Below are 72089 nucleotides of genomic sequence, written 5' to 3' on the forward strand. Positions count from 1 at the left end.
TGGAGTTTAATTTAATTAGGACAGCAACAGCATGTGGTAGCTCTGACTGATCAAACCTTTAAGACCAGTCATGATAATTTCAAAAGCTGGAAATTTTTTAGGGAAAGGTAACTGGGAAGAATCAGTCCTCATGATTTGACACATAAAGAATCAAAGACAGACTGTTTGGCTGAATGTTACATGCTTTAAAAACCCTGTGTCTTCTGTGAAGTCCATGAACTCTTTTGCAACTTAATCTGTAGGACCTACTGACAGCCTGTGTGCTTATGTGATGTTGGTGTCCCTCAAGTTGTTGCTGCCATTGGCAAACTGTCTGTTGCCAGACTGATATCTGCCACTGGCTTTGTCAGAAACAGTATTTTCCAACTGGTACCAGTGGAAGGCTTTTGTCAAGGACTAATTTCTCAGGTTAGTGGCATTTGACCCCCCCCCCCAAAATCTTACTCTGAATGAGAGGTTTGTTTGTCTCTCTATTAGAAAAGAATTACCATCTTTGGGTTTCCTCTCCAATGGAGACACTGCAAAATCATTCTACTATATGGGATCTTTAGTGACTATTTCTTGGATTTATAGATGAAAGAGCAGAACGTTTGCTGTTTGCTGTTTCATAAATGAAGAATATTTTCCTCATGATAGCTTAAAAAAATAACAACCCCCCCAAATCCCACAAAAAAACCCCAACTTGCAGGGAGGGAAAAGGTGGAATGCAAATACTTGTTTTCTTCATGGCTAGGATGAGCATTTCATTATCTGGTTCTTTCAGATATACCAGCAGAATGAATGGATGATGACAACAAGCTTATCTCTCTGTCTGAGATGGTGATACCACACATCCAAACTGACACTCAAAGGCCTGCATTAGAGCATCACAAGTCATATATAGGAGTTAGTATCCAAAGGCCCCACATCTGATGAACACATCTGATGTATTGTACAGAAACAGCCAAACCAAAAAGACTCGTAGAAAAATAAACAAACCTCTGAGGGATTTGAAAGCAGAAGTCAAATGTATTAAGCTCAGTTCAGAACTGTGAAGAAAGTTAAAAAGGGATATATCAAATCTAATGTATAAATTAAAATTCCTGTATTATTCATAGTCATTATATAGCAAATTTTGTTTGGAAAAGCAAATCTTAAGTGCTCAGATTTCCTTGCCTCTCCACCCCCCAAAAAAAGACTTCCCTTTGCTTGCAAGCAATTTTTTACACTGAGCAAAATGCCTGGTTTACACTCAGAGGAAAAGTTTAATTAATTCTCATTCTACAAATCCTCCACAATATTTATTCAAAAGATTGGCAAATTCCAGGAAGTTCACCCATCCCTGAAAGATAAGTTTTGTAAACAAATCTGGCAACAAATTTATTTTAACAGCAGCAACCCTGCTAATCTGTCAAGATGTAGTTTGTTTCTGACACTTGATTAAATTCTTTTTGCTTAAGAATAGAAAGTGATTTGCTACAAACAAACCATTTAGCTAGAACGTGGTGACTGCCCCTCTGATACTTCACGGAGCATTTAATTAATTTCAACAGAAAAAAGCTAATAGTATAATGTTTAGCACATTTTTTTTTGTAACAGAAGAAAGGCTAAATTTCTGTATTCACAAAACAGCAACAACGTTAGAGATTTTGGGGTCTGTAAAACCCATTTATGGTGTACCCTGCGACCTGGACCAGCATTACTCCATGTCCTCTTGACACAAATGAAAGGAGTGTTTTAGGCTGTGGTTCCACAGCCACTTTCTTGCCCAGACCCCTATTTCCTGGCCATTTGTTCCTGGCTGTGTCATCCACTCACTTAGTTCTTACCCAGCATCAATTCAAGGATCCAGTTCCCTGTGCAGCAACACCAGCAGTTGTGCGGGCACATTAGCCTGGGGTGGCCCAGGGCTGAGTTGAAACACCTGAGAGTGGACTGTACAGCTTAGGCTGGTTTTGTCAAGAAAAACAACAGCGTCAAGAAAAATGGCAGTGTCCAGAAAAATGTTTTATGCAAGGAAACAATCTCGGGGCTTTGCGAAGATCAGTAAAGCAAAATGGCTAAAACCCACTGTCTGCTATTAGTGTCAACTGAAACGCAAGATACATAGGTGCTGTTGTTAAACATGTATGGACATTACCTTTCTCTGCATTAAGACTGTCCATCCAACAGGACTGCTGGGTGTGTGAACATTTTGGGGTGTCCACCTCTTGATTCGTAAAGAGATTTGGCATGTCACCTCACTGCTGCCCCTTAGCATAGAAGAACAATTTGTGAATTTATTTTCTGTCATAGCTTCATAAAGCTGTGCATGTCCTGGGGTAAAGGCTCGGCTAGTGCAAGTGTCAGTAGAGCCATGACAGTTTGTGCCAGCAGGGAAAATGTCCATCCTTCCTGCCACTTAAGGGCTGATCCAGATCCCAGTGAAGTGAGTGAGAGATTTCTCTCTGTGCTGGATCCAGCCCTAGGCAAGTCTACAGCCTCTTAAGTACAACAATTAAGATATTGAGCCAATGTTAGTAGTCTTTTCCTGCCTGCCTAGAACACCCAAACTGTCTGAGCTAGCCTTCATCTCGGGCAAAAGCCTGAGGAAATCAGCTGGGTTTATGTTGCACCTGAAAGGTCAGTCTGTGTCCCCATGGACTAAGAGGTAAGGGGGAACTCCAGAATTTGCTGCCAGCTTCTTGGTATTTATTTCTGGAAGCTGTCAATTTAGATTTTTTAGCTAATCTTAGTTATGGGGAACTGAGATGATAAGAGTGAGGGTTTTAGAAAGTCACATTTATAGGTGCTTTAAAATGTGTTTATAAATCTACCATCCTTGCTTTTCAGGTTCCTTTTTAGATGGAATTTTAATTCAACATTATTTATGGACACTCAGGGCAGTACAGATATTCTGCTTCTTCTCTAATACCACATGTGAGGACTTTGCTAAGTGAACCTCCCTCTAAAGCAAAGAAAATACCCGTAAAAATCCTGGCAGAGTTTGACATCAATATCTTTATACACTAGTGTTATTGTGAGATGTTTTAGTACCCAAATAATTCCTCATTTAGGGGAACTATTTTTTCCAGCATTTTTAAAATCTGCATAGAAAAGTAAAATTCCCATGTAAGGACTTATATTTGATAGCATGAAATAATGAATTTTTAAAATATAAGCAAATTATTTTACCAGCCTCTTATTTAATTTGGATTCATGCTACTTAAAAGAAAACAGAATGGTGGATGTCTCAAATATTCTAACCCTTCCCAGTCTGAAAAATATTATTCTTTTACATTATTGACTCTGATTCCCTCTGTGATTTAGTTCTTTTCTTTACATGGTTAGTGGGTAGAAACAGTGGGACAGTCACAACCACAAGCAATAACATGGCAATTAACTCAGAGGTACTGGTGGGACATTTAAGTAATTTTAGGTCAACGTATATAAACATTACATTGCTGGCTTGAAAGTCTGGACATTGTTTGCAGCTGGAAGATTTGATTGCTTAATTGATTTTGATTTTCAAATTGCTTTTGAAAATCAACCACTGTTTTGAGTCTGCTCCAGATGGGCAGTGACTGAAAATTGTTATGATCTGGCATGTATTTGGGAGCATAGATAAGTGAGTTGATGGCCTTATTACAAGATTTTCAAACATATGCACTGATTAAAAAAACCCTCATCTCTGGCCCAGCAGGATCTTGGCTTGAATTGAACTGCTCAGTCACCCCTAAGGGCTCTTTCTGGCATGACAAGGGGAGGAAGTTTATAATGCTATTGCCCACAGAGGTGAATATAAAACATGTTATGGTCCAGCATGTCTGCCTATCGAATGCAATATGGCACAGGCCAGCGCTTGCTTCCACTGTGGTCAGTGGGAACTCTTGTGTACGTACGTGTCCCCTCGCCTGAATGACGACCACACAACTGAGCTCATGGGGTTTTGCTGTCTGACTGATATTTATTTTTCCACCAGTAGGTCATAAAAATTATTGCTTACCTGGTTAAAAAATGGCACAGAGTGACAGGCACCAGGGGTTGGAGGGATCTGAAGATGAGAGCTAGCCATCTCAAACCCCCTTTGTTGTCACTGCGAAGAAACAGATGTTTCAAAAGTACAGAGCTTCCCATCCTAAAGGTGACGGCTCAAGTTGGTCACACCACTTGTGCCCTAGTTGTGCCTCTGTTTCCAAAAGAAGCCTAGGGTGACTATATAACATTAACATTTACAGGTCTGTGTTTTAGTTATTTCAGGGTAGGTAAAGTAAATCCTATCCTAAACAGCACCCCATCATTCTGACTGCTAGTTGCTAAAACATTATGTGAGTACTTTTGCACTTTTTTCACAACCTCTGAATGACTGTGAATGGAGTCTCTCCTCCAAAGTGTTATGACTCAGTTCCCACAACACACTGTCATTTTTTTCAAAGGAGAAAATGTACCATTTTCAATAACAAGCTTGGCAAAGACACTGTCCAGAATTACGTCCATGGTACATAATGTCCCTGGTTTTTAGTACGCTTTGTAGCCATTGCCTACATGGATTAAATGACTCTTTTCTGTTTAGACAGCTGGATTTCTGAGTGGCACTAGATGGCAATATTCCCTTAGCTGCAGCAATGGTCAGGAGAGCCATACACAGCAAAGGGACATATTCTGACCTTGTTTCCTTGTTATCATCCTTGTAGCTCATATTATAACAGACAGGTTTTATGTGACTACAGTCAATCTGGGCTGCAGAGGGTTTTTTTCTCCCTGTGCCTTCATCTCTACAACTCCACAGTTTTCTGACAAAACATTTGTTGGACAGTACGCTTACTGTGTGGGGTCTTCTGTTTCATTAAGAAAGCTCTTATGGTCTCAGGCTGTTCCATGATGTTGATGCTCAAATCCACAGGCAAGAAGTATCTACATCTGGAGTATTGCACTGCTTTCCTGCTGTCTTTTTCCTATTGATGTGGTGGCAGACTCAGTCAAGTCTTTACTCAGATATGTTGCCTCATGTCACTCCTAAGTGGCTCATTTTTTTCACTCATGTTTGCTCTCAGATAAAATAAGCATAAGCTAAACTCAGCAACTGTAAAAAAAGTGATTCCGTGTCTGTACCCAGATGAATTTGGCCCTATCCCTGTGTGATATTTCTAAAGGCTTTCTCTAGTCACAGAGCTTACAGGCAGCAAAGAACAGAGCCAACGATAAATATTGCATCTGTCATCTTTGTGTGATTAAGATTTTGTTTGCCTTCGGGCTACTTTATTCAGGCCCAAGTCTATTGAAATTGCTGCTTTCAAAATCAGGCTTGTCGTTGATTTTTGTTAGACCAGGATTGTTATAATTATTTTCTAATAGCCTAGATGAAATGGTAGTGCTACCCAAAAGTAGCAAGATTCCAAGGATGGCTTTAGACAAGGTATGTCCCAGGCAAGATATTGAGGTAGGAACTGAAATTATTGTGGAAAAATTATTTTTTTCTGTTCCCTTATTGTCCTAGGACCACCCAAGCCTCTTCGTCAAGCCAGTGCCTGCCACTCCCATTCACCCTACCACACAACCTTTTTCCAACTTATAAACCTATTTCCGTGTTGCCACAACTGTTCTGCCACATACTTCTCAGAGCAGAGATCCCAAACCCACATCCACTATGGCCCTCATTCTCTTATTGCATATCTCCATGCCCTCAGATCAGGACCCCAGCTTCACATGTCCCATCTTTTTCTTTCTTCCACTCCTCAACTTTCCCAGAGGAGATCCAACTTTTTTCCAGCAAGTTCCTTCACTGCCTCATACTTCACAGCCCCAGCTTCAATCCTCTGTCTTGCAAGTTTCTGTTCCCATGAGTAAATCGTGGTACTACTGTGTTGGGTATGGCTAAGCATGAGAATGGAGCAGAAACAAAAGCGATACACCAGATCCTCAGGTGGTATTAGGCTGCTGCATGCTGTCTGATCCTGAGACTCTATGCACGCTGCGGTTACCGTCAGTCATCTGATGGGTAGTCATTTGATGGGGACAGAAGCTCAAAGGAACATGAGAAGCAGAGAGCCCTGAGCAGTCACCTTGCAGTTATTTAAGATCCCGCATAAAAGAGTATTGTCCTCTTTCAGGCACTTCAGTCCAACAGCCAGACTGCAGCTTATACGGCACTGTGAACCAAATGGGGAAGAGATTACTCCCTTACACACCTCTTCTAGATCCAGGTACAGCTGCAGAAGGCAGAAGCCACATTTTCCCCAGGGGAAGCTTATGCTAGGACGTATATGCAGTACTTTTCCTCACTGGCTTTGCCATGCCAATACCTGGAGGAGAATATCCTCTCCCAGCTGTGGGCAGCTATTGGGCTACAATCTGCTGAGGAGAAATGAGTCCATTCAGCACCCTTTGGGGCTTGAGGCAAAGCCCACTGGAGCCCTGGAGCAATGGGACCGAAAAGTATCAGGGAAAAGCAGAACCAAGTATAAAGTAAACAGCTGAGGTAGAAATTTGCTGGGGTTTTGTGATATGTCTGGATAAAAAATTAAAGAAGCCAGTAGGAGAATACAGAGCTTCTTCCGACCAGTGTCTCTGGGGAAACAGCCATTGAGAGGGGCTGGAAGTGAGCAAAGATAGCTTTAATACATCGTGGCACCTCAGATCCCTGGCACAGGTCAGTCCCCACCACAGCCTTGGCAGCCCAAGCAAAACTGGAATGTATTCAGGGCTACATGCCCTTCTCTCATCACATGTTCCTCCTCTGCTCCCCTGGAGAGCTACAGAGCCAAGCTGAAGATCTCAGATTTCTTGAAACCATAAACAAAGTTTCACACTGTTAGGAAGTAGTGAATTATTCTCACCCCTCCTGTTCAAAGGATGCAGGAAATTAGGTGTAAAAAACTGTCCACCTCCAAGGGAAACTCCACCACCTGAGCCCTCGCCCTGTGCTCAGACATACTCTTTTCTGTTAATTCCATATTCTTTTTTTTTCCAAAGCCAACAGAAAAATATTTTATTTGTGCTAAAATGCAAGGTTGCTTTCGCTAAATATAATCAATTCCCTTTTACTGATAAAATAGGAAAGCTATAGTAAGTTTCATGATGCGATGGCCTATTTAAGTAATTCTTGGAGATATATTAAAACACTTGACTAAATGAAGTGCATCATGCTGTGTACATAGAAACCTCAGAGTTTCTGTACCCATATTTGCCTAGAGCATTCTTTGTTGCATTTGCATCGTTTGCTGCTTCACATCCTTGTTTATATATTTACTGATCAGCTCAGGTGGCCAAGCAATTACAATAACACACAAACTTGTAATACACAGTAAATATTGTATCCTGAGGTACAAAGTATTGCCACATGGGTTCAGGCCCTGATCCAATATCCAGTAAACTCAGAAAGAAGACTTCACTGGCCTTGACACATTTTTCAATGAATCTTCACTTGCACCAGAATTTTTTTTGGAAGACAAACCACACAATTAAAATTCAAGCAACAAACGTGACTGGTGTGGACAAGTGACATCATTTCTCACAGGTATTGAATGTTCTACACCACCACATGTTTTTGATCTTGAACCACAAAACACCAAGTAGTTGCTGATAACATCGACTTTTGCTCAGGTGAATGAATATTGAAGCTTATGTTTCACCAACTTTCTTGTTGTGTTTACACAGAAAAAAAGTAATTTTTTTAAGAGTAAAAATATTAGAAGTAATATTTTTAATCATAGGACATCATTAATGTCCTATTTTTCCATTGACTTTGGGAAAAAAAAGAACATGGAATTAACAGAAAAGAGTATGTCTGGGCACAGGGCAAGGGCTCAGGTGGTGGAGTTTCCCTTGGAGGTGGACAGTTTTTTACACCTAATTTCCTGCATCCTTTGAACAGGAGGAGTGAGAATAATTCACTACTTCCTAACAGTGTGAAATTTTGCTTATGGCTTCAAGCAGATCTTCTTAAAGAGAAAAACTTGGCAGCAATGTGCTTTTTACAGTCATGGTGTCTTACAGTCATCATGATTGAACTTGGGGTGGGAACAAGAAGTTTGGCTTTTGTGGCCTTGGAGAAGTCACTTGACTTTTTTGTAGGGAGGATTCAAGTACATCTGGAGCTTTCTTGAACTTATGTCCTTGGAATCATCTATCTGCTTCAGTGCACATTTGTCATTACAACAGCAGGAGGGAAGACAGAGGCTGAGCAGGCAAGATGGAGCAGAGGGAATGGGAAGGATCAGAACAATATCCGCTATCTTAATGCCTTACATACACCCAGTCCTCCTAAAGTAAGTGCTCAAATTCTTTTTGTCAAAAGACAGACTCCTGGGATTCCTTCTTCTTTGGCAAATGCTTTCACCCCTCGGGTGTGTAACTGCTGGAGGAATCGGAGGACTTGTTTTCAGCACTGAAAATATCTATGTTTTCAGGCTTCTGTATGTACTCACACAGATTCTAGGCAGTTCTTTACTTAAACCTGGATCCTCAAAAAGCTCTTGATGTGATGGAAGCACTTCTTATTAACAGGCACCTCAAGTTAATTATAGAGGAGGTGACTAGTGTTTTTTTTGTGTCTATAAGTCAGTACTAGAAAATACATGTCCCAGATGTCTGGGATTTTTTTGCATAATTGCATGGGTTAGAAACCTTGCTAAGCTGGGATTGCTTTAGGTGACATTAGGGCAGCCTGGGTAGTACTCATTTCTTTTCATTTGCTCTTGTCACTCAAAAATGGTACAGAGGAAGCTTTTAGCTGAGAAATCAAATGAAACAGTGCACAAGTTTTTGGTGTAGGCTGCTAAGGCACTGTTTTAATATTTTAGAAAAGGGTACCAAGGCAGTGTACGGAGAAGCTGTACTGTTTAAAGAGAAAGGAGATGAAAATAAAACCTGACAGTCTAGGTAACTTAATTCATGAAATAACAATAATAAATACTCTTGAACTGAGGTTGGATCAGGTGTGTGAAAATTCTCCTTAGCCTGCTCAATTTTTGGTAAATGATTGCTTCAGTAAGAGCAAAATGTCTCCTTTCCTGTGAGCTGGCTGAGGAGAAGAGAGCCACTACTCTGGCTGAAATAACCATATAATGGGAAAATTATGTCTTGAACCTCTGATGCGTTTGAAAAGTAAGAGAACATTTCTTTCCTGTTGACAGACTGGAAGCCAACTGAGAATTAAACACATAGAAAAAAAGATTAATGTCCTAAACCTGCACATTTTGTTATGCAAGTAGACTACTTCTCTGAAGCTGGCCTCTGTTAAAGTCCCTCACTTCCCTGAGGACAGGCAATTGAAAGCTTGCACATCAAGTTCTGCTCTGGCTAACTCAATATCCCTCACTTCCCATGTTCCTTCTCTCTGCATCCCAACCTAAGACCAGTGTAGTCTCTTGCACTCTGATCTGTTGATCTTTTCCCTGGAACCAAGATTCTTTAATTTCTTGAAAGATGTAGAATCTTCCTCACATTCTCCACTTTACCTGATAAGCCAGAAGACCTTTTTTCAGAAGTGCATTTTTTCTGCACTGCTCTAAAATGCCCAGGTTTCAAATCATCTTGAAAACCAAGGAATGATTAAAAACCCAGTTTGTTCCTTGGCCTTTTCATTTGCTCCAATTAATTTTTCTTCCCTCTATTTTGCTTGCAAACTCCCTGATTGTATTCTTGCTTGCGCCGCCTTGACCTCTTTTCATCTAGCTGCTTTATATTTGCAGGAATGAACTTCTTTCTTGCTCACCTTTTCCTAACTCATCTGTTCCTAACCAGCTCTATAATTTGATGATATGCATATACTTATTTCTACTTGATTTTCAACGTGTTCGGGGCTCTCTTTTAACCCTGGCTGCTTTTTCAGCTTATTCCTCACAACCTGGCAGGGTGAATTAGAGAACCACAGAAATCACTCAGTGGAGGAATATAAGAAAAGAGGGATCTAAGGGAGGTACTGAGAAATACTGGCAGTGACTGAAGGAAGAAGAAGGAGCCAGAGCCCTTTCTACTCATACTTGCTCCACCCATGTGAGCTGCCCTTTTTCCTGCACTCTCCTCCCTCACCATGTGCTACACTTGACTCTTCCCCTGTCTCCCTGCTCACCTCTATGGTCTCTTCTCACAACTTCCTTGAACCATGAGTCAGGTCAGTAGTCAGGCACTACTTGAAAGCCCTGGAGACATATTTAGAGAGAAAACAGAAATTAACTACTCCATGGGTATTCACATAGAACCTGCAACAGTTATCTACTGCACTCCTTGGTGAAGCTGGGGAAAGGCTGGCATTTCACAGGCATCTGTATTCCAGATGCCTTTGCCATCCATGTCTCTCATATACCACTATGGTGTCTCTGCCACAAGATGTGCAGAGGAAAGTCTGATTTATGTGTATGGACACTGAACTCTTGCTGAAAGTAGATCTGATGAAGGAAGGACAAAACAAGGAAGTTGAAAAATATATTTATAGGAAAAAACACCAACAAACCCACCCAAAACCCAACCCCCCAAAACCCCAGCCTAAGAAGAGAAAACAAATAAAGGACAAAAACTGTTACCTCTGGATTCTGGAGAAGGCTTGGTTATTCAGAGCATAGGATGGAAACAGTCCTCTCACTCAAGCTAAACAATTTTAAACATGTATCTGAAAGACTGGCTACTTTAAAACTTAGACCAGAGGTTTCTATAGTTCTTTCAAGATTAAAAGAAACAGCAGGATAATGGATAGATTATACATTGCAACTAAAAGGAGTGAATAAAGTTAGCAGCAGTTTTACACTGTTCTGATAATTAGTAAAAGATCGCAAGCTTATTGTACAAGCCTGGTTTTTTTCTGTGCACACAGACCCCCATCTTTGTGAGATGTCCAGTCACAGAATCACAGAATCACAGAATCACAGAATCACAGAATGGTAGGGGTCGGAAGGAATCTCTGAAGATCATCTGGTCCAACCCCCCTCCCAAGGCAGGATCACCCAGGGCAGGTTGCACAGGAACACGTCCAGTCGGGTTTTGAAGGTCTCCAGAGAAGGAGACTCCACAACCTCCCTGGGCAGCCTGTTCCAGTGCTCCGTCACCCTCACAGTAAAGAAGTTTTCCCTCATGTTGAGGTGGAACTTCCAATGCTGCAGTTTATGCCCATTGTCCCTCATCCTGTCACTGGGCACTACTGAAAAGAGACTGGCTCCATCCTCCTGAGAGCCACCCTTCAGATATTTATAGACCTTGATAAGGTCCCCTCTCAGCCTTCTCTTCTCCAGACTAAACAGCCCCAGGTCTCAGCCTTTCCTCATACGAGAGGTGTTCCAGTCCCTTAATCATCCTCATAGCCCTTCGTTGGACTCGCTCCAAAAGTTCCCTGTCTCTTGAACTGGGGAGCCCAGAACTGGACACAATACTCCAGATGAGGTCTCATCAGCGCAGAGTAGAGGGAGAGGATAACCTCTCTCGACCTGCTGGTCACACTCTTCTTAATGCACCCCAGGATACCATTGGCCCCCTTGGCCACCAGGGCACATTTGCTGTCCCATGGATAACTTATTGTCTACCAGGACTCCAAGGTCCTTCTCCATGAAGCTGCTTTCCAGCAGGTCAACCCCTAGCCTGTACTGGTGCATGGTTCCTCCCCAGGTGCAGAACTCTACACTTGTCCTTGTTAAATTTCATGAGGTTCCCCTCCGCCCAACTCTCCAGTCTGTCCAGATCCTGTTGAATGGCAGCACAGCCTCCTGGTGTATCAGCCACTCCTCCCAGTTTTGTATCATCAGCAAACTTGCTGAGGGTACATCCTAACCCTTCATCTAGGTCATTGATGATGTTGAACAAAACTGGACCCACTACTGATCTCTGGGGAACACCACTAGCTACAGGCCTCCAACTGGACTGCACTGCTGACCACAACCCTTTGAGCTCTGTTGCTTAGCAGTTCTCGATCCATCTCACAGTCCACTCACCCAACCCATACTTCCTGAGCTTCACTACGAGAATGTGATGGGAGACAGTGTCAAAAGCCTTACTGAAGTCAAGGTAAACCACATCCACTGGTCTCCCTTCATCGACCCAGCTAGTCACTCCATCATAGAAGGCTATCAGGTTGGTGATGCACGATCTCCCCTTGGTGAATCCATGCTGACTACTCCTGATAACTTTCTTTTTGTCCATGTGCCTAGAGATGGCCTCCAGAAGGAGCTGTTCCATCACTTTCCCAGGGATGGAGGTGAGGCTGACCAGTCTATAATTTCCCGTGTCTTACCTCTTGCCCCTCGTGAAGACTGGGGTGACATTAGCTTTCCTCCAGTCCTCAGGCACCTCTCCTGTTCTCCATGATTTTTCAAAAATGATGGAGAGAGATGTTGCAACAACATCAGCCAGCTCCCTCAGCACTCGCAGGGTCATCCCATCAGGGCCCATGGATTTGTGAGTGTTCAGTTCAGCCAAATGATCTCTAACCCAAACCTCATCGACCAGGGGAGTCTTCCTCCCTCCAGGCTTTTTCGTTTACCTTAAGGGTCTGAGATTCCTGAGGATTAGTCTTAGCAGTAAAGACTGAAGTGAAAAAGGCATTCAGTAACTCTGCCTTCTCTGCCTCCTCTGTCACCAGGGCTCCCACTTCATTCACCAAAGGTCCCATATTTTCCCTAGTCTTCCTTTTACCACTGATATACTTGAAGAAGCCCATCTTATTCTTTTACTTCTTTCACCACATTCAGTTCCAAGAGGGCCTTGGCCTTCCTCCTTGCATCCCTGCATATCCTGACAACATCCTATAGTCCTCCCAAGCAACCAGTCCCTTTTTCCACCTACTGTAAACTCCTTTCTTCCATACAAGTTTTTCCAACAGTTCCTTGCTCATCCATGGGGTCTTCTGCCTCCTTTACTTGATTTCTTACTTAAACGAATGCACCGATCTTGAGCTTTGAGGAGGTGGTGCTTGAATATTAACCAACTCTCTTGGGCTCCTCTACCTTCTAGAGTCCTAGCCCACAGGATATCTCCAATCTTTGAAGAGGACAAAGTTAGCCCTCCTGAAGTCCAGGGTTGCAGTCTTACTTACTGCCCTGCTTCTTCCTCGTACGATACTGAACTCCACCATGTCATGATCACTACAGCCAAGGCTACTCCCAACCTTTACGTCCCCAACAAGTCCTTCCTTGTTTGTTAATACCTGGTCCAGCAGCACATCTCTCCTTGTTGGGTCCTCCGCCACCTGCGTCAGAAAGTGGTCATCAATGCACTGCAGGAACCTTCTGGACTGTGTGTGCCTAGCTGTGTGGCCTTTCCAACAAATGTCTGGGTGATTCAATCACCCATAAGCACCAGGGCATGTGATTTTGAGGCTACTTCTAGTTGTTTGTAGAAGGCTTCATCTGCTGCTTTTTCCTGGTCTGGTGGTCTATAGTGAACACCCACAACAATATTGGCCATATTAGCCTGCCCCTTGATTCTTACCCATAAACTTTCAACAGGTGCTTCATCCCAGCCTAGGCAGATCTCGATACATTATAGTTGTTTACATACATAAAAAGCAACACCACCACCTTGCCTTCCTGGACTATCTTTCCTAAACAGAACATAGCCATCGATGACAACATTCCAGTCATGTGAGCTATCCTACCATGTCTCCGTGATTGCAATGATATCATGGCCCTCTGACTGCACCCAGATCTCTAGTTCTTCCTGTTTGTTCCCCATGCTGCGTGCGTTGGTGTACAGGCATTCCAGGAAGGGAGTCGATCAATTTTCACAGACAATCTTGATATTATTATCACCCTCCCCCTTCACATCTAGTTTAAAGCCCTGTCAATCAGCCCTGCTATCTCTTGGGCAAAGACCCTCTTCCCCCTTTGAGAGAGGTGTCTCCTGTTTGATGCCAGCATTCCTGGTGCCGTGTAGGCCATCGCATTATCAAAAAACCCAAAACTGTGGCAGTAACACCAGCCACGGAGCCATGTGTTGATGGATTGAATTTCCTGTTCCTTCCAGTGTCACTGCTTTCAACTGGAAGGAGGGAAGAAAAAATAACCTGCGCCCCAGATTCTCTCACTAACCATGCTAAGGCCCTAAACTGTCTCTTAATTGTTCGTGGACTACAAATTGCTGCTTCTTCTCCACCCACATGGAAAATCAGTAGTGGGTTGTAATCTGTGGACCTCACTAAGCTAGGAAGTTTCCTAGTGACGTCCTTAACCCGGGCTCCAGGGAGACAGCAGACCTCCCTGTGAGGAGGGTCTAAGTGGCATATTGGACCCTGTTACCCTCAGAGCAGAGTCACCTACAACTACAACCCTTCTTTTCTTCCTTTTGTGTGTGGTGGTGATACAGGCAGTAGGCCTGTCTGACTGTGTAGACAACTCTGGTGTAGCTTGCCCATCGTCCACATCCTCATTTGGCTGTTCTTTCTCAACCAGAGCCTCGTACCTCGTTCAGTCATATCAAAAGCTTCTTTTGTGGAGTCAGGAAAAGCATATGAAGGGACAGGCAATGATCTGGTAGGTAAAGGGACAGGCTAGACTTTTTGCCAATATAAATACATTTACATTAATATCTTATCAGCATAACTAGGTCGTTTGAGGGTGAGGTTTTCCATATATTTTTTTACTAACATGAAGTCTAGGCACACATTTCCTGGGGCAATAGAAGATTAGCTTCCTTAGTGCTACAGGTTGATGCAGTGTGTGCTCCCATATGATATGGTGTGGTCACATTCACTTTAAGCCTAGGCTGCATCTGGACTTGGCAAGGCCCTAGAAGCACTTTACAACACTTGCAGATCTATTTTAAACCATCAGATGAATGTTTCTTATGATTCCTCAAACCAGTATCAGATATGTAGGTATGGCTCTGTTCCAATCAGTAAGTTTTACTGATGCATTTTTTCCAATTTTATTATATGAGCAGAATCCTCCAGGGCACATCTGTACGGTAGTTCAAGGTGCATATATAGCACGCATAGGCAATGCCCACACCAGTGTCAAATGAGCTGTACATGTTCAGTTAACATGCTCATACTACATAAAACACAGGAGCACAGGACAAGGCTTTCTGAACTACTGTCAGCTTTCACTAGGACAGCACAGGGTGTCATGCAGAACCATCTAGAGATGCTAGCTTAGCTCACAAATCAGTGTGGTTTCTCCAGAGCTGTGTTAAACCCGAATCTCTAAATTCTACCTCTTAGCAGAGCTGTTACGTTTGTGTGGAGGTGTTCAAGAATCAACCAGACAGATCCCTGAGCAACCTAATCTAATCAAGCCTGCTTTGAGCAGGGTTTTTGACCAGATGACCTCCAGAGGTGTCTTCCAACCTAAATTATTCTGAGTTGATGTTGATGCACCTATATTGCATCCAGTTCCACTATTAGTGTCACCTCTATACTATGCTCCACAAAGCAACGCTAGGACTGCCCTTAGATTAAAAAAAAAAAAAAGTTGCATGGGTGTATTCTGGGCTAGCTGGCTAATTGCCTAATCTAAGGGAGCCAGCGCACTTTGCATAGTGGTCCATGCAGCTCCTTACACAGCTACAGCAAAGCTAACTTCATCATGTACATGTGCTGCAACCTCACCTCCAGGTATGCAGTGTGTGTGGTCTGAGTAATTCTCTGATACTCAGAGAAATGAGAAAACTTCAGGTTCTTGGTTTAAGAAAGCATGAATATAGGTCCGGGTGTGTGAAGACAGCACCTCATTTGCCAGAGCGATGAAAGCAGCACGGTATTTCCAGATTTAGAACATACTAGATTCTTTTCATAATGCTTCAATAAACAAGATGATTGCAGCGAAAGAGCTATTAATGGTTGTTTCCTCAAGTGTGGCCCAGGTTTGTGGATGGAGTGTCAGCAAGGAGCAGTTCTCTGACAAGCAAACAAGCTGACGGTGTTTAGAAACTCCCTTAGAGACACAGGACCTTTGTTTTGTTTCTCACTCCACAACATGACAAAGAGGAAGAATTTAGCTGGAGCTGATGTGAACTAGGGAAAACATACTGTGATCTTCCTTCAGTTTGCATCCTGGGAACATGAAGGACAGAGTCATAAAGACAATGAAGAGCATGCTCCTTCTCCTCATTTTGCTGGAAGCAGTATCTGGTAAGAACATGATTTCATTACATTGCTAAAATTAGAACACTGTTGGCTGTTACACTTTCTCTTGGGAGCTTTATAATATATATTTAGGGATCAGACACGGATGGAAAAAATCAAGTAACAATTATTTTCCTACTGAAATAGATTGAGCTCTGTGGTTACAACACTATAATGAAGAAGAGAATATGACTCCTTGCTAAGACACTTTGGTGGATGAGGCACTTCAGTGTGCAATAGCCACTGCTCAGTATGACAGTACTGGAGTGGGAAAGGAGGTCAGTTCTCCAAGAAACAGTATTTCGTATTAATACTCCAGTATTCTCCTCTCTCCCTAGTGAATGAAGGGAAGGTGGTGGATGTAGTTTTTCTGGATTTTAGTACGGCTTTTGATACTGTCCCTCACAGAATCCTTCTGGACAAGTTGTCCACCTGTGGGTTGAGCACATTCATGGTGCTCTGGGTGAAGAACTGGCTGAAGGGCAGAGCTCAAAGGATTGTGGTGAATGGGGTTACATCTGGCTGGTGACTGGTCACCAGCGATGTTCCTCGGGGTTCATTTCTAGGCCACTTCTGTTCAACATATTTGTCAATGATCTGGACACAGGAGTTGAATCCACCATTAGCAAGTTTGCTGATGATACCAACCTGGGAGTTGCTGAGGGACAGGAGGCCTGGCAGAGGGATCTAGATAGATTGGAGCATTGGACAGTGATTAATGTTGTGAAATTTAATAAGCCCAAATGCTGGATCTCACACCTAGGATGGAGTAATGCTGGGGCACCAGTATAAATTGGGAGAGGCGTGGCTGGAGAGCAGCCCTGCAGAAAGGGATCTGGGGGTGCGGGTTGGCAGCAGGCTCAGTAGGAGCCAGCCCTGTGCCCTGGCAGCCAAGAGGGCAACCGCACCCTGGGGTACATTAAGTACACCATAACCAGCCGGTCAAAAGAGGTGATTATCCCACTGTACTCAGCGTTGGTGCAGCCTCACCTTGAGCACTGTGTGCAGTTCTGGGCCCCACCATTTAAGGAGGATGTGAAGGTACTTGAATGCGTCCAAAGGAGGGCAACAAAGCTGGTGACAGGGCTGGAAGGAGTGTCCTATGAGGAACAGCTAAGGGCTTTGGGCTTGTCTAGTTTGGAGAAACGGAGGCTGAGGGGCAACCTCATTGCTCTCTACAGCTGCCTGAGGAGGGGAAGCAGGGAGGGAGGTGTTGATCTCTTCTCCCTGGTATCCAGTGAAAGGACACATGGAAACGGTTCAAAGCTGCATCAGGGGAGGTTTAGACTGGACATTAAGAAGCATTTCTTTACTGAGAGGGTGGTCAAACACTGGAACAGGCTTCCTAGAGGGGTGGTCGATGTCCCAAGCTCATCAGTGTTTAAGAGGCATTTGGACAATGCCCTTAATAACATGCTTTAACTTTTGGTCAGCCCTAAATTGGTGAGGCAGTTGGATTAGATGATCATTGTAGGTCCCTTCCAACTGAAATAGTCTATTCTATTCCTTTCAAATATTGATAACATTTCTGTTTGTTGAAATAAAACAAGTCACCAAACAGGACCAAAGAGAAAAACACTTGTGGAGATTATTAGTAGGGTAATATCAGTATCTTTGCCCAGTGTAAAAATGTGGAAGAATATGTGCACATTAGCAACTTAAAGTAGATCTTCAAACTACAGTCTGTGTGGCTCATGGAGCATTTCTTTTTGCTTGTAGCAATCTAGCTGCTCAGGCAGGGTCTCTTTGCTCTCAAGCAACTGAAAGAGTTCTGCCAGCCCTCAGGAACCTGTCAGTATTTGGTGGTTTTCCTTGGTGTCCCCAAAAGATCAGGACACTGCATGTCAATCTCAACATTCCTTGAAGAATAGTGTTTTTCTAACCTGTGTGGTTATGGAGCGAGAAAGCTTGAAGGCATGACTCAAGCACACTGCAAAGACTAACAAATCACACAAATAAATGTATATATACTTCTCAAAGCCAGTCTCATAATTCTTTTGTCTTGGACTCAGCATTTGTCAATGTTTGGGGTTGGTAATTCTGATAAATAATGTATTAAATTGCTTCAGGCATGTTTTGTTCTCCCAAGTAAGGAGGTAAGCAAGGACTTGTAAATATGGAGGGAGGGCTTTTGTGAAATCAATTGGAAGAAGAAACCATTTAGACACAGTACTGAAAATTTCAGTTAAAAATAAAGAGCAAGAAGTAAGAAATTATGATTTAGAAAGACAAATCTTGAATAAACAGCCAATGAAATATTTAGAGATAATATAAAAATAGCAACTCTCTTCTTTCTGCATTTCTAAATGTTATAAATTATTTCATTGATTTAGGAATGGTTTCCATTAATGAACTATGGCTTGCTGAGAGAACTGGATTCATGAGGTCCTGTCCACAGGAGATTATATTCAAAGTTCAGCTCCACTTATGGAAATGTATCCCTGGAAGCCTCTCTTAGCTCAGTCGCATTTGCATGGGCAATTTGTGTTGATGGTGTTTTCCAGAATCTTTAAGAACATTGATAAAAACTCAGTCCTTTACTGGGTCCTGCTTCCACTGCCATAAATCAGTAGTGGCTCAGCTGAACTCAGTCTCCCTCCTTCTCCCTCCCACAATGCAGTGAGTCTTGCAGGCTGCAAGAGGAAGAACTGGAGGTGTCTGATGGAGTCATGCTGCTCTAAGAGGTACTCCAGGAAACCCTGCAAGGACAAGTGCCTCCTGGGGTGGGATGTGGGAAGAAGAGGGACCATGATTTGGTCTTGTGAACTCATCTACTGCTATTAGTTTTCCTTCTCATGTAGCAAAGCCACTGGGATCCTAAGTCTTCTCTGATCCTACGAGGAAGGGTTACTGGAGAGGCCAGTGATGGGAGTAATGTCTATCACACAAAGGCCATATGTGGTCTATCCCTAAAATGTTCCCAAATTTTGCTAGGGGTGCAGGGAAACAAGATGTTGGATAGTTGGGCAAAATTCACGAAGGTTTCTTCTGATGTCAGTGGAAAGCATCGCAGCTGAACTCTCCTCCTCCAAATTAAAGATCCTGGCGCGGTTGGAGGAAGGGCAATTAGAGTGGCTCTTTGGTAGCTGATGTGGGCCATCCTTTCCAAGCCACATGAGAGGGGGGCAGGTGGTTCTGTTCCATACAGCAGGGGTGTTGCAAAGCAGCAGATTTCCCCTTGGCATTACGTTCCCAAGCTCCAGGCTGAGCCTGAGCATCCAAGTGGAAACGTGCTGCAGCCCTAATGGGCTCAGACTAGTTCCAGTAGCAGCTTTTTACTTTGCAGCTGCCCAGCAAAAAGAAAGTCTTCATGGAGATTTTGCTCCTGTGATTGCTGGTGTATGAACAGCCTGGCCAGGCCCTTGAGTGAGCAGTATCTGCCTCTGTCTTGGCACACAGTGTGTAGGAAGTTTAACTGAACACAGCCAGCTTTTTTGGCAAGTGTTTTGGACAAGCCAATGAAGCCCTCCCAAGGAACATTCATGTCATTTGAGGTACATTGCCAGTTTAGGAATGTTCTGAATTATGTTTTCTAGACACTTTTTATGAGATAAAGCACCACAATAACAAAAACCACAAGCTAAACAGCAGAGCAAGCACAGATTTTGTTCTGGGGAGTCCAGAGGCCTGACCCAGTAGCAAGGAGCTCACATGAGACCATTAGATCCCACACTGTGCTGCTGCAGGGTGCTTTTGGGGGCCCCACATCTCCTCCAGGGAATGGAGGTTGCTCTTCCACGCTCAGAGCAGAAGACACAACAGCACAACATCCCGAAGTTGTTGCTAACTCACGCTACTGACGAGCCAGGCATGCACATAGCTATGCTAGAAAGAGAAAGAAGAGGGAAAATGGAGGAAATGGGTGCTGCAGATGGCCTAATTCACAAAAAAAATTGCATCTTTAACATCCAGGTCTGTGTGATTCAAGGTGCTTTTTGATGTGATTAGTGCACAGAGGCAGCAATTAGCACAGGGGGTGAAACGAAATAATAGAAATTGTTCGGTTTCTTTGCTTCTATATGAAGGCATATATGAAGGCAAATGATGCAGTAACAATAGTGCTTTAACATCAGCCACTCTAGATGACAACAGTATAGTATTGAATTAGAGAAAAGATTGATTCTTTTGCCATTAGCACTGGATTTACTACCGTGCAATGCCACCATTCATAAGCAAAAAGAGAATCATGCCATTTTGTGCGCATTAATGGCAGCTCTTGGCACAGGCTGTGTGGTCCTGTTAGCCTAAGATTCCCAGAAGTAATTTTACATTCATTTTCATCTTGCAGGAAGACGGACCCAGTTGCTTATGGGCTTACCTGCAACAAGCACTGTTGAAGAAAATGCAGCAGCCGGTGTTTTAGTTTATACCTTTAATGTAACGGTTTCTCCATTGTCTTCTGAAGGTGTCGCAATACTTCCTACCATAGTAAATTCAAATCCACTTACAGAGGCTTTTGATATTGAATCGAAAGGAGATCTCCAATACAGGGTGAGTTTTGTGTTTAGCTTGAGCAATGCTCAGTCATGTAGGCTGTTTCCTGGATTACTGAACACTGACAGTGCACAGTGACTCATCTTTTAATCAGAAAAGAGTTGCAAATGCAGACTGTGGTAGTATATGGACATGCTGTAATAGATATGACAAATGGGTAGCAATAGTGGTTATAATTTTTAATTGCATCTAGGGAAAAATCACCTATGACAACAATTCCATTTATTGTGTGATGGAAAAAAATGATTTTTGAAAGTAAAAGGTGAAGAAGGACATATAGGACCTGCTTCTGTTTTGAGGATATGTCCATAGTTTCTCAACGTAATTCATATGAAGTCACTGTGAATTTAAAGTGGTAGTTAAACCAGACGCAGCTTCTGTTTGGCCACTCTCACTAGAATTAAAATGAATTTGACTCACTTCCAAAATAAAGTAAGCTGAATCAGATCAAAGTCATGTAATTCTGAATGAAGGCTGAGACACACAAGGAAGTTATCTTGAGGTAAGAAGTTATCACACTTCCACACATCTGTGATCTATTTCTGTCTATTGTGTGCTCTTGTCCTATGGCAAATGCAAAGCAGTTTCTATTACTTCAGGCTGATTTTCATTGCTGGATAAATTAGCAAGTATTAGCTCACATTCGTCACTAGCAATGAGTGTTCAGACGCATGATAACTTGTCATCCCATTGTAACTCACTTGTGTGTCTGAGCCTGAACAGTGACACTGAAGATTGTCTTTAAAAGATACAGATAGACACTGAGTAGAGACTTAAAAAGTTAATCTGAATAAATTTTTCTGGGTGTTTGCAAGGAAGCTCAGGTTTGCACAGAACTGATACAAGGGCTCTTTTCTTGTTCTCTTTGCTGATGTTTCTGGGAAAAATTTGGGTAAAGTAAGACTGTGACCCCAGGCAGTTGCGGCTCATTGATCCGACCTGCCTGGGGGAGCTGCTGCTGTTCCCATGCTCCTGCCTCCCGGCAGAGTACAAGTCTCAGTTGTGCCAGCTCGGCTGGTTCTTTAGCTGCTTCCCAGCCAGACCAGTGAAATGGTCAAAAAAACTCTCAAAAAAGCCCTCTTTCACCTGTGAACCATAGGATGTGGCTGCACGAACTGGCTCAGCTGAGGGGATGTAACAGGCAGATGGAAATGGATACGTCCCTTAAGCCGGCTTTGCTGACAGAGAATTCATAACGTGGGACGCCCTTCCTAGGCTGTATTTTGGCATTTTGAATTAAAGCTATCCCTTCTGCTGCAAAACATAGCCCTCTTTTATACCTGCTTGTTCCTGTCCCATGCCATGTCTATACTGTGCAGCACAAGCATTTTATGTTGCTGCTTGTTGAGTGGGACTGAGCAATTAATCTGGAGGAAAAATAACCCTGCATATAGATAAAAAGTATCTTCCTTGATTTTTTTCATGGCAGGGATAATGGAGAAATTTTTGTTCTAGCACAGTGCAGAGAGTGACACAAGGATGAAAACGAATGGCCAAGAAAGATGTAGGCTGGAGGCTGCTTGTTCCAAAGTGCCAGTTTATATCCATTTTATACCACAGGCCCATTACCAGAACAGTATGTGAGGACTTGGTATGTCTTGTTTGAACTGCAACTGTTTCCAGCGTTTCCTAACTCGCTCAAGGGACTGGAACAAAGAGGTTGGGCCAGTGAATATCAGTCATGAGAAAACCATAAAGGAAGCTATGTATGACTTCTGGAAACTAGCAGCTGAGTGAACATATGCAACTCAAAAGGCAACAATAAATACTCATGACTGTCCTTAGTTCATTTATTTGATGAGCATTGCTACTTTTAATTATTTATGCTATGTTGTAGCAGATTGCTACAATATGTTACAAAACAAATGTGATCCAAATGAGATACCTCAGCTCTACTTACTGCCATTAAATCTTTGCTAAGATATAGAAAAAGGCAGTATTTCGTGTATGAATTATGGGGTTTGCAGGTTAGCTAAGTACCTGTTAGCACAGGCTCTTCTCTGAAGCACATTTACTCCTGTTGCAGCAAGCCTAGGCAATATCACATTGCTTGGTATGTTTGGGGATTTCTGAGAAAGTCACAGTTGCTGAGATCTGAGCCCTGCCCATACATCCTCACTTTGCTCTTGTTTGAAGAGTCCCATGGGCAGAAGATGTGCTGAATGCACAAAAACGTACTGCTGTCCAAAGCTGCCTCGATGCTGTTACCGATGCTCTCTCTGCATCCTGGGGGTGAAGGTGGAGCAGGAGCAGGGAGATTCTTGGGTAGAATGAGGAGTAGACAGTTACGAGGTGACTCTAAACCCCCTTTCATGAAGTCTGCAGCTGCTTCAAGTGTGTGCAGCAAGTGCTTACTTTATCAGTAAGCATTGCTTCTGCCTGGCAGAGAGGCAAACTGTGGCTCACAGCCTACGCTAGTGGCAAGCTGTCCTCAAAAGCAACCTAGAAATAGACCATCTACATTCACATCTTCACTTGCAAGGTCTCTATAAAGGAGGGTGGAAGATGTGTATTTAGACAGCCTGCCTGTAGTTACAACACCAATGAAAAAATCTGGATGTAAACTGGAGGGGTAATCCCCAGAGCACAAAATTTCAGTTTAGAATTGGACGGTTTCTCATTCTGAATTCATTGCATATGTTTACTGTATTTAGATCTCCAGCAAACATTCATTTTGGAGAACAACCTTCTCGTCGGTGTTATAAGCTTTTGTTGGATTTTTTTTCTGAGTTAGCATCACTTTTATGGTAAACATCTATTTGCACAATATAGGAGAGGAGGACACCATCCAGGTCACAGTTTTTTTCTCCTACAGCATTGTAACAAAATGATCTACAGGGTTCCAGAGAGCAGCTCTTTCACATACCAGAAGTCATAAAACCTTTCTGCCTCTTTTCACTTTCCTCCAAAGTGAGGAGGCAAACTGTCTTTGCTAATTGGCTGACATCACTTTTGCATTTGTCCTCTGGCCATGGCATCTCATCTAAAATCAAGGATGTGTTCTCCTTCTGCGTCCTCTCCAGGCTCCTCCACTCTGCAGTGGTGTGAGTACATTAACATGCTCCTTGTCACACACACTTGTGAGCCCCAGTTCTTCTTCTCCAGTTCCACAGCACCCCCACAGTTCCACAGCTACTGGTGTTCAAGGTTCAGAGTGTTTTAGCTACACAGCAAATTTATGAGTCACCTTTTCCTTTCTTGTCCAAGAAAGGAAAGTTCTTGTTTCTTTGTTAGCTTCAGCACTATCATGGCATACAACTTTCAGCATCCTGCTGTTGCTCTGGACTCATCCTAAATCCAAAAGGAATGTATTTAATGTTTTTTTGTGGAATGTCAGTTTTGTGCTTGCACATCTTCTTGTTTATAGATGATGTGCAGAGCTGGAAGTCTTTAAAAAAACCAACCCCAAAGCAAACATTTACATTACCGATCTTACAAAACTTAAGGCCTGTATTATTTTTTGATTAGTTCAACATTTTCACCAAACAGTTCTGGTCCCTCTCTCATACAGTGTGCTTGTGCAGCTCCCCTCTTTCTTTGGTTTCCTGCTAGTCTTCTCCCAGATACAGCTTATACAAGGAATGGGCTGGTACTTGCTAGACTATACAGTCTTCTGCCCCCACACTCCTTATTGCAAGTACAAGGTCGTCCCTTTGTGCTCCTGACTCACAGAAATAGTGAAGCTGCCCTTGTGTCCTGCAGGGCTTCCTTCCAGTTTTCAGTCTCATCACACCTCGACTGCTCCTGGAGCTCGGTGTGGAAAGGTGAGGACTTGGCAAAGACAAGTACCTGCAAGACGTAGTCCTGGCCTTGAAGGCAAAGCATTGCCTGTGAGGCAGGACAGCTCCTTCCAGGCTTTCTCCTCCTCAAACTGTCCCTCGCACAAGAGGTCCTTGAGTTGCTCCATGAAGCCACAACATATCAGACTTTCAACTCAGTTTTTCTCACATTTCTGCTACTGACAAGAAATGTGCCAGCAAGTAGAAGATGCTATAAAATACTCACTGCTTACTGATGGAAAGTGTCCCATTACTTGTATTCACTCGTATAGACTATAACTTACATCTCTTGCATCATGTGCTAATAGTAATTTTTTTTTCAGGTTGTTACCACTGGAAACCCTGTCCTAGATTATGAAACTATGCCAAAGAGCTTTGATTTACAGATTTTCGTTGAAGATACAACTGGGAGAACTGACCTTAACATACTGACTGTCCAAGTAACAGATAAAAATGAACATCCTGTATTTCGAGGAAATATGGCAATTCAAAGTAAGATAGTGTGGTATTTGAAAAGAACAATACTTGAAAAGGTGACATCAGATTAAAAAAAAAAAAGAAGTTGCATACAGTGCCTGTAGCTAAAGTGATCTAAGCATTTTTCCTTTAGGAAAACAAGGGAGGAACAGGACACTGTTTTTATCAGAGCTTTATTTTACACAAATATTTGATATGCTTCATCTCTGGAAATGCCCTTTTAGTTTCTTGAAGCTTTGACCAAAAATGATTTAACCATTTTGAAGCACCTGAAGAATTAAAAGAAAAAAAAAATGGTTTTTATACCAATAGATATCTATGTTCATTTTGATGAGATGAATACCTACCTAGAGGTATGTATTAGCAACTTGAAGTGTGGTGGGGATATAGCTGTTGAGTATGGGCACATGTTTCAGTAGTTTATTGAAAACTGGACTGATTTGGAGAAGCAAGATGAAATTAAATAAGTGTATACTCTGTGTGTGCAGAATTTCTGAGGAAAAATTGTAACAACTGTTTATTTTTAATAAACAGTTTACACTTTTTTTACACCTGTATATTGCATTTGCACCTGCATATGAGAAATTAAGTGGAAAATCAGTTTGAAGAGTGAGATCTCAGAGCTTGTGATCTATGGTGGTGCGAATGGAAAGAGGCAAAGTGTTCTGTCTGCTGCGGGGGGCAGATGGTGTGAACCAGGCTTACCTTCAGACCATGGGCAAAGGTGCCACGGGGAGGAGTTTGCAGTACCCGTAGGAATGAGGATGGAGTGTCTAGGCTTGGCTGCTGTCAGCGCAGGCTTTGTATGTCATGCAGTACCTAATACGAGTGACAAGGCCATCAGTAAAAAGGATAGGAAATAAATTGTCTTACTCTATGAGCAATCTTATCCAATCTTATCTTGTTCATTCACTAATGAGAGGGACCTGCAAAAATTGTAGGATGAGGTGACAGAGTGTAGTGATGTATTTATTATGTGTTCACACACAGACAGAACAGTTCAGGTAGTGAGTAAAAATATGCTCTTACTATTTCATGAGGTACTGAGAGCCTGTCTGAAGTCTTGATATTCTAACAGCACTGTACAGAAGAGCTTCAATAATTCAATACTCAATTTTTTTTTTAATCTGAAAATTTCAAACTGTGACCCCTTCGTGGTAGCTATTTGGAGTTGGCTGCTGAAGCCCTCCCAGATCTGGACTGGCAGCAGCGTTACGCAGGCTGCGACTCGCAGCCCTCGGAGCGCGCAGCAGCGCGGCGTGCTGCAGCCTCGCCTTCTGCCTGCTGCAGAGGGCAGGGCCTGCCTGGCCGGACGGGTTCAGTCCAGGCCTGCTCAAACCCAGCCGGCTCCACCGGTGCCTCCGAAGCACGCTGACATTCCTGCTGCCATACCGCACTTAGTAAAGCAAATTAGCTTCCCCTAGGGAAGAGGCTGTGTCATCTTCTCAGTATCGCTGGTGTCTTGCGTATCATGGGTGCTGCTGGAATCTAATAATAATTAAATGTGACACTTCAGGGGATCAGCACAGCATGAAACACGCTCTACGTGGGAGCTTGTTACAAATAAGTGCATCAGCTTAAGCCTCAGCTAGCACTGCCATAAATTGGTGAGCACAGATGTCTGCTCTGTCTAACTGTGTGGCTTTAGTTAACAGTACCAGCTACAATTAGACACTAATTGCACATTCGCTGGTTATGAAAAAGCATCTCCCTCTCATTAAACTTTATATTCATATTGTTGTCCTCTGGGAACATCTCATTACGCTGTTCTGGGATTCCCACTGCTCTGATGAGAAGCAGCAGTCAGCAGGGGTCACAGTGGAAATTAATAGTCCAGAAACGGCAGGTCCAGCAGGCGCAAAAGGGCATGAAGCAAATAACGTCATCTAAAGATCTGTTGTTTTGTTAATTGCTATACCCAAGGAGGGCTCAGACAGTTGCCAGTGGCCCAGTACAGGATGGCCCAGCTGTGAGAATTCCTGACACAGAAAGCAACACGCCTCGCACTGAATTAGCACCCTTAATAAGGCAAAAATTTAAGTCAGCGCAGACTATCCACTGTTTATTTACCTCACAGAAGCAAAGGAAAAGCAGAAATGAAGAGGAAAGGCTCTGAGCTCTCCTGGCGGGGAACAGGGGGTGGACAGGGCTGTGTTCTCCCCACCTGCGTAGTCAGCAACGAGACGGGTGTAGCCCTAATGCATCATTGTACTCCATACCCCGCGAGCAGCTCAGGATAGGCCATCTGTAAAGATCAGTCTTTCTCCCGAAGGCACAATTCACATTGCAGCTTGCAGTGATGTTTGCCTGTTTACAGATATGCAATTGCTTTCTTTTTATCTTTTGAGTGTTTGTGCTCTTTCCTGTGATGATTTTGGAATGGCACTCGTGACGTGAGAAGACACAGCAGGCAGTAATATGTCTGGACAGCTTCAGTGTATCAGTATGTTTGCGGCTGTGTCCTTTATTGTCACCCAATTAACACTGCGTACGCTTATATCCATGCAGCTGTAATGATCTATATCTTGGAAGGAACACCTCCAGAATGCATTTACCAAGTTGATGCAGCTGATCCTGAAAATGCTGAACTCAAAGTAAGTTGTATTAAAGAAAAAAACCCAGAAATTATATAATCCACTGTATCTGAAATGCTAATTGCCAGCATCTTTCAACAACTTCCTTCCTTATCAGGACTACAGGAAAAGGTTTAGTCAGGGAAAAAAAAGCATTTTCAGCAATAAACTAAGAAAATCCAGCCTCAGTGTTTGGACACAAACTGTATTTTGAGTTCTCAGCCCTCCAAAATTAAGGGATAGTGAAGGCAAAGTTTGATACAGTTAATCAGAGATACAGTAGAAATTGTCTCCTTTTTTTTTGTTTAAACGGCTTGCAAAACATTCCTTGTAGATGAGAGTGACTAAAACTAAATAAAATTTTTAACCTTCTGTATCGCAATGTAAATTCTTTTAAACGAGACAGTAAGGAAATCGCTTACAAGGCAACTGAATCTCAGCTTCTTGACAATCCCGGGGCAAACTGTGACTCTCAGTTAAGAAAATAGGTTAGCTGATCTGAATATACTCTTGGTATCAGCAAAAAATTCTGGAAAGTGGTAAGTTTGTTTGCAGGCAGGGGAAAATTAACTACACTTACCTAAGAATTGTGTCGTAGCTTTGCTTCATTGCCTTTGACTTTATAAAAGACAGCACGTTCAAGAACCGAACCTGAAGATGCTACTTCAATGTGTAGCATTATTCAAGAGAGCAATTAGCTTGAAGTCCGTCCTCAGGCTTTGCCCAGCCAAACCACCAAACCTGAGCCGGTGAGGAGAGAAGCAGAGGCCTGGGGTTCAGCTCTGCTTTGTTTCTGAAAGCCGCTGCAGGGAGTTCCACGTGCCTTCTGACCCCTGACGAAGCTCAGGCATAGTAAGAAGCTGCAAATATAGAAATGCTGGGCAACAGGTAAAATAATGATCTGGAGAAGGAATTTAGAAATGACAACGGGCAAAAAAAAAAAAATTGTTATAAGAATTGTGATTACCTAGCTGCTTTTTTAAAAGCAATTTCAATTAAATCTACCACTGCTGGAGGCATGTTGTTTCACTCGGCTCTCTGTACCTCCTGTTCTTTTCCAAAAGGTGACATGAAAGCAGTTGCATCCCCTGGACAGATCTGCTCAGTGGATTTTGCAGATTATTTGTATGGTGCATGACCTATGTTGCATACTTCAGACTTTATGAGTATTATTAACACCTGCACACAGGAAGTGTCGTTGGGGTCTTACTGGTGATGGCCTGGCAGAGGCACGTGGATGATAGCAGGGAGGATGTGGTGGGCGAGTGGTACTACCCCGCAGCCATGGGGACCAGGGTGCTCCCTCCGGCACCCGTGCACTGGTGCTGTACCCCTTGGTGTTGTGCAACGGGGCTGCTGCTACACGCCACTGCTGAACAGCCGCATTAACACCGGGCAGTTGTGAACACCCTTCAGCCTCACAGCCTCGTGTATTCCGTGACAGTCCACTCTCACCTCCCTGGCCTCTCCCATCGTCTGGGCCCCTAAACTGTGTTGCCTCCTTGCATGGCTTGTCCTATGTCCCTGCAAATCCAGCCTCACCCCTTCTTCTCTCTTCTCCTTTGTGCATGAACTCCGGTGCCGCCACAAAGCCGATTTTTGCCCGCTGTGCTGCGGCTCTGCTGGCCGGCCGCTGCCTGAAGTTCTCATTGCAGACCTGGAGTTCACAGGGGTAGAGCGTAGTGTAAGTAGTTCAGTGTCCGTGACTCTCCACTGGCTGTCAAAAAAAGGCACGTACGACCAAGTTTGAGCTGCTTCAGGGCTCGTGCTGGCATCTGTATGTCAGCATGTTTCATTACGTAAAGTTTGAGGCAATGCTGTGCTATAACTTGGCCCGTTCTACAAGGCAAGGAATGAATGGAGGGATGTTTAACGATAAAAAGACTAATTCCTTGCTTTCTTCATTTTAGTATTCACTGCTCCCTGCATCAGTGCCATTCTTGGTCTTGGAAAGCGGAGCTGTTTTTTCCACGAAAGAATTTGATTATGAGAAAGATCCACATTGGTGAGAATGTATTTTATTCATGTGGTCTATTAGCTTACAGTAGGCAGAGAAATGTTTTCCTATATAGCCACTGAACGATTCTTGTTTTGTTTTCTTATTTGACAGCTACTTTTTAAATATAACAGTGACAGATCCAGATGGACTCAACTCAACTAAAACAGTGACTATAAATATAATTAACATCAATGATGAAAGACCTTACTTCACCACGTGAGTGAAAAACTTCCATTGTTCTCAAAATGCAGATGTTTTCCCAGCTTTACTGCTTTGGCACCAATGGGAGGGTGTAACATACGGGCAAGTAAATATAACAAAATCCTACTGGAAAAGGTATTTTCTTTTTTTTTAATGATTCCTATTCTTTTACTGGAAAGCTTTTTCCTCTTGTATTCTTGTTTATATTCTTAATAGTTTCAAGTTTTCTGGGCTCATGCTAAAAGCAGACAAACAAGTATAACAAATACTTATTAGCATTTAGAGAGGTTAAAGCTACGCAGAGACCTTTGGACAAGTTCAGACAGGGAGATGAATTTCACCTTGTGTGGATACAATCATATAGAATTTATCCTTCATGCAGATGTGCATTTCACCATAATGATGTTTATTCATGCAGAAATGTCTAGACATAGAAAGGTCTCACTTTTGATCTCTCTTCCTCTTCTTCCCAGACACTTACACTTGTAAACGATCCCAGTGATCTTTGAAACATTGCCGTCTCTTACTGTGTCATAAGCAGGAAATTGTGTCATAACACAGAAGTCAGAAATAGCTTTTGAAGACTAATGGAGCTTTAGTTAGAATCAGGAACATTGTTGAAAATTTGGAAAAATAGAAAAGAATATACATGTGCCACCAGCAGGCTGTTTTGTGGTGGAAAGCATGATGGACGATTGTTTCTGAAGCAGGAACTTGACAATTATTACAGTTGATCTGATTCTGTTGTTGATTTATCTTTGTCACTTGCATGAGACACTGTTTGGATTCAAGACACTCTCTTTATGTCTCCTGATCCTGAGGCTCTACGAGGTCCCTGCTGAGAACATTTATGATGGCCGCTCTCCTGCCATCTGTGCAAAGGAGAAGACAGTGTACCACCTGGGCCATGCCAAGAGGTTTGCAGCCACTTGTTTGGAGCAATCTTCTGGGTGTTTTGTGGAGCCAGAGCAATGCAGGGCTCCTGGGCTGAAGCCAAGGATCTGGACTTTGCTGGATAAAGGGGTGGAGAATCTGAAGAAAGAGAAGAATGAAATGTTAGAAAGAGACACGGATTTTTTTTTATTGCTACTTACTTAATAGTTGGATCTCGTGTCTGCAATAATCGATAAGGTTAACAGCTCGCTCCACATACTGTACTGCTACAAGCAGGAGGAATCCTTTTCCCAGTGCCAACATTTGCATATTGTCTTCTAGACTGATTATTTCCTTCAAATGTTGCCATTTCTGTTTATTTATCCTTATGTCTGGAATGCTGAAGGAGCACTTTTGAATATGTATCTACTCGTTCGAATTAGTGAAACCTGCAGTGACTTGAGCATCCATAAAACCTAAGGTCTAAGACTCAGTTCTCATGTGGCACAAATAAGGCCTGGTATTTGTTTGAATCTTCTCCCTTTTAGATTGACACTACAGACCAAAAAGAGCAGCTCAGTTTATAAAGAACTTTAGATTAAATTACATTTCATGGTCTGCCCTCCATATGCACATGCATGGCCTCTCCCCTGCTAAAATGTGAGCTGCATGCTGGGACTACATACTTTCTGACACTATAATAATTAGTACTGGGATGGGAGCTGGGGAAACTTGATGAGTTAGCAAACCTTTATTTTCTCCCGATCAAAGCTGTCAAAAACAGTGTTTCAAAGGGTCTTTTTAATTGTTCCCATGGTATATGCAAGCACATCTGGTTTTGGTGTTCACAACACTACATTGGCATTCAGCCTTTTGAAATTCTGGCTGTTAAAATCAATGAAAAACTTGTGGAGTCAGGAAAACAGAGGACAAGACAAGAAAACAAACATATGCTTCCTTCACAATTACACTGCAGTGCCTAAAAGGTCTGCTTGAACCATCCTGTAAAAAGCCAGTGGCAGGTGGCGGACAGATGGACAACAGGACACAGCCCAGATGTAGCTGCACAGGAGGTGGCCCCAACTCCTCCTCAGCTGTCCTAGTACTCAGTGCTACAGGGATGTGCTCGAAAACATCCCATTGCTTCCCAAGAGATGTGGTGGGGACTGGACAACGGCCCGTGCAGGGCACAGGAGGGCTGGTAGGGCTGTGGGTAGAGCTGTGGTGAGTTTGCTGTCCACAGAGAGGTCAGAGCTGTGGTCCCTGCGTGCATAGAGAGTTCCCTACTTTGAGCCAAAACCAGTTAGGGTTGTCCCTCCTGTATTCCCCAGTGATCAGAGGGGCATTTTGAGGTGGCATTCTTGGCAGCAATGATGGAGATCTGTTGCTATCTGTTTTGTTTATGAGTGACTTAGGAAGGAGCAACAGGAGAACAAGGAAAAGATCCAACACCCAGAGTGAGATAGAAATTTAATACATACACTGACTCCACAGCCTTCACAAGCTCTGTGTTTTCTTCTGGCTGAAAGATAGGTGTTTGTACTGGGAAAACTCTATTTGGTTTCTCTCCTGTATGCCTTCCTCTTTTCCTTTGAGCTGACAAAACAGTTGAAGGTACTGTGTCTTCTTAACCATTTTTAAAATTGCAAGTGGAGATCTGGAAACATGGGATTTTCTGTTCTGTCTCTGCAATTCTCTGCTCCAATTGTGAAGTACCCCATGATGTTGGTTTTCAGAGGACAATGATGGGCTCATGCTTTCCTAAACTGGGAACTATAGACTAGTCAATTAGGTAAGCGGTGGCATAGGAAGTTTAAAATGTGGAAAAAAGACTCAGTCTTGAAACATATGCCTGATGCTTTTCTGAACTGTTGAGCGCCTTCAACTCCCTTTGATTTCTGTAAGCAGGAGATGTTTGTGTGTTTGTATGTGTTTCAGTAGAATAAATCAGTCTTCATAAATTCCTTGCACAGTTTTAGTGTGCTTGCCCATGCCTGCTTTTGCATGTGGTTCAAGTATCATAACTGCATACCTGAGTAGCCATGTGAACATGCAACTTCAGCCGTTATAAGCAATCTTGCACAACTGCCTGCCAGACTATATCTGAGCTATAAAACTCAATTAATGGGAAATTTGGGAGCACTGGCATACAAACAGCAGCAGTAAAGAACCATTTCCTCTATGTAAAATGAATCAGACAGACAGATGTTGCTGGGAGTTCGGAGCATGTTCATCTGGTGAGCACCCACAGGAGTGCTTTTCCCTGTCTCCACCTACCGCAGGGGCAACTCAGCTTTTTAGTAATACTGTTGTCCCCAAAAAGCCTCCAGAATTCATTCCAAAAGATGATGAATTACATTACTGCTTCTATTTTTGTATTTCTCTTGCAAAATTAAGGAATTAAAGCAAGTGGTATTACAAGCTGGTGGCTCTGTAGGGAGATGGACGGCATGATTTAACAGCCACTTCCATCTTCAGCTTCCATGATTTCTGTGAAAGTCAAATCGCTTTTACTGTGAAAAAGTTGCAGGGGAAGGACAGTTACTTGTGTGGCTATGTCATGCTTTATGACCACATACCAGTTCAGCTATTGCTACGTGTCCAGCTGGCAGAGCCAGCGACTGGGATATTTACCCTGACATACAAATAGCCATCTCTGAGCCCAGTGTGACCATGGCTCTGCTGCTACAGTTGGCTGCCCAGCTAAGTCTGTGATCAGCTGCCCTTGCAAACACAGATGTGTGCTTTGCTGAATTTTGTTTTATCTTGTAGAAAACAAAGAATCTACAGGATTCCAGAGGAGCAAAGCCCGGGCACTGTTGTTGCCAATATAACAGCTAAAGATCCTGATGATGAAGACTCTCCTGGCAGACTTTTCTACAGCATCCAGTCTTCTGACAGATATTTCTCCATAAACCCATGTAAGACAAACAAAAATGTGCCTTCTGACATGCAAAAAAGGGAGTGGCCACTTTGGAGAAAATCTTTTTGCCTTAGTTTTAAAGTGACTGACTTTATTCTGTGGCTACCGCTAGAAATAAGAAATGCTTAGTACATTATTAGGGTCAAATTCTTCAGTCAGCTGACCAAGATTCCATAAAATATTTTGAAGAAAGTAAACTAAAGGTGACTTATTGACAAATATTGACTTACAGATGGAGGGTGACAGTCCCTTGGGTAGAAGTAAGATTAGCTGCCGCCTTTTTAATTTTTGAGGACTGTAGGGACCTTCTGGGGCTCTTGAAACAGCAGCATATAGACCAGAGTGTGCTCTCTCCTGCCTGAAATCTGCTCTAGCATTGAGGTGCACAGCAAATCTGCACCTCGGCGTCACTGCTTGATTCGTTACGCTCCTCAGGCAAGGCCATCCAAGGGAGTCCTCTCTCTCATGCTGGTTCTGTCTCCCCATGTTCTCTGGAGTGCACAGACCGGTGCCCTGAGGTTTTTGCTCCAGGGATGGCATTCAGTGACTGCTTTGCTCGACTGCTATTGCTTTAGAACGGCTTATCACAGTTGTAAGAGATGCTACAAAACACAGGGCTGGGGGGGGGATCAGGATGATCCTTAAATGCTTTGGATCCCCTATGCCCTTCGGCCAGGTATTGCCACCCTCCGCTCAATTACACCACAAAAGGCAGAGGATATAGACAGTTCCTTCACCTCCTTTGTGCGCTGGAAATAGTATTGTGCTGTGCCATAAAAACCTTCTCTTTTTGAACAGAGGCTAACAGAAGTGAAAAAAAATATTAAATGAATGGCTGACCAGAGCACTTGTCACAATCTGTCACAGCTAAGAGCAGCTCTGTTGCTGTGTGAGTAGATTTAGAGGTGCTGAAGGATGCTTGAACTATAACAGTAGAAAGTGAAGTGGTCTTACTAGCTAGAGAGCAAGAATAGCACAGGCATTAGCAGCTCATTGTCCTTGATGCTCTGAGTGCACTCAACTCTGACTTGCACTAGCTCTTTGAGAACGTAAGGGAAATCTACTGGTTTCCAAGCCCTCTGCTGAGGCCACCTATGACATATTTTTGAGCAATGTGTATCTATCCATGAAAGTCTTACACAGAACTTTCAGTCATTTTGTATAATTTTAAAAAATTACCAGCCATGATTTGCACAGAACAGAATACTTTTTATTCTGCTACCTGTCTGCTGATCTACCCTGTCCTCTTGCATGTACACAACGAGTGTTTGTTACTTCCCTCCATGGTGAGCATCTAACTTCTGGTTGCTTTATGCCCAGCAACTGGAGTGCTGCAGGTAACTGGGCGAATCGACCGAGATGCCCTTCCACTGTGGCTCCATCCTAATGTTTCAGTGATACTCCGGGTGGAGGACAGTCCCAGCGGTGGTCACGCCAGCGAAATGGAGATCACAATCATTATTGATGATATCAATGACAACCCACCGGAATGCAATCCTTCTACCTTCAGGTATTGAGGCTCTTCATTACCTTCGTGCTGCCTTGTTGCTCCAGACCAGTGTGCAGTCTAGAGCACATCAGTTAGAGTCCCCAGACATACAGTTGGAGGTATAAATCACAGAATGGACATTAATCTTTAAGCCTTTAAAGGTTAGTGTTCCCTGTGTCTTAGGGCACAAACCTCCATTTCCTGACACAGTCAAACTGGAAATTTGAACTAAAAGTATCTGTGAATTGTCAGATACTTTATTTATCTTTCTTCCAGATACCTAAACCCTTAGGATATCAGAGCCATGTGTTAGAGAGTTACTTTTCTGACCCATGCATATCTAGGCTCTTACTTTCTTACTTCATGCTAAACTGTGGGGGATCATTCACCAGGGAAAACTTGACAGTCAGTTCTGGAGTTTTATTTTAAACTTCCTGATCTTCTCTTCTAAATCTCTCTGGTGACCTGCATGGTTTTTGTCTAATGCAATCTGTAAGGTCTTCAGAGCCCAGATCACCTCTTGTTATAGCTCGCCTCTGTGCAGAGTAACTTAGTCATGGACTTTGCTATGGCTATGAATGCTCAGAGACCTTTGTGATGATCAGGTGGTTTATATTTGGAGATGAGAACATAACGTTACTCCATTTTACAGATGAAGTTTGTCATAGAAAGACTGAAGTAAAAATTGTCCATCTGAAGTGTTTGATGTGCCTGGGCTCTGATCTTTCAGGGTACACTGAAATGAATGGCATAGTGCAGTTCTGCAGGTGCACTTACAGGAGTTTGATGGTCCTGCAGATAAGGAATAAATTTTTCACAGTGAGGGTGGTGAAACACTGGCACAGGTTACCCAGAGAGGTGGTAGATGCTCCATCCCTGGGAACATTCAAGGCCAGGTTGGATGGGGCTCTGACCAACCTTGATCTAGTTGAAGATGTTCCTGCTCATTGCAGGGGGGTTGGACAAGATAACTTTTAAAGGTCCCTTCCAAGCCAAACCATTCTGTGATTCTATGATTCTATAAAAATCTAGCATTTCAGGCCAAGAACCTATGCAATGAGGAATTCCCAGTTAGTGGGCAACTGTTTAAATTGCTTGCTTACTATCTAATAGAAATGTCTTGCATTTAAATCACATATTTTATGTACTGGCTTGAAGAGAATCCAATTCTTCAGAGTGCTGCTTAGTTACAACATCCATGACAATAACACAACAGTCTCTTTGTTATCTAGTGAGCTTAAATTTTGATCTGAAGGAGACAAAAATCTTCAGGGAAAAAGTGCGATCAAATAAAGAACTAGTCTTATAGGGATTGCACAAAGGAACAATATCAGGGCTTAATCGTATTTCAGCTGGTTCTTAATTTTTTTTTATTTAATTCTTTTGATTAAAAAAACCCTTAAATTGACACCCTCTGTCCCCAGTTCCATCATGTGCATCACAGGGACCCTCATTGTCAACAGTAGGGTCAGAAATGCTAGTTTCACAAAAAAGCAGAATGGTCCAGCTGTTAGTTAGGGAGAAAAGAACAAGCTTCTCATCAGGAGAACATTATAACATACTGAAGAAATGAATGTTGTAAAGATGTTTTTAAATACTAATTATTAATTGAACTAATCTTGAACATTAAGATCTTGTGGCAGCTTCTGAAGTCTAGCTGAGTTCCAGGTTTATGGTTCAGATCTGGCTAAATGTTTATGTCTTGCCCATTGTATAGGGCTGTTGTCCACCACAGCATGTGGATCAGATTCTGAGTTCTTTCATCAACTGTTGCCTATTTAGATATAGGATTTCACTTAGAAAATAAATGGAAATCAGTGAGTTCCAGAGGAGAAATATAAGTAGCTCTGATGGGAAACGTGTTTGTTTTAAACAGGAAAGAGGCAAATGAAAATATGACTGCTGGGACATTTCTTCTTGATCTTAGAAACTACTGTAAAGATATTGATGTTGATCCATCAAACAATCAATTTAATTTCACTGGATTATCTGGTTTTGGAAGCAATAACTTCGCTTTGGAGTCTACTGGGTCTGGAAGACTTGTGGTCAGTCGTTTGTTGCTTTATGTTAGATTGTCTCATTTCAGAAGCCAACTTATGAAATATTATAAATTCTTTGAATTCATTGTCTGTACAAGAAAAAAAGAATTACTGTAATTTATGTCACAGTGGGTATGACGTGGAGAATGACTATTTTGACTGGATGTGAACTACATACCCTTTGATAGGATGCTCTCTATGTATTCTACAGAATTTGGTGATCAGAGAACTGTTTTCTCCGATTTTAAATAAATGCGCTAGATATGATTAAAAAAAAAATCTTTTTTAGTGAGTGTGAAGCACCAACTTTGATATGGATTAACAGAGAAATTTCATACCCATTTATTAATGACAGACTGTGGAAGAACCTTGCTATTCAGCAAGAAGAATTGAAATACTTGAGAAATCCCACACTCAGTAACTACTTCCCAGTTTCATTGGTCAGAACTGTAGAACCACTCTGAGTGGTAAATTTTCACAGAAGTGTGGTGGGATTTGCACTTGTGTTATTTTGCATGTCAAAAGATGGGTTCCTTATGCTGACAGCTGCTGGCATGTTTGCATTGGGCAGAACCCCCACCAGCTGCTGGACATGTACAGTGGTAGTTGTTTAGTCGCTTTAAAAAGAACTGTGGAAAAATACAGAAAAAGGGAAACACAACAAAAAATAGGCATTCTGTCTAAAAGACAAGAGTGCTACAGGAGTAGTAAAACAACTTTGTATGGCTTACTTTAATTTTTGATCTGAGTCAATGAGCACTGCCCTTAGCTGCTTCATCTGCCAACATAAAAAGCATTTTCATTGCTGCACAGGACGTGATTGTTGTCAGCCCTTTGATCACCATGTATGCACGTAACAGGTTATCTGAAGTGCCCTGTCCCTGCAGGAATTTCAGAGAATCACAGAATCATTAAGGTTGGAAAAGACCTTTAAGATCATAAAGTCCAACTGTCAACCCAACACCACCATGCCCAATAAACCATGTCCTAAAGTGCCACATCTACATGTTTTTTGAACACCTCCAGTGATGGTGACTCCACCACCTCCATGGGCAGCCTGTTCCAATATTTGACCACTCTCTCAGTAAAGGATTTTTCCTAATACTCAATCTAAACCTCCCCTGGCCCAACTTGAGGCCGTTTGCTCTCGTTCTATCGCTAGTTATTTTCCCTGTAGACAATAAACAGAGGGTGCCTGTGCTTTAGTCCTGCTGCCCCAGAGTGTATGAGACTCCTACAGAAAGACAGAGGGCTCAGGAGATTAGGATTTAAATCTGCTTGAGCCACCACTTCGTAACAACTTGGCTCCTGGATAAACACTTGTGGCTGAACCTGATACCTTTAATACATGTCTGCAGGCGTGAGCTCAAGGAGTGACTATTACTATTTAGCAATAGCAGATTCTTGTTGATCCAACAAAGGGCACAGCAAATAGCCAGCTCATTACATGAGCTTTGACTTAACCAGGTAAAAGGCCAAAACCTTATGATCCAACTTCCTGCACTTCAGGGGAAGATATTTTGTTGGCAGAATAAAAGACTTTTGAATTACCAAGAGACACCAGAGCGTGAACATGTAGAAAAAGCCTGGAATTCAGTCCTGTAATTGATTAATAGCCTCTTTTACTCCTACAGGGCAATTCTGTGTATCCAAGGGGGAGACCACACTTACAGAACACTGGAAAAAAGTAATTGCCATCATGTGTATTGTCACTTTATGTAAGGAAGTGTAAATACAATTGTGTTTCTTTTTATTTTAGATAACTGGAAGTATTGATTTAGAAAACCCAGCTAATCTAGGAGTTGAAGTTTATTCTTTGACTGTCAGGGTACAAGATGTTGCCTGTCCTGACTACTCAAGCAAGTATCCCTCTTACACTTCTTTTGATATTTTCCTGTGCTGTAACAGCATGGAGAGAGGAATACCATATGTATTTTGAATATATGCATGAGAAAATTTCACAACCATACTTAACTATGGTTTAATCTCCTGTTATATTTCCAGATATCATCTACATTTACATCAGGATAAAGCCAGTGAATGAATTTTTTCCAGTCTTCAGTAATTTATCATATGAATTTAATGTTCCAGAAATTATTAAAGGTACAGTAAGTAGCACATACATGATAGAAATAATGTTGTCATGTTGATAAGTACCTTTTTGCTCCAAATGTATTTTCATATATTTGAATGAGGAGAATGGCTCAAAGTTGCAGTTCAACCAGGGTCTCACTGTACAACCACCTACTACCCTTAAATAGACAAAACTGGCAACAAGTCCAATTGTACAGATGGAACCTGAGACACAGACAAATTCAGCAATTGTACAAGAAATCTGTGACAGAGCCAGGAAATTAACTCAGAGGTCTTGTTTTAGACCATCTTTCTGCTCTTACTAAATTAGCCATTTGGAGGGACTGTAATGGTGCAAAGAAACCTCTATAGACTGACACAGACGAGTGAGGACTCCCTTGGCCCAGGCATGGTGCAGGATGGTCACCCCACCAGCCCCTTTGGCCCAGCTCACTTTGGGTACAGCAGGTGCCCTGGAGATGAGGTGGGATGGGAGTGCTTCGATGGGAGGCTGCACTCAGCCAGCCGGCAGCCAGAGCAGCTCCTCGTGCCTGGAGCCAGGGTCCTTCCTCTTCCTGCAACAACCCAGGACCAGCGGCTACAAACATGGCTTTAAAACTGAATCTGTTGAAACTGTTCATGTGCTTGACTCCCATCTCAGCACTCTTCCTGTCCCCTGGTGAGGCTTGCATCTCAGGATGTTTGCAGAGCAGTGCCACACCGCCTTACCTCCTTGTGTGCCAGGTGTGACCACCAGCCAGCTCTGTGCTGTGTTGCTCAGTGCACAGAGGAGTTGGCATGGGAATGGCATCTTCCTCAGCTTCAGAATCCCCCTCATATGACCTGATGTACTGAACACAGGCCTTCTGTCCCAGGACGTCACTTACTGGCTTTATTCTGGTGTCTGAGGAAAAAATGAGAGGTACATTAGATATATGCTGTATAAATCTTGACCCTTATTCTGAACTTCTTAGGGTCACACAAAAATTGAAGTTGGAAGGGACATCTGGGGGTCTCAGGTCCAACTTGTGCTCAAAGTGAGGATAGTTTCAAAGCTAGATCAGGTTGCTTGGGGCCTCATCCAGTTAAGTTTTGAAAATCTCCAAGGATGAGATTGTTTCCATTGTTTCCACAGCCTGTCTGAGCCTCTGTTCCAGCTGAGCAACCAGATAATTTTACCTTGTACACAGCTGGAATTTCCTGTGTTGCAGCTTGTGTCCATTCTCTGTTGTCCTTTCACTGTCTCCTTCTAAGAAGAGCGTATCTTGGTCTTCTATATGATCACCGTTTAGGTAGTGGAGCACAACCAAATCCCACCTTCATCTTCCTTTCATCTGAGCAAACTCATCCCCACCAACCTCTCCTCTTGCATCCTCTGCTCAACCCCCTGACATCTTAGTGGTCCTTTCCAGCCTTTGTCCAGTTTGTTAGTGTCTCCCTTGTACCTGGGCCCCCAAACTGGTCACAGGTAGCTTTATGAGTGCTGAGTGGAGTGGGGTAGTCACTTCCCAGCATGTGCTTGTAACACACTTTTTAATACAGCTCAGTACGAGGTCTCCATTCCCTCTCATGTAGAACTTCTCCACCACGGCCTGGGGCCCTTCCCTGCAGAGTTGCCGCCTGCTCAGTCAGTCTCTGCCGGTGCTGACACACGGGCTTGTTGTGGCCCAGGTACGGGACTTGGCGTTTGCCTGTGCTGAGCTCCACAACTCCTGTGGGCTCGTAGCTCCAGCCTGCTGGGCCCCTCTGAACGGCAGCCCTGTCCTCCAGCACGTCCAGCACTGCCCCAGGCTGCTGTTACTCACAGGCCTGCCCCGACAGCCACGTCACCGAGCAGGACGTCCGGCTGCATCACTGCATCTGAGCAGGACGTGGTGAAGCTGCCCATGAAACTCCAGGAGATTTAGCAGCCAGATAATCCAGTATCTGCTTGAATTCATCAAACTGTTCTGGCCAGGGCAGGCTCAAAGCATGGGCGAAGGCAGCTGTGGTCAGCAGACCTGCGGGCTTTGTGGTGCTTCTGTGTCCATTTGCCTAAGCCAGGAGGGCAGGAATGGGGGGAGGAAAAGGCGTGCTTCAAGCACCCCCGCTGCCCTGCCCACAACCTTCTCTCCCCTGCCGTGAGCAAAGGAGCAAGCCCAGATTTCCAGCCCTCACCCTCAGGTCTCTGTTTTCTTCCTTCTCTGGTCAGGAGGATCTTGCCAATGTCCAAAGGTCTGCAAAATTCGCTCCTGCCTGCCCTGTGGAGAAGCCGTCATCGGCCATGGCTGAGTACGGCAAAGCTGCAGCCAGCGTGGGGACGCACGGCCTGGGCGGGAGCTGGAGGGACTGGGGAGGCTGGGGCAGGGGCGGCTGGCTCCCGGCGGGGTCTGCCAGGCAGAGGAACCCTGGCAACCCTGTCTCCTGCAGGAGCCAAACTGCCAGGAAAGAAAGGAGCGCTAAGGGGGAACAAGGAGGCACAGGACGGCCACTCAGCAGTCAGAGGACCCTGACCTTCAGGTGTTCATACCAGCATCTTGGATTGCTCGGCAGCCTGTTCTTCTTGCCCAGCTTTTATTTCTATGGTGCATGGATGAAGCTTGTCTTTCTACATTGTTTCCCAGCAGACACAATGCAGTGAATTTTGTGGGATTTCCTATTCTGTGTGTGCCTCCTCATACCACTGATGTGTACCTTGGAAATAAAATACTTGAAACCTATCTGTGACATGGATGTGCTTGTAAACCTCTCTGTGTTGGCCACAGAACTTTGCTGGATACTGAGACTATCAAGAGAAATGTTTTTTGGACTCAGGCTTCTTTTTATTTTGGGCTGAGTTGACATTAACAGGGTGCTTGCTATCTCTGTATCAAACAGGAACCAACAGTTTGCAGTAGGGCTGGAGCTCACAGGGTCAGGAAAGAAAAAAAAAAGCCAACTTTTCACTTACATCCTCCTTCTGTCTTACTCTGTGCCTGTGGACTATTCACCCCGTATATCCCCAGATCATGAGTATGCATTTAGCATTGAATCAATGTCTGCAGAGATGGGCGTGCACAGTCCCATCTTTGTTCTCACAGTTTACAGCACTGCCATTTGTAGTTTGCTTCATAAATGCTCGGGCATCAGAGTAATTCAAGCTGCTTTTCAAACAAACACCTCGGAAGGAACAGCAGCAACTCTCACACCTTTGCTTTACTTTTTTGGGGTGAACATTTTTAGTTCAGTTTCATCAAGTTTTGGTTGGAACAAGTACTCTGTACTTCCTTTTCCTTAAAATGTTAACAAAATGTGGATTTTCTGTCTCTCAGTTGGATCCAGCATTGGAAGAGTGAATGCCAGAGACAAGGACTGGCCACCCAGTGTCATCACTTATTCCATTGTAGCTGGAGGAGGCACCAGGGATTACACAAATATCTTCTGGATCAGCCCAACCAAAGGAGATGTGAAGATTTTAGCTAGGTTAGACTATGAAATGACTCAGAAACACATTCTTACAGTACAGGCCTCAGACCAAGAGAAGACTGCGACAGCATCTGTGAGTAAATCCACTTTACTTCTCCGCCTTTATCTACATATTTCTTTCTTCCTCCTGCAAGAACAGTAAGACATAGGGCAAAGCACTTTGGTCTGTAAAAAGCAAGTCCATCCCTCCTTAGGGCTGTGTATTAGTCAGATGAAAGAGGTGGTGTTCACTCAGTCTTGTTTTATTTCTTACAAAAAGGATTAAAGTAGTATTTTTATATTTTTAACTCTGTGGTTTTTGTTTCTCAGTCTTTTTTTCTGATTTTACCTGGGCAGTGAAATTGTTTTCTGTGCCTTAGACAATTTAAGATACTCTTTATGGCTACATATGTGCTGGAAAATAGAAAAAGGAAAGGGTCATGAGGCCAGGTAGCACAACCTAACTTTAGCCATGCTTAGTGCCAAGTCCTTTTTGGACCTTGTGTAGTGCTCCTTGGCCCTCAAACATACTTTTGATTTTGTATGTGATGTTTTTTCACTGCAAAGTGCCTGAAGTAATGTGAGAATCGGGTTGCAGCCCATCAGAGTTGTTTTTTCATGGGGTGGGACAGAGGGGATGTGCTGCATACCTTGAGGATGGCATGAGCGTTTGGGCAGCCTCTTGGGATAATGTCAGAAGGCCCATGCAGTACAGCTGTGTCCCCATGGCCTACTGGGGATGGACTCTTACATGTGCCTTCCCCTGACCGTGATCTAGTTTTGTCCCCAATGGTGCTATCTGGCATTAGCCAAGAGCATGTCAGGGACCATGATAACATTAAACAGTAGGGTTGCGCTCAAGTTTGCTGCCTGGATCTATTTTATTCAGAAGAAAAAATATAGATGGCATATCCACAAAGGTATTTTATAGTCACTTCTTTCAAAGGATCCTGGTGTTCTTTACATGCAGACTCCTTTTTACTCCTTTTCACATCTTCTCCCTCGTCACTGCCTTACATTTGATTTTTGCACATCTGTTGGGGGGAATATAGGTAGTAGGCCTGCTTTCTATTGCAGCCAAACACCACCCACGGAGTTGCTAAGTGGGAGGTATTTAATCTCTTTATCACCTATAATATTTCAAGGAAGGAATATTTAAGGTAAATTTAGCATCAGGAGTTTTTAACGATGACAAGTTTATCTGTTGCCTGTTAAAGACCAACACACATTAGAGGAAAGAGCTTTGAGAATGGTAACCTTTTTTCTCTCAGCCAGCTAACCCCAGGTGACATTAAACACATCTGCAGAATCCTGGGGTGCTGCCAGCCATCCAGAAGGCCATTACCAGCATTTGTCTCTCACTGGGAACAGTCAGTCTATAAGGAGTCTTCTTTCCTTCCATGGATCATGCTCTGAATTACTATTAAATATGCTAAGAAGCCAAACTAATGACTGTGAAACAATTTGAGAGGTTTGAAAGGAAGTTTAATGAATACCTGGTCTACTATTATTTCTCATTCTTGCTATGACACACTTCAGGTAATTCAAATAGTCAGACACATCAACTCAAAACCACTGTGGTTTTGGAAGATGGTTTGGGTTAAAGAACCTGTTCCCAAAAAAGTGCTGATCATAAGAAGAAGCGAAGGTCAAATGATCACAGACATTTTCCGGTAGAAACTAGATTGGAAGGGAGCTTCATTGCTCTTCAACTGGTGTTGGTCAGAAGAGGAAAATGGGCTAGGTCAAACAGTTTCTGAAGTTAATAAAATTCTGGCTCAGCCCAGTGGAGGAGCTTCAGCTTGCTACTGCTCTTTTCTTTCAGGTAACTGTTAATGTTTTGGAAGTAAATGATGAAGAACCAGTTTGTTCACCTAATTTCTATTCCTTTCAAATCCCAGTCAGCTTAGCTGTTGGGACCAATATTAATGGCTTCAGGATTGAATGTCAAGATCGTGATTCTGATCCCAGGTCTTTCCGTTACTTCATTAATGAAGGTACTGTGTCATGATGTGTGAGCTGGCAGCAGTGCAAAAATTCATAAATGCTGATCGTTTACTTTGATTTGTAAATAAAAGTATTGCACAGTTTATGTGCTATTTCTCAGGGAGAGCTAGTTGTGATCCACAGGTTTCACACATCATTACTTTGCTGCTTACCAAAAGAGATGTGTCTCCACAAGTTAGCTACTGGTGCTACCACATAGAACAATTCCCTTGCAAGACTGGATTGCCTACCATGTTAACTGGCAATTAATTACATAATGGACAAGGACTTCAGAAGAATGAGCTGGAATGATATGCAGCGTCAAATTTCACTTCCAGTTACAGCTGAGTAAATCTTGAGAAACGATGGTGGGTTCTGTTACTCTGCATACCTCACCTTTAGGTGCTGGTACACCATTCAAAACAACGGAGCAAACTTGCATGTCCTAGGTCCATGCTGTATGCATTAAACCCCTCTTTTAAGAACGTGTGTTTGAACCTAGTAATCAACTGCATCCACTTGGAGAACTGCTGCGGTATGGGATGACATTCAGCTTCACAAAAAATAGAACACACTCTTTTGGGGCAATTTCTTTTTTTGTTGCTGAGATGACCACTAAGAAGGAGGAAGCAGATTGTACAGGTGCCAGTAAAAAGTTGTGAGCATGAAAAGAGAACTTCTGTTCTATTCCAGCCCCTTAATGCCTCAGAGGAGCTCTGCAGCAGTGGTATTTACACACAAGCCCATACAAAGGCTGTCTTTGTATCAGTAAAGCAGGGCCTGGCCACAGGTCCAGCATTGTCCCACACTGGTAAAGCATTAAGTTTGTTTGCTGGCTTGATTTTGGTCTGTGCCAAGCAGTACATTCCCAAAGAGATCCTGGGCATTGCTGAGGGACCCGGGACCTTGCCCAGCAGGTGCTCTGTATGGGCTGACCCAGGGTGAAGGCTCAGGGATTTGGCTGTACAGACGTGAGCTGTGCCATGCAGTCAGCCTCTGAGCAACAGAGCAGCCCATGGCCTTAAAAAGTCCCTTTCAACCCAAAGATTCTATGATTCTATGATTCTGTTGTGTACAATAGACATGGCCTTCAAGGTCACTTCAACTCTGGAGCTTCAACTTTTGGAACAGGCTGCCCAGGGAGGTGATGAAGTCACCATCACTGGAAGTGTTCAAAAAATGTGTAGATGTGGCACTTCAGGACATGGTTTAGTGGGCATGGTGGTGTTTGGTTGATGGTTGGACTTGATGATCTTAAAGGTCTTTTTCCACCTTAATGGTTCCATGATTCTGTGATTTTGAGCTCTATGGGGCAAGAATAGCAAACCTGAAGCACAGCTGGTGCCTTTTCATGGCTCTGATCTCTCCTACGTGTGTTCTGCTCAGAGGCTAAGAGCCAGAGCTCATCTACCTGCAGCCCAGGCCACTAGCAGATCTCCAGTTACACGGACAGAAAATGGGGGGCTGAGGGGACAGCATCAGTGAACTCGCATCTCTGCCTCCACAGAGCAGATGAAGCCCTGGAGGCAATTAATATCCCCCGAGTCATTAGCTCTCTTCTCGGGGACCTGTTCAAAGGCCTCTGCCTCTGGGCAGAGGGAGGAGCCATGGAGAGGGGCTGGAGGGGCCTCTGGAGACACTGGTTATGTCCGTGTGGCCTAGGGGCCACTCCAGGGTCACCCAAATAGTGGGAAGAGGCCAGCAATAGTGTAGGGTCCTTGACCCGGCTGGGTGCTGCTGCTTCTAGATGTTCTCCAGGCTGTAAGGACAGGTCATTCGGGTGACCTCTTGTGTGCCCTATGGCTCTGAAGTGACAGAGCCTCTCAGCTGTGTCCCCACAGATGGTCTTATTCCATATTTTAATGCTTTTATGACTATATTGTTTTATCGGATTTCATATAATAGCAAACAAGGTGAAGGAGCCATTCTTATCGATGATATTTCACTGCACAGGTGTATAGTGATCCATAGCAAGTTGTGAACAGAAACTGATCTTTTTGCTTATTCCAACCATTTACTTTATTGTGGGATTGCTTTTCTCTTTTATTGCTTTTTTTGGGCATTATTTTGTTTTTTTGCTACTGCTTGCAGGCAATGTAAACAATCATTTCACCTTTTCACCAAGTGCCGGCTCCAACACATCATGGCTGATTCTTGCATCAAGGTTTGACTATGAGAGCGGACTTGATACAAACTGGATTTACAGACTGCGCGTCTATATAACAGACGACAATTTACTATTTGCCAGGGACAAAACTACGCACCTAATTAATACTGGAACGGTGACTTTAAGCATCAGAGTTATCCCGAATCTACGTACTGTCATTGCCACAACAGTAAGTTCACTGAAATTTATATCCACTTCTGTGGTTCTTTCACAGGCTTCTCTCCATGGAAGCAAAGAAAAGAGGGTAGATGTATGCAAAAGAGAAACAAAAACCTACAGTGGGTCCAGTCCTGGGAAGTGCTGGGCCCTGTGCTCTTACACTGAAGCCAAAGGTGCTTGGTGTGCTCAGCATCATGAAGGATTGGTCCCAGGTACAGAGTCATAACATATGTTTTGTATTTCAGTTTCTAAAACAAAAAGGGCAAGTAGCCAAAGGACTGGGCATACTGCCATTACCACGTAACTGGAAAGTTAAAGATTTTGGCAGCTTTATTAATAAGGAAAGAATAGGGGTTAACTTTTGCTTGGAACCTTAAAATTACCTCATGCATTTTGCACTATCTCTTTTTTTATTCATAGCTATTCACTCCACCGGCTGCCTTGCACTTGAATGTGCTGCTTTAGCAGTGGAACACATTAAGCTGTGCCTAGCAAAGTTAAAATAGGCAACAACAACAACAAAAAGAAATCCTCATCACTTGGAAGGGGCTTTTTTCCACCCCTGAGGTCACCCTCGTATAAAACCTCGAGCTGCCTGTCAGGAATTGAAGTGGTTGTGCACAGCCTCAGCACGTCATTGAGGTTTCAGCAGGTTTCAGACAGGCAAAGCAAGAGGAGTGGGATGGGTCTTTCCTAAGCTCCCTGCCCGCATGGTTGTCCATAGCTGAGCTGGGGAAGCCTGCACAGCTTTTGGCAGCCGGGGAGGGATCTGGCCTTGCACAGTCTGTGGAGCTGTGGGCCTGTGTCCCAGCAATATAGTCTACTCCTCTGCACAACCATCCCAGGCAAGCTCTGGCTCACCAGTTTCATTTTGGAACTGATTTCCATCAGGCTGGTGTATGACATGAGGAGAGCTTGCTTTCATCCTGCCTGCAGAAGCAGCACAGCTCTGTCCCCATCCTTGTGCCAGTCGCTGCCTTCATCCCTTGCTGCACCATCTCTCCATCATCCAGAGTCCATCCATTTTCTGCCTGCCTGCAGATGGCATTACCCTTTTCACCCTTGCATGCAGGAATGAAAATATGAGGACGCTGGTGAAGGGGTGAAAGAGCTATTCACTGTAAAACGGTCTGGATCTGCGAGGGGCTACTAGTAACTGAGCCAGAAGCAGGGGATCTGCAAACAGCACATGCAAATCTGGACACTCTACTATGAAAATGCTTAAATCCAAACTTGCAGGCTGATTAATAACCCTGTTACTATCTAATGCTCTGTTGGGAAGGAATAAATGGTTTTCTCACAGCCTTCTCCTCCCCCTACATGATGTGGAAACAAAAAGTTAAGCTGAACAAGAAAATTTATTCTGTATTTCTTTCCCATGCTTTACCGCAAATACAAACAGTCTAGACCACATACCGCAACGTTACATCTGCCTCCCCAAAGATATTAGCCTTCCACTTTCAGTCTGTTTTCCAGAAGAGCACTTCCATTACAGCAGCTTCTCCCATCACCACTTGTTACATGTGTTCAGTGCAGTAACTTGATGATTCAGATGCTGGAAGGCTGGTAGTGTAGAAAAGAAGCCCCATCACAAAAAGTCACTTGTGACTTCAGTCCCAGTGAGCATGGAGTGGTGGTGGTGATCTTGAGATTAGCTGAGAGTTTCTTTAAGGATTGGATGTACCTTTTTGTGCAAGGCTAAATAAGTTATTTTAAAGGTATCTTTAAACAGAAAAGAAATAGATACCCTACTAAATTTCATACACAATGTAATTACAAATGCCTTACAGAAAATTAAATAAAAACTTCAGTGGACGATCAAAACTAATAGTACCACACTAGGTAATGACCCAGGTAGAGCAAACGAGTAATTTCTGATCTGTGTGAGGACGGTTTCATGGTGAGACCTTAATGAATGATTTGCTAGCACCAAGTGCTGTGCCAGCTCAGAGCCACGTCTCCTGGCACTTGGCAAGATGTGGGAGGTCACAACTGCTCAGAAGTGTGGCTTTCCCTTCTGGAACAAGTCACAAGGAAAAAAAGTTTAATTTCTTTTTATACAATAACCCAGTTCCTTGGGGTTCAACTCCTCTTACAAAGGGGGACAAATGATCGCTGCAGTGAAGATGACCTACTTCCAGTTTTGCCTTAGGTAACAAGAGACCATTATCTCGGTAATGGCAGTATTCCCTGAACGTGCTCACCCTCCAGCAGCGCGCTCACAGCTTCTCAGGCAACCAGAGGCTTTTAAATCCCACTACGGAATGTTTTTTTTAATATAAGACATTGAAACATGATCTGGAATCTCCTTTTTGCATCGTGGGTGGGCTCCGTTTCACCTGCCTTTGGTTGCCCCCGCAGCTCGGTGGTCCATCTCAGCCATCTGAGCTGCCTTGGCAGTCAGCAGGCAGGTGTGTGGGACGAAGCGCTGCCTCCAGCAGATGCTATCTCCCTCTGCCCATCCTCTGCAGTGCCCTGGGGCAAGCTTAGGTCAGGTTCAGGCAGATGAAAGGTGCCGTTGGTGTCAGTAACCTCACAAGTATGCAGCCTTGAGGAACTTTTCCTATCTTGTTTTAAAAGCCTGGCTTCACTGTTGTGACGAAAAGGGAAAACCTCTACTCTGAATCAGCGTGGTACGTGCCGTTCATCATCACCCTCGGTGGTCTGCTGCTCCTCGGCCTGCTGGGGTACCTGGGGTTCCTGCTGGCAACGTGGATCTGCACCCGCTGCCCTCCGGCAGGCAAAGCAGACGGCACACCTCTGTGAGTCCTCCAAATGTCACCCTGGGGAAGTCCCAGCGACACCTGGCAATGACAGAGATAACTCAGGCCTTTCAGCCCTAATGAAATCAGAGAATCATAGAATAGTTTGGGTTGGAAGGGACCTTTAAAGGTCATCTAGTCCACCCGCCGCCCCCCCCACCCCTGCAATAAGCAGGGACATCTTCAACTAGTCAGCTTGCTCTATGCTTTGAATATTTTATAGCAATATGCCCTTTGCTGTAGAAAATGCTATTACTGGGTACAGTGATATTTGGTGTTAATGATATGAAATCAAGGAAAAATGTTCATGGAATTTTTTTTCATGGCTTTACTAATAGTTTAACAAATGCATTAGCTGAAGGTAACAGTGGAATTATGACCTCTAAAAGGCAGCTATGCTTGTGAAGCACAGAGTTCGTGCCTGACTATGCTCACCAAAAATACAAATGTTTTTGGTTTGTGTTTGGCTCACTCACTGAGGGAGCTCCCATCTAGGTAGTTACTTGGATGCATTTTCCTTCCTCTCAGCTATGGATCCCAGAGTCCTTTCCAAACCTTGGTGCTCATGCCAAATTCTTTGTTCTGGCAAAACCTCTACAGGTTTCTTGGAGTTTTACCCAAGCCCATTGCAAGGCTCTGGCCCATAAAGCTTTGCGGTACCTCTAAGTGCTTGTGCTTGGCAAAAGCCATGGAAGCACCTGGGACCGGCTCTGGCTCGTTGTGGGAAGCGGGAGAGATCCTTGCTGGCTGCCTTCTCATCGAGCGGGAGCCAGAGTGCCTCCAAATTGACTTTTACTTCACGAAAGATAAGCAGCTCTTTAAGTGGACTGGGCTTTAAAAAAAGGATTTCTGTAATTATTCTCAGGATTCGGACTTAAATTTAGAAATTATAGTAAATGTAAAGAGGAATATATGACAGTGATTATAATTCAAATGGTGTGTGCAAGGAATTTAGCAATTTGTGATAAAAATTACAAATGAATCTAGCACCATATAGCATGACTATTGTTATGATTTATTAATAGGGCAAGTGATTCATTGCAAGCCAGGCTCTCCCATTAAAAAACAATTTCTGTATTTTCAAAAACATTTATAACCTTTCAAATATTTTAAAAGGTATTATTTGAGCACATCAGATCCAAAAAAGTGACCTTCCTCCAAGGGTGGAACAAGATGACAATGTTTGAAAATATATTTTTCCAGAGTATATAAATCCATCATGGTATCATCAATAAGACTTTATTTTTTTATCATCATCCCTTCTTGAGGAGGTGTTAGAGCAGTGCTCAGGGATGTTTTCCCGTTTGGGAGCAGCATTAAATGATACAGGCATTCAGTGAAAACAAACCCAGAAACCAAACAAATCAAGCAAATCCCAGAACTCAGGGAAACACATCCTTCTTGCCAAATGAAAGAGAATAAAGCATGATATTTTTATGTAGGCAAAAGTATGACATTTGTTAACTACACTATTAATATTTTTTCATTACAGGATAAATGCTCCAGGTGTGTACCTCTTTTCTACATTTTAATACTTCACAGCAAGATCTTGTTTACGATTCAGTATAAAATTTGTACAAGAGTACTGAAATGAAATAACCCTGGCTAATTATGGGAGGCCTGCCTAAGTGATTTTATGGTACTTTTGGTCTTCAGATCTATTAACTATTAAGTAAAAACCAAATTTGGAGTAGCCTGGTATTCTGGCATTGATGCTAAAGAATTACTGTATTTTTCACATGCAATTCATATGTTCTCAGTCCCATCCTTCTACAGCACCTTCAAGAGTCCTCTCCACTCCAATTTCCTCTTCTCTGATCCCTTCATTTACTGCCTTGACACTATTACTTCATGTATCTGAAGACTCATTTTAAAGCATTGGTGCTTTTAAAGGGGTTTGTATAACTTAGCAGGGGTACAAGTTGCACATTAAAAAAAAAGTGGTTTTTTTAAGCAGTCTTGTTCCTTTTAGTCCCATTAGCTTTCTCCTAGCAAGCATGGCTCATATGGGCTCAGTAAGACCATGGTTTTATAACTCCCCCTCCTCAAGCAGTATCTCCCAGCTTCAGAAAAATACATGACCAACAAAACCCAACAAACTTAGCTGTTTTCTTGGTTGCCCAATTTGAGACATTTCAGCATTGTCTGGTTTCCAAAAAATGGATGCTTGGTGCTTTCTGAAAAACTGGTTCCCAAACGCTGGGCAGCAAAGGCCAGACAGAACAGGTTTCCCATCAGTACTCAGGTTGAGAACCATATGCAACACTTCAGAGTATGGCACGCCTGGGTGTAACGCTCGTTGGTGGCCAGGCATACAGTGCTCCAAAGAAAGGCCATTAAACAAGTTGGCAAGGAGCAAGCAAGAAGAAATCATAGCAACTAGTTGGGTATCATCCACATATCCGTGCTGTCGAGACACCCGTGGCACTGCTGCTGTGTTTCTTTGCATGTGGGATGAGTTAATAGTGTGGTAACTTCACACGTAACCAAACTGTTCTTCAATCTGAATTTTACTTGACTGGATCTGCAGCACTTCCCTGTTTTGTCTCCAAGTGCATGTTTGAGTGCACAAGATTTGCAACTACAAACATTCCTGGAAAAAAAAAATCTACATTTGTAGTTCAGATATCCCCAAAGGTGAATTTCTATATCTGTTTATATAATTTAGGAAGGTAAATTTGTTAAAGAAACCATTGTTGTTATTAATTACTGAAGGAATAAGGCTTTTCAAGGCTAAAATTTGATTAGTCATTGACAACTGTGGATCCTCACTCCAAAATTCTATGAAGAAGTTCACTTTTCAAATAGTATGGGAGATCATCCTTTGAAAAGAAATCAGGCTCATGTGAGATGCCTCGGAAGCTGAATACTAAGAATGTCTGTTTGTTTGAGGAAATTTTGTCTTTAGTGTCTATAGTCACCAGAAAAATCTGATTCTTTACAATGTGCATTTCCTTTTCTTTAGAAAAGAAGAAACCTAAGAAAGAAGTGGTTGTGGTAAGTACTGCCGACCTCAAAACAAATCCCAGTTTTGCCCAGCACCATCATGCAATATGATCGTAGGACCCTTTCTGTGAAAGGGGTGTTTTCCAAAGAGAATGTCAAAATGATTGGCGAGGAAAAACTGACTGCCCTCAAATGCAAAACACTTAAGTGCTTCAGCCAACCTCTGTATTTGGCAGCAACACTGGGTGCGAGGGATGCTCACCTGCACTGTGGCCCCTTTGCTTCCAAGTGCGGAATTCTCCAGCCTCTCTGGCAGCCCTGTATGTGGGAGCCAGAGAGGTCGTGCCCGGAGCACTGTCGAGGAGACTCGCTACAGCTGCAGAGGCAGGAGGACAAGTGCCCCAGCTTCACTGATGGCAATGTTACACTGCTGAGACACCACTGACCTCTGCAGCTAACCCTGACCTGCCTGAGTGCAACCAGGAAGGTACACAAGGGTACCCAAGCTGTAAAGAGTGTGGTCTTGATAAGCTGTTTGCAGCAAAATGCCTTAGTTATTTCCACTGTAATAGATGTTTCTTCGGTCCTAGATTTTGGGGCTCCTTCCTTTCTCAGAGCCATAATATCATAAAGGCTGCAAGACACTTTCATTAGTGTCTCCCTCCGCAAGTTCTTCAGATTCCCAAGCCTCTTCTGGGTGGAGGTGACCCTCTTGTGGTTACGCACATGGAGGCATTTAGCATGTCAGACCTTATTAATTCTCCTTTGAACATCTAGTGGCAACACCCTACACCACAAATGGCTTTTTGTTGCCAGTTTTGATTAAACCCAGCCTACAGGAATGCAATATGCAGGTCATACAAATCCACCTCCATCCATGTAGGTCACTGTTTCCAAGTCACTGCTCCTCCTTCTTACTTAGCTAATTCGCAGGATTCATTTCACATTTTGTGTCTCTTCACAGACAATGACAAAGCTAAACACTGTCTTTGATGGAGAAGCCAGAGACCCAGGTAATAAAAAGCAATTAACAGAGGATATGAATATTTGGCTGGAAACAAACTGGATTAGTTGATTTAAATATGGTTTGACATTTGCTTTTCATATTCCAGGTTTGCTGTTTCCAAGGAGAATGGGAGTTATATTTCACAGATAGTGAAAATCAAGACAGTGCCCTAGCAACATTTCTAATGGTAGAATATACTTTTGTCCCTTGAAAGCACACATCCGACGGCCAGATTATTCACTGCTCCTCTGCTAAATGTGAATGTATGGATCTGCTATAGGAAGGTGGGAGAGGAGGAGGAATTGGCTGCAAGCCTCCTGCTCTGATGCTGTCATGGCTATGTGGTTTCACCCTTCCCATGTTTGGGAAATGGCCAGCAGATTAATGTAGCTGCAGATGTACTGACTTTGACTCTGAAACCTCTCCCTGGATGCAGGGTGGGAGGGTGAGTTACTTGTTCCTGTGCAAACCTCCTCCCTTGTAGCAACAGTGCTTTGCTGCTGTTTATCTAGAGCTCGAGCATTGCTGCTTGGGGAGGAAAGGGAAGACCATTTGCTTTTAGATACAGTTGTGGTGGCATCAGCTACCGACTGTGCCATCAGGCTCCAGCTGTGCTAACTCTGAGCATACTTGATTAACCAGATGGACACCCGGCAAATGTGAAATTAAAGTGAAAGCTAGGAAAACCAGGATGACCCAGGAGGTGTAGTGCTTATCCCCTGTGCTCTGCAGCAGGGTTCATTACAGAAAAATGTTTTGTTTTTTCTTCTAAGGTTTGATCCACCTTACCTCATCTCCCTGCACCACAGCCCCTGCCTGAGCCCCGCACCGCGATGCTTGGCCTGGCATTAGGGTGCCCAGCCCTGTGTCTAAATGGTTGAGGGCCCTAGCATGGAGACGGGGGACTGGTAAAATATGACACAGTCAGTCACAATAGGTCTTTAACCAATAGATCTGAAAATAGGTCCAAAACAATAGGTCTAAAAATTATGCAGAAGAAAGCAGGCTTGTTTCAAGGCTTGGATTCATCTGGCCAAATTTCCACCCAAGTGCCTGTACCTTGTGTTTTTTATTAGCTGGCTTGGAGCTGTTGGATGCTGTGAGCTAATAGGAAACACCAGGCACAGGGACTTCAGTAGAATTTGGGCAAACAAATGAGACCCTACTGTGCAATTAAGCCCGTCCACAATGCTGCTCAAGGCCAGTTTGGTCCAGATCCAAGCCCACCTGCTATTTATAAAGAGATCTGGAGGGATGGGCTCCAAAGTCCCTGCTCTTTCCCCTATGTAACTGCATTTGTAAAATATTAAACATGGATGTTCTCTAGGCCGTTGCAAGGGCTGCTTCCCGGTGTTTTTGCAGGACGGCTGGTGGCTCCCTTCCTCAGCAAACCTGACCACACCAGACTTAAGGATATCTGAGCCCATCCAAACTGCCCCCCGGAGCCATAGTGTTTGTATCATGCCTGACATAAACACTAAGCTGTAACACAGCTTAGTGGTGTCAGCAGAGAAATCTCTCCCCTCCATGGCTCATCCCAAACCCTAGGGGATCAAGTGTTGGCAAATTGGAAATGAGATTTAATAATTCCAAGGACATGATCTGTTGTATATGATTAGGAGGGATGGTCAGGAGCTGTTTCCTGATCTGGGCTGCTTTAACATGCCTGCCTTGTAAACAGTCAGAAAAAATAACATGTACAGAGATCCAGTTTCATCCTTAATTGCTCAAATTCTGTTAACGTGTCAGAAACCATTAATTCTGATACAAACTGTAACATGTAGCAACACGTAGCCACCATTTCTTTCCAGGCCTTAATGGTCTTTTGTTTGTCTCATGTTAATAATGTTTAATTACAAGAAGTGCCACTATAGCTCCCGATTCTCTGTCTCTTTAGCAAGAGACAGTGATTTAGACTGTGAGGCAATCACACTGGACGCATGGCAATTTTTCCACCTATCTCTAGGTAGTAAATGAACGGAAGGAGAAGATACTTGCTTTTGAGGTACAAGTAGAAATTACCCATAAAATCTGAAGAGGGCCAAAAATTTTTCTAACAAGGAAAGGTAGCCATGTGCGCTAAACAACCCAAATTTAACAATATTTTATATATAAGTACTTACACAAGTAGAAAATACATAGTATTTCACTCTATTAATGACGATGTGCACAGCAAGCCTGGAGGAAAGCATTTTGTGCAAATGGAGAAGCAATGCATATAGCCAAAACTCATTGGGGAACCCATATCCCCAAATACTGGGTCAACCTAGATGACCTGGCATGGTCTGGAAGATGTGTGCAGGATATTGTGCTCCTAGCAGGTTTTGCTACCTCAGGTAGGCAACTCTATTTGAAAAAATAGGCACAGACATAGACAATGGCCTTGCTCAGCGTGGCCAAAGGCGAAAGTTTTGGGAGAGTTAGTCCTAACAAGTGACAACTATGGATGTGTTAGTTACACTGCCCATGTTAACCCATGGTAGCCATAACTTGGATAGAGGTAAAGGATGATAAGAAGGTCCTTTTTTTTTTGAATAGGAATGTTTTGAATATTCCTGTTCCCCAAACTGCAGAGCCAGTTTCTATACTGCTAGAATAGCATCTCCCCAGAGTGGCCACCATGACACCCAGGTCCTCATGGTCACTTGCGGAAACAAGGCTTTCCCTCTGGGGGCTACCTCCCCAGCTCAGCTGATTTTCCAGGTGCTTCAGGTTTCTCATTTCAACCCATCCTGAGGAGAACTGTCATGTCTTAATCTGCTAAAGCAGGAATGATTTTAATTGGTTGTCTTTTCTCTCTTGCAAGTTACTGGCAGAACATATGAATTCAATACACAGTCAGGGGCCCGGAGGTGGAAGAAGATCAACGAGCCCCTTCAGCCAGCGCTGACCATGCAGGTAACATCCAGTGCCACAGACAATAGTGGCCAAGAGACAGACAGAACAGAGGCACCAAGCAAAAAAGAGCCTTCAGAGAAGAGTAAAGAGCCAACTGCGGAGACAAAACCAGATGCCAAGCCCTCAGCAGGGCAACCAGAAACACCAGGACAGGATGGGCTGAGATTGCAAAAGCAGAGAGGAGTCTGAGGCCAGGGCGTTATCCTCACCAGCCCCCCAAAGCAGATTCTGACCTTCTCCCCCAAAATGAACACAGCATTGCCATTAAGCCAGCCTTAATGCAGAGTGCATGAGACTCCAAGGCAGCTCCCAGACAACCCCTGCTCTGAACAGCCAAAGAATTGGATGTGGTTTTCTCTCTCTATATCTCAGCTGTAAAACATAAGCTGCCTAAACTGGACCCAAAGGCAGGATGAAGCCAGACTTACTTTGGTAGGTGCAGGTAAGAGTGGGAGAGAAGGGCAGGACGTGAAAGGGGAAACAAAAGCGGAGTCCCAGACAGGAGCATCTGCTGCCCGCTGCCCCCAACTATAGCTGCTGGCAGTCTCCTCCTGGAAGAGCTCTGTGACCCCAGGCCCCTGACCACCTTCTGGGAGGGCAGCGTACACATGGACATGCTTTTGCACCGGTGAATAGGGTCTCCTGTTTCTGCTGAGCAGCAGAATGGGTGAAAAGCACATCAGCATTGAAAAGTTTGCTGGTAAAAACTAAAAATATTTTCTTTTCATTCAGTATTTTATTTCAGCCCTTCCTCACCCTCCCATCTTGCTGTAGAAAAGACCATGGCTTGAAAGCAGTTTTGGAGTGGAGAAAACCCACAGCTTGTTACGGTATCTCAGGCTGTCATGTCAACACTTTCAGCTTATTTATCTTTTGTAAAACGAGCAGCATTCAATATCTTCACCTTTGGTATTTCCTCTGGCATATTTAATGTGTTACAGAATCAAGTGGAACACACTCAAAAGAATAATGACAGTAAACACATGGGGTGAAATAATCTTTTCTGAGTGTGGACATGCATAATGTAAATGCTGCCTAAGGACCTGATATAAAACAAGCAAACCCTACAAGATTTCAGAAAATTATTTTAATCTGAAGAAAATTAATTATAAATGATGACTTAATACTCTGTGTCTTGGCTTCTTTCCTGATTACAAGAAGTTTTTTCAGCAGCAAGGGACTGATATCAGGTGGCAAAAGAAAATACTTGATTTAAGTTGAGCAGGGACAGTCAATGAAGATTTTATGCAATCTGTCACATACATTGTTTTTCGTCAAACAATGGAGGACCTGGATGGGAGGCCCAGGGTAATTTCACCAAGGGTCCTACGCTTTACAAAACCACCCGTCACGGTGCTGCGACTCTTCGCTTCACTCCAAAGGAGTGGTTTGGCTCAGGAACAACTTCCCTTACAAACACCAAAGGTCTTCAGTCAAATGCCATTTCATTGCACAATCCGAAACCCAGTGTGTCATGAATACCACAATGATGGAGATAGGAAAGAGTGATTTATACTCTTTGAGCATGTTATCAGTTTACTGTGTCTGCGGTGGTTGTTATAGCATTGTTTGGCTCTCCAGCACCAGTCACACGTTCAGAACTCCAACCCACCGTTGTTTGCATTCGTTTGCTGTAAATACAATACACTCGATTTCTCTGCAGGTAGTTTTCCAGTGACATAGTGAAATTCTGCAGTAACTGGTAGTACTGCTGTTGCTAACTCTGATCTTTCTAGCATTCTGAAACCAAGCTACACACATTAAATCTTTGTTACCTGAGGAAGTTAACTGCATTGTTTTCATGACAGGAAGACACACAGGCATTTGTATTTATTTTCCTCGGCATTTCTCTAGGGCAGTCACTCTGCTTTCTCAGTGCCTCTCATTCTACTTTTGTGATTAAGAGATTTCCATTTTTTAAGAACAGGCAGAGACAGGCTGTTGTTTCAGCCAGGAAACCTGGAAAGAGATGGATAAAACCTCAGCTTTCTTTACTACTGTCCCTGCTGCTGAACTGCACAAAATTCTTTCCTTCCTTCCTTCTCAGGAAGAAAAAAAACCCACAACAGCATAACATGGTACACAGCATGCTCTGAGCATCCATGTATGCAAACACGTTGTCACAGCCAACTCTGCTGGTGCCATAGTCTCCCACAGCTGGCCAACAGCTGGGTGAAAAGCAACTACCCTTGTAGTAACGTTCACATACTCTAACATCTGAACAAATGACAGCTCTACAAAGACCCATCATGGGTCTAAGAGATGACAGATCCAAGAGCTCACACTGCCCAGGATGCCTCCACCCAGCTGAGGTGAATTTAGCTGGTGCACTCGGCCTTTTGGGGGCAGGTTCAGGCAAGATAAGGCATCTTGTGAATCCCATGCAACTCGCTGCATGGTGAAACAAGCGTGCTGACCGTGAAGCACAACTACGTCCTTCCTTACTCACACTGTTGATTCAATATGGGCAATGCTGATTCCAGCTCCACCTAATTCTTCATCCTGGTCTTCACTGTAAGATCTTATTTTAGTCATGCACAAAACTACTTCCCTTGTTCAGGATCTACACAGTCAAGGAATAAAAAGGCTTTATTGGAGCATCAGTTTTGTGCAAAAGCAGTAGAGTTTTCCTGTCAGCTGCCCCTACTGCTACTGATTTTCCTCCCTGTGAAGGAATCAAGAATGAATTCAGGTCTCACTGAGCCAAAGCACAACCATTCATTTCTTTGACCTGTCTTTGGTAGAGCAAAAGCAGAGAATATGTCCCATCCCTGGAAACATTCAAGGTGGGGGCTCTGAGCAACCTGATCTAGTTGAAGATGTCCCTGCTCATTGGGTGGGGGTTGGACTAGATGACCTTAAAAGGTCCCTTCCAACCTAAAGATTCTATGATTCTAAGACAAAATTGACCAACCTAGATGTACACTTACTGCTTATTATATGAAACAAAATCTAAGATATGTTGAATATATGTAAAAGAAACACATATTGTTTCATATAATATAGCGTATGATACGCTGTGCAGTACAGCTTTAAATGTTAGAAACCTCATGTAATCATTAAACCAGCTTTTGTGCTTTTTTCATTCGGAAGTGTCTTTCAGAACAGAGATGCAGTGTTGAAAACTGCCGCTAGATGGGCTGAGAGCAGGGATTAAGTGCAGAGTCTAGACAACAAAAGCATTTAATTATTGGAACAATTAGCTAAGACTGTGAGGCTTTTCCATCATCTGAAGGCTTCAGAAGTCGAGAATGGCTGCTGTGTGCTGTAGAGGGTCAGGCTAGATGATGGGAACAGCCCCACTAGTCTTCAACAGCTCTGTTAGGCTCTGTGCGTATAGTTACAAGGTGTGAACTATTGGTGCAATTTATTTTAGAGTGATGACACCAATAAGCTGAGACTAGAAGAGGAAGAAAGGCGCCTGGTGGTTCAAGCAGAGTGGCTGGGAGCAACAGTTCCTGACCTCCATCTGCCTGTTACATGTTACGCATTAATTTTATCCAAAGTCTACAAAGATCAGTGTGAGGTCTGCCACAGCTTTTGATTGCTGTCTCCACCTATGACACATCTCTGAAGTGCTTTGAGACCTTTGGATTAAAGTCACTCTGAAAGTTACCAGAGTGATAACAGAAGACCATAGGTCACTTCTCCTAGCTGGGTCTAATTCCCCCAGTAGCTTATCTGTGATCATATTACTGTTTTTTCAGTGCCTTTTCCTCCAAAGTGAATGTACTTCTAAAGCATAAATGCTCTGTTTTCATGGTGGTATTATAAATAGCACTTGCAATAAACATCAGAAGTCTCAGCCTCTGGCCACGTAGCTTACTGTTATCAAGGAATGTCGAAGTGCTGATACTGTATTTGTTCATGGTCTCCAAGAGACCTATTCAGGCGAACAGTTTCAGCTGCAGAGACAGAGAATGTCTGCCCAGGAGGTTGCTACTTCATGACTGCTCACTAGAAGCAGGAGATGGGGCTTGGACACCCTCAGGAAAGGTGGGGGTCAGACAAGAGGGACAATCCTTCTCCTGAGCAAAGACTTTAGCTGCTAGGTTGTTTTAGACCCCAGATTGCAACACCATCATGGAAATAACATTTTAACAGCAAGCAGCCACAACTGCATATCGCACATGCCGCGGTTTATCTGAGATCCCCAGCCACAACAGGCCCTTTGCAAGGCTCCAGCTCAAAAGGCTGGACACAGGCTTGGTGCCCGCTGGGCTCCACTCACACATGCCTTGTCTGAGCTAGTCCCTGCAAGCTCCCCGTGTAGTCACTGGGGAGAAAGAGACACTTTGGGGGTGACTTATTACAAAGCAGACATCTGTCTGGAATAGATCAGATGAAATGTGCCCTAAAAGCAGCTCTTTCTGGCTGATTAGATCAGATATCAATGCCTACGCACCGGACACGCGATGGTAGATCAGCTGAGTCTCAGCCCAGGTTGTTCAGGCGAGGGCAGGTCTGTGCTGCGGCACTGGTGCCTGAGGAAGCTGGAAATCAGCAGGAAGCTGAGCGCGAAGGTCAGCCCAGTGCTGCTGCTGCCTGCTCAAATCCCAGGAGGAGACAGGGCACCACAATGCTTTGTTAGCGCTCGGAGGTCTGCAGGCCACTTTCTGGGACCTGCCTGTGCGGTCATTCCGCATCTGGAAGCACGTTATGAGATGTCCTTCAAAGCAGTCAGGTAAACAAACATGGGCCGGGCCAGGAGATTGAAGAAGACAAATACAACCTTCAGCAAGTTTCTGCAGCAAGCTCCATATTACTGAATGAAAGACACACTTCAAAACAAAATAGATTACTAGATCTTACTCTGAATATTATCCTGTGGTGCCCCTGCTCTGCAGTTCTCTGGTACCAAACTCCAGCTGCCGCAGGTCAATAAACCCCCTGGGATTTGATTTTGAGGCAAGGTCCTTGCTTAACTTCCAGGGCTTGAAAAAAGCAGTTGGTTAATGACCTAAACAAGGCAAGGCTTGGTCCAGCCATGCAGTTGTGCCTGATTTTCAATTCCTTTCTGTGGATAATAGCTGGGGCCGTGCGGACAGGAGCAGCAGCACCGTGTTTGCGCAGGACCTGCCTGGATTAGCCCCGCTGGGCCCAGCAGGAGCACCTCCGCCGGGCTCACCCCACAGCACCCTGCTTGCCAGCAAGCAGAGACAGCCGACTGCGTTTCCAGAGGGGCCGTGCATATCCCGGTGCAAATGAACCTCAGCAAGGATTTGCAGGTTGATGCCCGTCCACGTGGGCAGCAGAGCTGGTGTGCCTACAAGCTGCCGGATCCCCACACTTGGCAGAGCTCTGGGCATGGCGGACAAAGGCCAGGCAGGCTGCCAGGACAACATGAGCACGTCTGGCCACGCAGGCCCCAGGGAATAGAGAGGCATCAGCATCCCCTTTGCTGGCCTGGTCCCAGCTTGCTCTAGCCATCTCTCCTCTCCTGTAATTACCAAAAGCAATGGCAAAGAAGAGGTCTCTGCCATCTGGTCAGTGACTAGCCAGCTGCAGGCTCTCACCAGGGCCTCTGGGCACCACTGACAAAGCAGAGGGAGGCAGGCGATGTGCTACCTTTCAGGCAGGGAAAGTGCCGATCCCAGCCCTGCCCTGCAGCCGCTGGAGCCCCGTGTTCCCACGGCCTCCCCGGGCCCTCCCAGGCAGTGCGGCCCAGTGTTGGCAGAGCAGCACCGACCCCAAGCCTGGGGCAGGAGCAGGGAGGGGGCTGAGAAGGAGGGCAAAGGCAGAAGGAACAGGTAAACTTGAGAAAAGTTAGGGGAAAAAAAATCTGGGTCCTTAAGGCACTGTAGATGTATCCAGAGAGAGATGATGCTGTTGTAGGGTTAATTTTCTTGTGGAGCACACTGGGTCCTTTCTGGAATGATCAAGTGCCCTATTTTCTGTTTTCTTTGAGCTTTTCCATTCACCACACTGAACTGAACCTTTCCTTACTACTTTGAACCCTTCCTTACTACTTATGTAAGCCACAGGATGGATGCTCCTTTACTTCATCGATTACTCTTTTATGTCCGTGCAGACTGGGTGCAGCTGCAGGCACGGCAGGATGCTCTGCACGGCCATGGACAGCAAAGCAGTAAGGAATGGGATCTAATCCACTTTCATGCTGGATTTCTTGAATGCTCCTCCCTGCAATATCCAGCCTCACCATGTATTCCCACTTCATGCAAGCAGTATCACCACACTGATACCTACAGAGGAGACTAAGCTTTCCCCACTGACTGTCAGCAGCCAGGGCTAACTATCTAATTTACTTGCTCTGGAACAGCCTTACAGATGTGAGAGCATGCAGCCTCTGGCAGAAACATCTATAAGATGAGACACTCCCAGAATTCCAGGGGGGAAAAAAAACAAAGTTCAGAAGTTCAGAAAAGTGACAGCATTCAGAGAGATCAAAATGGACACTGGTTTCTGCCAGCAGCCTTCTGTCAGAAGGTATTTCCTACACTGAGAAACAGCAGAATTTACTTATTATCAAAGATTAAAAGGACTAAAATCCAGATAGGCAACCTCACCTATTCAAGCTGCTACCCAACTGTGACAGTGTCTGAAGAAGTTGGAGACCTTGGTCTGTCAATCACTGCCCCAAAAGCCTCCCCAGGTGCCTGAACATGCACTTCTGAGCCTGCCCAGAGAGACCAGAGTCCTGACAGTGTCCAACAGTGATACACATCCAGCTCAGCAAGAAACTTCCCCAACTACTTTGCCTGATGGTCTTTTGAGGTTCTACCTACCCCACCAGCTCTGGAGGGGACAAGAGGGAAAGGGGAAGCGAGCAGAGCATTGGTGTCACACTCCCTGGCTGGCTGCACTGAGTGGATAGTCTCTGTGGGACAGCTGACAGCTAACCTGCTTTAGTGTACCCTTTGGGACCAGGAAAGCTGTAGCTGGTACCTTATACCCTTTCATCTCTTCTCCCCATCGCTCTCGTGCTTGGCATGAGGGAGCCAGCTCAGATAGTCAATGAAGAACTAAAGTGATGGGTGTTTCAGGCCAATATTCCAGTGCTGATCTGACAGGTCCGTCAGGACAAAGGTGGATGCTCCCAGGGATTTCCTCATACACAACTAGGGCTGAATCAATACCATGTTCTTACACGCTCTGAATAGATCCTGCCCCATCGCTGAACCAGAAGCTTTTTCCCCTAGTTAAAAGAGCACGAACTTACCCACTTAAGTAAAATAAAGCAGCAGCCAGCCCCAGGGTGCCTCCAGCCAGAACTCGGCTGTAATCGCTCTGCTGGCTCTTCTCACGTGGAAGATTCACTGTCCTTTCAGCTTTGCTAGCTGTAGGTCATGACATGTGGTTGCAGCTGAATAGTTCCCCAAGGGATTCATCCTGAAGGGACTGATCCTTCACAGTCCTGCCCTGCACCAGCGCTGATGCATGGGAGGTAAAACTCCATCACTCCAGACTGAAGGCCTATTGCACTTGCTATAGATCCATGCAAGTAACAGCATAGCACACAGGAGAATAGGTTCATGGTTCTTGAAGAAGAAAGCAGAGATCTTCCAAGTTTCCAGCAGTCCTGCTTTATTTCCAGCAAGGTTAAAAGCTCTGAAGTGCCCATGTTGGCCACATGTAAAAAACCAGCCAATGAGTAAAGCTCAAAATTAAATTACTGCCTTGATTAAGAGCTTTCAGGGCCTCAGGACAAGATGTGAATATGAGCCCTTTGGCTTTTTTTGATTTAGCAATGCATTTCTCAAATTCGTTTCTTGGTCTAGCTTCATCCTAGAGATGCTCTTCAAAGAGCCAAGTGCAAACCTCACAGCCTCCTGTGCCTGCCAGTTCTTTGTCATTACTTTTGATGCACAGTCTCTGTGGAAACTAAAGCTAAAAATAATCACCCTCATCTCCTTTACTGGCACATACCATTTTCTTCTCTAACCATAACTGCTTGATCTACCTGCATTCATGATCTTCTGGGAAGAACCCCCCTCCGGATGTTCAAGGCTACAGGCACATCTCCATGGAAGAAGGGATGCATCATTTCAGCCCATAGGACCAGGAATGATATAGCATAAGTGTTCTCTAGTTATTGTAGAGCTTATGAAGTGAAACTTGAGGATAGAATTCCAGTTTTATTGTGACTGTGGAAGCAGCTAAAACGTTTTGTGCTGATAGAGACAGAGTGAAAGCAGAAAATTACTGCTTTGATCTGAAACCTGTGTTTTAAAATAAAATACTAAGAAACTTGAGAAGTAGTACAGTCTAGTGGCTCAAAAAGGTAATAATGAAATACAGTATTTTCAATTCAGAAAAAGGTAAAGAAAAGCCACAGAAGCAGAAAACTGCAGAATCCAGTAGAAGGATTGGCATGCATAGTGCAGCCATTTGCCCTAGGGCAAAGGGGAGCTCCAATGGAACCTGATCATATTAAATGTGAAGCTAAAATTAGATGCTTGCAAAAGCAGATCAGGAGGTAAAAATTAAAAATAGCTGCTGTATCTGCAGAAAGTGGTGGAGAATTAGATTTGAAGTCACCAGAGGAAGATGATTTAGGGGATGATACGTATAAATGGGAGAAGAAAAAGGAGCTGGGAACAGCAGCATGTGTAACAACGGATAGATTACCATCCCAAGGCAGGGGGTGCAGCAGATAAGATGACTGCTGCTTTACCAGACAAGAAATGACCGAGGGGACTTGGGACAGATAGCTGCTGATCTTGGGCCACAGAAAACAAGCACAGCTGTAGACTAGAGTGTAGGCCTTCTAGACTACTTCAAACTTTGAATAGAAATTAAATGGGCAAATTGATTAGAACTTGTGCTAACATCAGCTTTTACTCAAATTGTGAGTAAAGGATCAGCATATACCCTCCTTGATGACTGCATTAAGTCAAATTACCAAGCAGACAGGTAAGAAGAAAATGCAGCTGGTAGCACTAAGCCACAAGCCAAGAAAAGACAAAGCACATTTTATTGATAAATGAGGAATTGCTCAAACATTGGTAGGATGTAATCCCAAGTAGAAACCACCCATTGCTGATGGGGCTCTGGTACCTGCAGCCCTTTGGCAGCAACAGCAATCAGTCAGGTTCCTTGAACCAGGGATGGATTATGAGAACTGGCTGCCCAAATACACCCCCCGTTTGTAATGAGTGCTGGTGTAGCAGAACAAGAGGGAACCTACCTAGAATCAGCTAGAAAAATGCTTTGAAATGTTACTAAGTATTATGGGTTCGCACCAGGAGGAAAGAAAAAAGGGGGGGGAAGTTACTGCATTGGCCAAGCAGTATCCACAGCAAAACAATAACTGAAGACATGTGGAGAATAGGATCTGACTGAGGCAGATTTTCTTAAGGAAAGAATGCAAGAAAAATAGGGTCAGGGTTACTACAGATTTTTCTAGGCCCTAGAGTGCTTGCCCTGAAATGAAGGGCAAGACCTTTGACTGTGTTCATATGGGCACAAATTTTAAGGATAGCACAACTAGCTCTGTATTGTCTTCCTGACTCAAGATGAAGAATAAGATATCCAGACAAGAAGAATGCTACTGAGCATAGGCAAGTTGCTGGAAGTTGCTAGTGAAAAGTATAAAGAAAGTTTCTAAAAACACAAGTCAGACATTTTTATTTCTTTTTCATGCTCTAAATGCTGTCTGTAGGAAGGCAGTGTTAAGGGCACACCTGGATTCACTTGACATGGCAGAAAAGGGAATTCCACATTTGTGTCAGGCTCTAAAATACAACTCAGAATAGCTGTTGCTAACATACATGAACTTGATCTTAACCTTGAAAGAAACTGCCTCATTCACTAGTATTTAAGAGGGGATGCACTCCTACCTTGTAGCATTCTTTTGAATAATTAACAAGTTAATATTTAAAGATGACTAAGCAGCAAAAAAAAAAAAAATGGCCTCTGACTTTGTGACAACAACTTTGCTTTAGGCAATACAGGAAGTCTGTAGCTGGGAAGGAATACATCCTAAATGCTGCCACAAGAATAAAAGCAGATGATCCAGAATGACACAGAATGTCTGACGTGCAATCATGACTTGCTCGAGAGTTGGGCATTTGTGGAAGCATAAGGGATTATCTTAAGACAGCTTCCAAAAGTGAGATTCCCTACCAGCTCCCCAAGAGTTTGCAGCAGGGCAGGCAGCCAAACCAGCATGGTGCAACACAGCATGGCCAAGTTCCCCAGCTTCATGGTCTGCCCAGTTCTAGGAGATAGGGGGAAATAAAAAGTCTGTAGCTACCCTGTATCCTCGAGCAGATGATGAACCCAGAGTCTTGCAGCTCTTCACATCAGGAAGGCACCAATCCTCTTTCTTGCCTCCAGAAAGAGCTACACACCTACACCTTCCACTGATGAAAATAAAAGGTGCACAAGCAGAGCCAGAGCCCTGGTGAATTCGCTGCACACCACAGAACACTGCTCAGTTCCAGTACAATAGAAGCTACTAATACCGCTGGCCTGTCAGCTGGCATTTCAGCATCCTGGCTCCAGCCTGTGTTTGAGACGGATTTGCTCGCTGGGATGATAGTAGCCATAGAGATACAGATCCCAGAGTGACTCCATTCAGCACTGTCTGCACTGGCTACTGGGGATTTGACATTGTCTGATCTCTCTTGGGCTCAAGTTCCCATGACTTTTCCTCCAGGCCAGTGGCAAAACTCGCAGCCACCACTGACACCATCCTAGCTCCCACAGCAGGGACTCTTCTGGGACTTAGCACACACAGTATGTACATTTCTCAGCATAGCCACACAGGCCTGACCCTCAGACCTCTGATTACCACATCCTAAACCACAGAGCATGAGTCCTTAAACACCCCCTAATGCTGATGGATTCTATTCTCTGACATGGAATTCCCCATTGCTATCCCATACTAACCCTTCAGCTTCATTTTCCTTCACTGCCACCATCCAGCCTTTCTTCCTGCCCTGGGTTTCTGATCATAATTCCTCCCTCTAGCATCACAGCAGGTATCATACCTTATTTCATCTGCTATAGCTGCATAACTATAGCCTGCTACCAGAAGAATTCATGCAGCATGGGAGAATTTTCATGAGCTTGCTCCACTGATGGCTGCAAGACAGATTGCTGCCAGCTGAGAATACCTTACCTACAGAGACCTGGCAGATTTCCAGGCCCTTTGTTCCCTCAGTACAGAGGGATCAAGTACACAGCATCTCCTGATAGCAACGCTGATTCTTGTGTAGTCAAGATAAAGCTAGTAAATCAGTCAAAGAGTTTTGTTTTTTTTTTTTCCCCGCTTCCCCACTCTCATGAGTAAATAAGACACTGAGTATTTTGGTGCTGCCAGCATGAATGTGATGTCACTTCAAAGGCAAAGGCTGCTCAGCCCTTTGTGGGTGTCCAGGGTAAGTGAGAGCAGCTGCTTGCTCCTGCTGCATGATGCTTTCCATTTCATCTCAGCTGCAGGACTCTAGCAGATATCAAAGCCAGCAACATTCTGCATCAGTCCCTCCCCCTTGTGAAGGAAAACAAGTCTTATCCTAGTGAGCCAGAAGGGGACATAGTGTTATTTTTCCTTTTTAAAATCTTGCTTGCCATGGACTACATGTCATACTCACCTTAGTCTGCAGAGACAGGCACCATTAACATTTAGCTGTGTAGAACACACATATGCAGCTTGAATTTCTACAAAACACAAGCATGTATCTGTCAATCTATGTTTTACTAGCTATAGTCCTGCCAGCCACATTTGGTCTCCCTGTCTTCTGAAGGCAGGCACTTGTTTCATCTACAAAAAAGTGAGATAAAGTTTCAGCCCTATCAAAAAACAGAATGCCTCTTTCTTGAATTCATATTAAGTTTTTGTTGAAACAGTCAATCATGATGTGCTAAGCCTTCCAACTTTGTTTCAGTTGTTGGCTAGACCTTAGCCATCAATGAAGCATACACTGATCTAATCCATTCCTTCTCTCGTGTGCAAAAATACACAATTACCATTTTGTAACTAAGCCATCCTGGTGACTATCAGGGCTATCTGTGACCAAGTCAGTTTGTCACAGATCTGGAGCTTCAGTTGGTAGATAAACACATACTAAATAGGCAGGAGCGTAGTTTTGTATTATTGAAGGTCAATTAAAAAAAGTTTCAGCCACATCATGTGTAACTTTAAAACCCAAAGAACTGAGATTGAAAAACTTAATCTATATAGTTAGCAGGGTTTTTTCCTTAGACAATATGAGAAATTCACAGAATTTTATAGATTTTCGGGATGAAATACATATTTTAAATAAGTATGCACAACAATGCAAACAGGGAGCCTTTGGCTAAAAGACAAAAAACAGGGGGCAAAGGCAAACAATGGCTCATCAGGTGTTAGAAAAAAAAACATTACAAAGAAGAGACCTCTGAGAAAAACTCCATTTAACCTCCCGCTCAAAGCAGTGCTAACTTTGATCATGTGACAAATACTAATTTGCTTCAGGTCTAGCTTTGAAATTTAACATAGAGTAATAGAATTACCAAAACACCTAAATAGTGATCTCTCTGGTAACCTTGTACCAGTGATCCTATCATAGATCACCATGATGAAACAGCACAGCGCTTTTTATCTCAGGTGTCTATAATTCTGTTAGGAAGAGAGCAGAGAGGGTCCAATAGTTTTGACTTGCCAAAAAAAGTCCTATGCGCGGCAAAGTACATTTCTCAACTCTTCTCTGTCCCTCTCTTCCAAACTATTCATGGTGATACAGATATAACATTACAAAACAAGCCACCTGTGACAACTGTCAGTTCAGGGCAGCATTAGGTAAAAAAATGAATTCACTTCAAGGAGGAATGGGGATTTAAGGCTAGTATTTGGAAGATGGAACTGATGCAAGCAAAGAGGTCAGAAAGGACATAAAAGCCATTGTCAGCAGAAGTTCTTGAGAGGCAGGAGAACAGCTAGTGCAAGAGCTCTTCAGATTAACACCTACTTATATTTAGAATCAACTACCTGACTCAGTACTTTAAATCTCAATAAAAGCTTTGTATTCTACATTAGCTAACACCAAAGTGTTATAATTGCTATATGCACAGCCTTTCCACAAGGGTCACACTATGTTTACAGCTCAATGCAATTCTGCTGGGTACAGCCTGCTAGCAGAGATGAAAGAAAAGATCACACATCTTTTAAACCCTATGCCCAGTCTTCTGCTGAGAATTGTCTCTTGGGTTGCAGAAGGTCCAGGACACAGAGGGAAGGTCCTGAGAAGACAACATAGTGATTCAGTGCCATACTTTTGATGCAAAAGTTAGAACTGAGTACTGCTTTTTCTCTTATCTTCCCTCAAGAGGCCTTTGTAAGGTGGGATAATACCTGGTACTTGAGTGATCATTGAGAATAGGCAAGCCTGTTTTCTTGTGGCAGTAACAGAGATTGTTAAACAGGAAACAGCAGATGCTCATTGCTTGCAAATCCCTTATCTGGGAAGAAAAAGCAGAGCATGCTTTTAGTAAAGGACACCTGAACATTGCACTTCTTACCTCTTCCAAGAGGAAGTTCAAATGAAGTTTTGGACAGTCATAAGTAGTACACCCCTCCTTCCCCCAGCTGTGGGCTGACAGAAGGAAGTGCTGAGCAGCACCAACCACCTTTAGTCTGCAAGAGTGATATATAGTCCTTTCTACAAAAAAGTCAAGGCATCAGTGTAAAAAAACCTTCTGTAGCACAGATATCTCATTCAGCTATCAGGGTCGGCAATAGCTAAAGCCATGTTCTAGAAGCTACAAAGCTAATACATTTGCATTGCTCTTATAGCAGTAAGGACTCAAGGCACAATTCTTTCCACAACAGGCATACTTATTTTATTATGTTCTTTGGACTGGAAGTTTACTTTCAGAAAGTCAGTAGCTCTAGCACACTGAACAATCAGGATTTGTGTTATGTACACACTATTAGGTCCATTTTCATTCTAAACAGCTTAAATAAAAAAAAAACCCTGAACAACCACTTATTACATTTGTCAAAACAAACATTTTGTAAGCAGTTAGCAGAAAGCCAGATATCTTTAATAAAGAGGCCCACATGGAAGAGCCAAATATTGCTCCCAATGAATAAGCTGAACATCATTGAAGACTTAGTCATATTCAGACATCTCCAGTTACATCCTTTCACACACAAGCATTGTTCATGTACCTCAAAGAATTCACAGAAGCCCAGACACTAGCAGTTAGAATATACCAGCTTTGATTTCTACAGTATTTGTAAGAATTTTGGGACATACTTTACTTTTTTAGTGTTTGTCATCTATTGCACACACACACACACACACTCTCTCATCTTTGTTAAATGATTTTTATAGTGAAACTATAAGCTATCTTCTTGTTCAGAGATTGTCCCAAGCCATTAGATAGTAACAACATGCACAAGACCGAAGTTTGTACAAAGTATCATCAGTTACTATTGCAATAAATCCTAATGGCTCCATGCTCTTGGCAGTGTGATGTAAAAGTGGAAGCACCTCAAAGTATCACCTTGTTTTTATATTCCTCTTTGAGTTGAATATGTTGCTGGACTTTGAGAAATTCTGTTTGATTGGTTGTGCAGGTTGGTGTCCTTGTACACAAACCAAATATTTCCTCCCCATAAAACCATGTTAAGCAAGCCAAACACCTGCAGGTTAAGAAAAAAAGGCGAGATTAAGTTTAAAAACACAAACAACAAACAAAACCCACACAACAGACAGACAGAATAAGACTTCAAGGCAAGCCAGGAAAAAACACTGTCCTTGGCACCCCTGTTGATCTGGACAGGATGTTTCCACATGCTTTAGAGCATTGCAAGCTATTTTAAACAGACTACTTTGGAAATCAGGTAGTCAGTTTACTCTGTCCTTTGCATAGAATTAGACAAATTCTTTTCAGTCGCTCAGCACCTCTGCATATGCACATCCAGAGCACATAATTAATTATTACTGGGCTGATGAATAACACCCAGAGTTTCAAAAAGCAAGATTCACTAGGAAGATCATACAATAAGCCTCATTCGCCCTGCTGTGAGGAGTTCTTTCTATGAACATGAGCTTTGTATCATTGTATTACAAGGAGCAGCTATGTGATGTGTAAAAATGCCCACAGCTGATTAAGAAGCTAGGTTCACCACCAAAGGCAGAGCGGGAAGAAGTGTTTCCTCCTTACTTATATCAGTCAATAAGCCACTTGGGTGGCTCAGTAACATATTTTAAGGTGGTCTTGGCTACAGACAGAGATCGTATAGACACTCAAATGTGTCTGGAAATGCTGCATCTAACAGCTCTAGAGACAGATCCTACAAGATTTTACTCTTAATTTCTTTGAAGAAAGAATTTTCCTTCTAAAGAAAAAAAATTGGTCAGTGTTTTACCTGAATGGTTATCAGCCTCAATGGCTGATAACTCATAAAGCAGCCTTAACACATAAAGCAACACGTGCTATTGGTAGAACAGGGCTCTCAGGTGCCATTGGCTATTTTCTAACACATTTATTGTACCCATACGGCAGACAACATACATACCACAGACACATTCAGAGTTCCCATGCTGGTCACAGAAGCAAAACGACAAGTTGTTGTTGGTGCTTTGCAAGGTCCAATTCCTGGAATAATGCTGGCCCCTGTGGACATTTTGATGTCAGCAAGTGCCTTGGCCCAAGCAAGAGTACTGACCAGCCACAGAAAGGCTGTTATGACAGTGATAGCCAAGTCCTACAGAAGAGAAGTTCTCATTACTAGGTTAAAAAAAATTTGCATCAATGTACAAAAGAGAGTAAGGCATAGAAAGTATCAATCATATCAACTAAACAGCATCAGTGCTACTGATCAAAAGCAAATTTAGCCATTAGCAATGTTGTAATTAGAATGCA

At 43.5% G+C, this 72089-nt stretch overlaps 2 protein-coding genes across 2 annotated transcripts in view; one reads left to right on the forward strand and one right to left on the reverse strand.

The window, feature by feature from the left end:
* Positions 1–15939: 15939 nt before the first annotated feature.
* On the forward strand, positions 15940–56459 carry CDHR3 (cadherin related family member 3; the record flags this gene model as incomplete). The annotated part of the gene is made up of 19 exons (XM_082014347.1): positions 15940–16009; positions 20292–20494; positions 24600–24768; positions 27262–27347; positions 29237–29331; positions 29437–29541; positions 33172–33320; positions 34643–34832; positions 36688–36856; positions 38610–38751; positions 38855–38953; positions 42214–42440; positions 44172–44343; positions 46424–46668; positions 49239–49420; positions 50913–50926; positions 52386–52417; positions 53331–53379; positions 56179–56459. The coding sequence occupies 19 exons, from the start codon at positions 15940–15942 to the stop codon at positions 56457–56459; spliced, it is 2679 nt and encodes an 892-aa protein (XP_081870473.1).
* A 14272-nt stretch (positions 56460–70731) lies between these two features.
* SYPL1 (synaptophysin like 1) overlaps positions 70732–72089 on the reverse strand; it is a gene marked incomplete at both ends in the record, with an annotated part of 4437 nt that continues 3079 nt past the window's right edge. Inside the window, 2 exons of the mRNA XM_082014114.1 lie at positions 70732–70863; positions 71743–71931. Of these exons, the coding sequence (XP_081870240.1) occupies positions 70732–70863; positions 71743–71931 (321 nt within the window). The remainder of the gene's footprint in view (positions 70864–71742; positions 71932–72089) is intronic.

The sequence above is a fragment of the Phaethon aethereus genome, assembly GCF_964289735.1.
Source record: "Phaethon aethereus genome assembly, chromosome: 1".
In the NCBI taxonomy this organism is placed as follows: Eukaryota; Metazoa; Chordata; class Aves; order Phaethontiformes; family Phaethontidae; genus Phaethon; species Phaethon aethereus.